This window comes from Carassius auratus, chromosome 41 (genome assembly GCF_003368295.1).
Source record: "Carassius auratus strain Wakin chromosome 41, ASM336829v1, whole genome shotgun sequence".
NCBI classification, from domain to species: Eukaryota; Metazoa; Chordata; class Actinopteri; order Cypriniformes; family Cyprinidae; genus Carassius; species Carassius auratus.
In genome coordinates this window covers 23,178,970-23,249,491 of record NC_039283.1, presented here as the reverse complement: position 1 = coordinate 23,249,491, position 70,522 = coordinate 23,178,970, and the positions used below count along the sequence as shown (strand labels likewise).

The following is a 70,522-nucleotide window of genomic DNA, read 5'->3' as shown; positions in this document are numbered from 1 at the left end:
CAATGGAAACTGCTGGCAATAAAGACATCTTGCCTACCTCAGCTCTATTAAAGTGGATAATGTTTCATTAGCATTCAGTCCCATGTGCACAATGATGACATTATCATCAAAATGAGCTGGAGCTTTGTTGACATGCTGGTACTGCTGGGGTTTCCTGGAGCTTTTGGGAACAGGATGTAGCTGGTAGCTCACTTAACCTCTGGTCAGGCTGTAAAATTGACACAGCTAAACGAAGACTTTGGTTTGGTTTTTTGGTTTTGTTGTTTCATGTGTAAGTCCTTTATTGTTCTGACAGTTATTATTTCCTGCGATGTTTCATGATTACTCATTCTAGCACAGGGAAGAAATGCAGAATGTTTAAATTCTGAACATCGTGTCACAGGGGTGAGCTGAAACGTTGAGGTTTCGATTTTCATAAACACACACACACACACACACACACACACAAAACAGGATTTGGAAACAAACAGCAGGCGGTTACTTCCTCTCATACATAGAGACAGAGAGAAACTTCCTTAAAGGGATGTTCTTGTCTGATAAAAAATGTATGAATTGTTGAGTGACACTACATTCCACATGTGCTTCTTATGTAAGTGATATAATAGCCTATAATTCAGGCGGGAAAATCAATCAGGGAAACATCCAAAAATATTTGCTGAAGTTGATTCCTGGATATGCAGCACCAAAAGTTAGACCACAGATGTTAATGGCGTCAATGATCTTAAGCTGTTCACTGTCAATGTGTTCAAGTCAGTCTCCTTCTAAGGAATACTGGACAGCCAGATCAATACACTGAGTGTCACATGATTTCCTCAGATGACCTTCTCAGAGTTTGGATGAATGGTGTGGAGAATCAGTAATGTGTAGGCTGCGGCCCATGTGATACCTCCCGACTGCAGAACAAACAAATGTTTGTCAACCTTCACAAACGCTCCACTATTTGTTTGTATGCTGTAAAGGTCTCCCTCAGACGATATGAGTGTGTCTTTGAATACTCAATAAACTACACTACACCTAACAACAGAAACCATACATGGGAAATTACTACACTAAACTACACGGCATTCTATCACAGTCAGCTATCAATTGTATTGCATTAAAGGTGCTGTAGGGAACTTTTGTAAAAAAAATATTTTTTACATATTTATTAAACCTGTCATTATGTCCTGACAGTAGAATATGAAACGGATAATCTGTGAAAAAAATTAAGCTCCTCTTGCTCCTCCCAGTGGTCCTATTGCCATTTGCAGAAACTCTATCGCTCCCAGTAAAAAATAACCAATCAGAGCTGCGGTCCGTAACTTTGTTTGTGTTCAAAATGTAGAAAAATGTATATAATAAGCGAGTACACCATGAATCCATTTTCCAAACCGTGTTTTTGGCTTGTCCTGAATCACTAGGGTGCACCTATAATAAGTGTTTATATTCGGACTATTTTAGATTGCTTCAGCGGAGTAACCCAGTACCTTTGTGATTCTTCATAGACATAAACAGGGAGAAGTAGTTCCGGCTACGATGTTCTTCCGCAAGACGCAAGCAGTTCTGTTTATTAACCACTAGAGCGTCAAAAGTTCCCTACCGCAGCTTTAAGGCTTATTGAAAAGCTCTAAAAACATTTAAGAAAAAAAATATTATAAAATATACAAAATATTATTTTGAGATATACACATAAAAGGGGCATTAATTTTGTTTTTCTACTAGGTACAATGAGAGCAGTCTAATAGCTATTTTAGAATAACGATTCACTGACAAGAAATTTACAGTTCAGTTGTCAGAGAGTCAGTTGTTGATTCAGAAGCCAGTCAGAGGTGCGTTTCTCAAAAACAACTATGGTCGCAAGTTCTATAATAGAGTTCAATGGAACTGAAAACCATAGTTAGCTGACCATGCTTTTGGGAAACATGTAACGTCATTTAACCTTCTTGTTAGTGCGTCAATCTCCCATGCCAGAGACCCGGGTTCGAGGCCCACTCAAAGCAAGGCCGAGGTGTGGCAATGAGGACCTTGGAGAGTTGGATTACATTGGTGCAGTGACCCGGATGGCAGTGAGGTTTAGGGGGTGAATGGACTTGGCAAGTTCATTCAGTAAAGAATTCTTCAAAAGGATTCGTGAAACTGATTCAAACAGGTGAGTTCTTGAGTCGTTTTCAATCAGTAATTTAAAGAGTCGTGAAACTTGTATATTATATTAATTCATTACACACAGACTGATATATTTCAAATGTTCATTTCTTTTAATTTTGATGATTATAACTGACAACTAAGGAAAATCCCAAATTCAGTATCTCAGAAAATTAGAATATTACTTAAGACCAATACAAAGAAAGGATTTTTTGTAATCTTGGCCAACTGAAAAGTATGAACATGAAAAGTATGAGCATGTACAGCACTCAATACTTAGTTGGGGCTCCTTTTGCCTGAATTACTGCAGCAATGCGGCATGGAATGTAGTCGATCAGTCTGTGGCACTGCTCAGCTGTTATGACAGCCCAGGTTGCTCTGATAGTGGCCTTCAGCTCTTCTGCATTGTTGGGTCTGGTATACTGCATCTTCCTCTTCACAGTACCCCATAGATTTTCCATGGGGGAAAGGTCAGGCGAGTTTGCTGGCCAATTAAGAACTTGGATACCATGGTCCTTAAACCAGGTACTGGTAACTTTGGCACTGTGTGCAGGTGCCAAGTCCTGTTGGAAAATGAAATCTACATCTCCATAAAGTTGGTCAGCAGCAGGAAGCATGAAGTGCTCTAAAACTTCCTGGTATACGGCTGCGTTGACCTTGGACCTCAGAAAATACAGTGGACCAACACCAGCAGATGACATGGCACCCCAAATCATCACTAACTGTGGAAACTTTACACTGGACCTCAAGCAATGAGGATTGTGTGGCTCTCATATTTTCCTCCAGACTCTGGGACCCAAAATTTACTTTCATCAGAGAACATATCTTTGGACCACTCAGCAGCAGTCAAGTCCTATTTGTCTTAAGACACTTCTGACGCTGTTTGTTGTTCAAGAGTGGCTTGACACAAGGAATGCGACAGCTGAAACCCATGTCTTGCATATATCTGTGCGTAGTGGTTTTTGAAGCACTGACTCCAGCTGCAGTCCACTCTTTGTGAGTCTCCCCCACATTTTTGAACGGGTTTTGTTTCACAATCCTCTCCAGGGTGCGGTTATCCTTGTAAATCCTTGCGGTTATGCTTGTACACTTTTTTCTACCACATCTTTTCCTTCACCTCTCTATTAATGTGCTTGGACACAGAGCTATGTGAACAGCCATCCTCTTTTGCAATGACCTTTTGTGTCTTGCCCTCCTTGTGCAAGGTGTCAGTGGTCGTCTTTTGGACAACTGTCAAGTCAGCAGTCTTCCCCATGATTGTGTAGCCTACAGAACTAGACTGAGAGACCCTTTAAAGGCCTTTGCAGGTGTTTTGAGTTAATTGGCTGATTAGAGTGTGGCACCAGGTGTCTTCAGTATTGAACTTTTTCACAATATCCAAATTTTCTGAGATACTGAATTTGGGATTTTCCTTGCTTGTCAGTTATAATTATCAAAATTAAAAGAAATAAACATTAGAAATATATCAGTCTGTGTGTAATGATGAATGAGTATAATATACAAGTTTCACTTTTTGATGATATTCTAATTATATGACCAGCACCTGTATATATAGGCCCATATTTATAGCAGGAATATCAAATGTGTTTTCTTAAGTGACCCCCCTCCCCACACACACACACACACATACACAAACATCATGTAAGTGATTAAGTTCTGAATTCAAAGAATTCATAAAACAGTGTAAGGAAAAAAGGACATGCTTAAACTACTGTGTGCATCAAATGGAAATAAGTGTACATCACATGGACATCTTACTATCCACTAAAGGCATGGGATAAAATGCAGCGAAGTAACATAAATGACAATTACAGAACGTCCAAATAAACTACACAAATTCATTAATTTAATTAATTTAATTTAATTTGAATTAATTTAACCAGGTTAATAAACTCGTTGAGATTAAACTCTCTTTTACAAGAGTGACCTGGCCAAGAGGGCAGTCTTAGATTATTTTATATATTATTCCAAGCAACAGAAACATTACTCAGAGAGTATACAATTTTGGACACAGCCACGGTCATTATAATTAACCATTGCATTTTACTATTACACTTCAGTAATACTGACATTGTGTGCAATGACTAGTGTGTGAAATTGATGTACCTTTGTTCCCTTTGCTGTATTCAGTGCTCTTGGAATGTCACGACACTACAGTACAGTAAACTATGCTGTACCTTATAACAATAAACTACAAACTGTTGTACTAAAACCTTTACTCCTCTGTTTGTAGATGCATTGCTTTGTTAAACCAACATTGTGCTCTGCTCTAATAGGATTGATGGAGAAAATTGAGGCGGATGTGTTCTCGAGTGCTTTTCAGGTGCACTGAAAATAGATTGAAAATGATTAATGTTATAATTTTAGCGAGTGTATAACCCTCTTTGACTGTAATGCTGAGCATAAACGTATTAAATGAACAGTGTTTGAGCTGCATGAATAAAATGCAAGGCAGCGTTGCCAGATGAGAAAGAGACAGTCAATGGGAACACGCTCTGTCTATATGTGGGCCGTCACTTGTGTAGATGGTGATTTCCATATCAATATTCGAGAGCTGGTGAATAATTTATGGACTCACTGATACAATGAATGCTGAACTGAAAGATACTTGCCCCCCTATCCTGTGTGCAGCCCTCAAGGGTGTATATGTGAGAAACACACACACAGACCCAGTGGTTGTAATAGTCAGCATTCATTGATGAGGGGTCAGTGCTTTCGGTCCACTTTCTTCAATTCCTATCCTTGTCGTTGTATAATCTATGGGTTGCTGCTTCTTTCAGACAATGTAGTCAAAAAAAAGACATCTGCTCTGTAAGAGAATGCCCTAATTATTCATGACCATTTACGCTTTGAGGAGTTAGTTTGTGTAGCATATGTGTCCTTCTCATAAGCACATTGTTCAGACCTCACTAAAGATAGTATTTTTCTCTTTGCCCGCCAATACTGTTCAGTATTCATGCTAAGGAGCACTGGATTCTGCCCAGAAACCTATTTTTGGATTCTCTCTTGGTTTCACAGATTCACGTTTTTCTTCCTCCTCTTGTCACTGCCCTACATCTTTCAGCATCTCTTTGAATTACTTCTACCTTCTGTGCGAGTCGATATTTGTAACACATTTCCTGCATATTGATCGGTAACTTCTGAAACTGAAATTTGCATGTCTTGAATATTGTAAAACGGATTCTTGCGGCCACCATTACACCCTCAGTATAATCCTGCAGAACCCGACAGGCAGCAATTACAACAGAAGTCACACACACACACACAACTACCATTTGCACCTGGGACATCACTTTGGCTCTTAACAAAGGAGTCTGCTTCTTTGTGTGAATGTGTGTGTGAAGCCCCTTTCACACTGCCATTCCGGCAAATACAGGGGTAAAGTGTTCCTGAAATTGTTCCCTGGTCGCTAGATTTTGCACTTTCACACTGCCAGTGATGACCCGGTATATGTGCTTGCTTTCACACACAACCCTTGAAGATCCCGTAACGACACGTGACATCAGCGCATGACGTGTAATGTACGAGTCGACAAAGCTAGGCACGTTATACTTTCACTGAAGCAAGCAAACGATCTCTGAGTCAGCGTGGAAAGCGAGGAGCTAACTGATCTGTGCTTCATTACAGTTTGCACATATGTTTTCGTCACGAACGTTGATCTTCCTTCAAAACAGTCGGTAAAAGAGTGGCGCGATAACGCGCGTCATCACTTCGACACGGAATTAGATCTGGCTTTTTTTCACACAGCGCTTGTCCCGGGTCGAACCCCGCAATCTTACTAGGTCCCCGACCAGGGTTAAATTCGGTAATCAATCCCGGGACGTGGTTGCTTTCACACAGAAGGCGACCCGGCAATGTTCCGGAAATATTGCGGGTCCGACGTGCAGTGTGAAAGGGGCTTGAGTGTCTGCTATTGTTGCGGAGTCAATGCCTGTTATTAACAGTCCTCATACACAATCAACCCATGAGAACAACAAATCATTGGTCAGTGTCAGAGGTCAGATAAAGACCCATGTTAATGTCATGCTAATGACTTGATTCACTAGCTAACATATCTACAAACACATGCAACTATGTTTGTTATGTTTTAGCTTTGGAAACCCCCTCCTCATGACATGTATGATGAACATGTGTAACATTGCCTCTCTTCGTTATTACATGTGTCATTGTGAGCGGCCTTTAAAGACCAAGTTAATATGAGATAATCTAACCAGGGGATCTGTTCTCTGTGTTCTCTTGTCATCACTTTGTGTGTCATAATCACAGAAGTTATTTAAGATTCTGAAGAATGTGTGAGAAATGTGTCACCAAACTTGCCACCATGATGTTGTTTTGAGAGGTTGCTAGGGTGGTGTTAGTTGATTGCTAGGGTACTGTGGGTGATTATATGACATTCTGGTCCCTAGGTATGGCTCAGGTTGCTCTGAGAATATAAGTCTATAGGAATGTTTTTGTCCAGAAAAGTAACAGCACACCTATCCTTGTTAACCTATCTGTGGTAACTAGGATTTACACAAGCTCCAGTCTGGATCCAGAGCACCTGAGAAAAGATGATGCCACCCCCTCAGAGGACCCCAGATGATGCTAACCCTGAAACAACATACAGAACTAATAAATATTGCTACAAGTGTGATTGCATCATATAATTATTGCTTTTAATAGTGTTCATTGTCTACATCTTGTATTAATTTTTCTGACAATTTTTGCCATATGCACATAAACTGACAGTCACCACTGATAAGCTATAGTACTAAATATTGTAGAAAACTTAATTTTCTCTAAAGTTGCTTTGCAATGATTTATATAGTAAAAAGCGCTATACAAATAAACCTGAATTGATATAATCTGTGCAATTTTAAGCATCATTCATTTGCAAAGCACAAACAGTGCTAAGTAACAAGCCAAAGTTTTACAAGTGAAGATTATAGAGTCAAAATATGTAGTAGTTTTCTATTTTCTCAATGCACACAAATTTAATCATCACCAGGGTGCTCAGTTTTTGCATGTTGTATTCACATGTGCTTGATTTTGAATGCACTAATATGTGTGTCCTTTAGGTGGCAGTAATCACAGTTGGGCCATGGTTACAAGAAGCAGCAGAAGAAGATGCAAAATCTTGATTTAAACAACAAAATACAACGGTGGAAACAACAGCAATGAATGTGCATTTGTTTGAGCACTTGTGCGAGGAGGTGGAGAACAGGTGGAGTATTACAAAGTATTGTGCATGTATACAGTCTGTGTAATTGTAGTGTGCATGTGTACATGGAGAGTGCTGGATTCACAGTATTCAGAAAGTAGAAGGCAAAAAGTACATGGATTACCTGCTATTTCTGACGAGATTCTGTAGTGCGCATCAAACGGACACTTAGCAGCTGGTAGGTCACATGACTTTGAGAACAAATGCTGTACGTCCGGATCACATTCATGCTACACACATTCATACTATGTAGAATATACTTTTTTTTAAACAGTCACTAAGTAATTGCTTATTTCATAAGAAGTGCCCAGTCCGTAGCCATAGATTGTCTAAAATTGCATACGTAAGAGTTAAAGAGGTTGTATGACGTTGCTAAAAAGAACATTATTTTTTGTATTTGGTGTAATGCAATGTTTATGTAGTTTAAGGTTAAAAAAACTAATTTTCCACAAACTGTACATTTATTACTGAAACACGTTGATTTTTTCTCATCATCCTGAAAAGTAAGTGCTCTGATTGGCCAGCTATCCATTGCATTGTGATTGGCCGAATACCTCAAGTGTGTGACGGAAATGTTACGCCCCTTTCCATACTGTGATGCCATCTCCCAGCATGATGAGACAAAACCAATAAAACCTGTTACAAACGAGGCATTTATTTCATCCAGTGGGGACATAATTACATATTATAATGACTCTCATTGTCTTTTTATGCGCTGCATTGCAAACAACTCGCGTTTGAATCATCAGTGGCAAATTCTTTAATATGAAAACATACTTGTTGTGAGTCAGAACAGAAGCATGGGAGGTTCAGGAAATAATCCGTTTTAAATTTTTTAAAAAACTTTTTATTTATTTTATTTTTTTATCAAAATAACTCTACCTGTGAAACAACAGACTTCTCTATGGTGACATATTTTCCAATCATTAAGTCCATTTTAACCCCGTCCATGCATGCACGCATTCACCTGCCTTTGTTATTGTGTGCTACAGCCACATCTCAAAATCCAATCCACAACCAACTGATATAAGTTCCTGCCCTTCATTTTTATCTTTTTTGATAATCTGTTACACTACAGAAAAAGTGTAGGTCACAATATGAAAGAAAAGATCTGACGCTTCCGTCTCACTGTGACTTTAAAGGTGCAGTCAACATTTACCACTGCACCGCCAGCCATTCCAAAATAAATCCATGTTATCTGGAGTTTTGTGTACGTGTGTGAAAGATTTCCCCACACAGATTTCACTCATAAATTTGCCTTAAAATCCAACAGAAAGCTGTTTTGTTTGAAAGTGACTTCTTTGTGACCAGTGCTTCATACATCTCTACGGTATTGACAATGGACCTGTTTTGCATGCAACATTTCATATGATTGCAAGTTAAGAGTTTGTTCAGATCACTTACTTAAATTATGAGTAGTAGTGATCTCACCACTAATATAATTTTGGGAATTCCTTGACCACAGTTGCATGATAATAGTGGAATAAGTGTTGCATGCACGCTCTCACATTCATCTGGAGTCTTACAAGGTTTACGATCAATAAACGCATGAACAAATGACTAAGTGAGATGTTAGCAGTAGCCTGTTGTTAGTCAGCGCTTTTTCCCCCAACAAAAGATGCTCCTCATCTGCTAGCAAACACCCACCCACCCATCTCAGCTCAATTTTGCACTCCCAGCACTAACCACTTACTTTTCTCTCTCTTTTTGCTCCTCTTCTCTCCTCTCTAAAGCTGTCTTGCATCAAGAAAACAGTAGCACTAACCCACTTCTAAAACCTTTAGATCCACATTAATTTGAACGCCACTAATCAAACAAATATTTATATCTCCCAGAGTTGGATGCTCATGATATAAAGATATACGCTTCATAACAGGTCAAGTGACTAATTGTAAAAAAAAGTGAAACCACATTTTTTATTGTGTTTTATTTGGACACTTAATTTGCTGTTCAGCCAGCCATGAAGACTCAGGCTTTCTCTGTTTTTCTGGTTTGCCCTTCCCCCCATAGCAAAAGTGCCACACGCTTCCTGTTTACACTTGAAACAACTGGACTGGGAGAGAAGAGACTAGCTGTGTCATCGCTCAACCTCAGGTTTCTTTTCTGTTGCCTTGAGACAGGGTTAAGAAGACATGCACTATGCTCTTTTGAATCCACCTGCTGTACTGCAAACACATTGTACAGCCAGTTTTCTTCACAGAGGGTTTTTAGGAACTTTAAGCGAGGAGTTCACTCAAAAATAAAACTGTCATCATTCAGTCTTAACAAGGATTTTGCTATTAAATGACAGTTTATAGTGGATAAAATGAAAGAGAAATACCACAATAGTATCATAAAATCTTCTGAAGTCATATGAAAGCTTTGTGCATTTAAAATGCATTCAAGAGTCAGTTGAGTTAATTGCATTGCATGGATATGTATTTTAATTTTTAAGTTAACTAAACCTTTAATGACCTGAGAACTTATGGGGTCCCATACTTGGAATTTGTGTTCTGCATTTATTCCCCCCTACACCAATCCCTGCCAGACCTGAGACTCGAACCCGCGACCTTCGTGTTACAAATCTGACTCTCTATCCATTAGGACACAAGAAATGTTTTCACCCAAATGAATAAAAAAATAAAAAATATTATTAAAATCTATATAGTCGATATATACTTCCATGATGTACTGGCAATTATGTTGGCAACTATACATAATTACTAAATATAATTGGACTAATATGAATATTATTTAAAAATGTATTGAAATAACTCACTTTTTAATCTGTGTTTATGGGCAGCATAACAGTTTGCACTACAGTTTGACTAGTTGTGCTGGATTTGTTGGATATTTTCTTTCTTACAGTCTCTTTCTCATTTTCATTCAAAGTTCTCAATCTATAGTCACATACATAAAATAAACTGTATGTGCATTTTGTGGGTGTGCAGGCTGGCATCCATTGGTTCTGAACGTCTAGTGATTTATAGCGCATGTCACGTAGTGCACAACCAAGAACATAAGATCATCATTTCGTCTTTTTCTTCTCTGGCACATTGGGTGCAAGCAAGTAGCAAATTCAATTAAAACACCAAAACAGACAGAAGAGAGGGAGTAAACACAGCAGCGGACATGCATCTCTTTGTTTTTGTAATTCACTTAGACCGGGGGTTAGTGTTCCGCCCACACGTGCTGCGCATTTGAGACATCACGAAGAAGTCAGGCAACACTTCAGGCCTCTACTGCTGCTTTCAAACACTTCAGTTCTTTCTTTTGTGGCCTTCCTGCAATGCTATCCATGTGCACCTCCAGTGAAAGGCCAGATGTATTCACAGATGCTCAAACATCATTTACATAATAGCCACTGTGTCCACTCTCTGTGTTTTATTTCTTATTTTTTTTCAGAGAACATCCAGTCGAGTTGTCTAATGCCTCAGTCTCACGTACAACTATTAATTGAAACACTAATCCGTTGAATCATGCCATCGTTGTGGTTGTTTTGTTGTTTCCTGCAGGCTGTATTATCTCAAATCCTGCTGAATGTCTGTGACTAATAGTTTCTATTTCGAAGGCTAATTATGGTTGAGGAGCAGAATGAGATGTTCGTTTCTCTCCTCGATTTTGACCACTGTAGATACCTGAATCAGAGGCTAACGTCATGAGAAACAATGACTCTCTCGTGTTACGCATGAAGTGGGATGTGTAACCCTCAATTTGTTTGCTCCACTTAAATAGTAGTACCCAAACAGGAAAACATCACAAAGGTCAACTGATATAAACCCTGCCTTTGTCTAGAGGACATGAACTGAAGGTCATGAGATGTTGACTTGAATACATAAAAAGCTGTACAGGAGGCAGATATGTCTTTACGCAACTTCATGTTGTGGCACTAGCATAGGAGTCTACTTTTAAGCATGCAGGCGAAGTGGGGATAATCTGCTTTAATGTTCACTTTGAGTAAAACAGTAAATCATTGTGGCTTCTCAAGAGGTTGTCCAGGTGTGATAAGAGCCTCCAGGGTACTGCTGTTTTGCTATTGTTTTAAGATGTTACAGTAGAGGACAACATATTAAAATCCTATTCAGGGCTCAAGCAAAAAAACCTGTTCATGAAGACAAAATGACTATCAATAGCAAAACACTTCAGAGTCATTACAATTGAGTATCCAAGGTCAACACAACATTGGTGATACAATTGTTAAAATATGTGTTCTAATTGTTAAAGTGCTGATGTTAATTCAGTGGACAACTGAGTGTTATTTTGAGTTAAGTGTTTTCTACTCCTTTTACTTACAAAAATTCTGGCTTGCATGTCAAAAAGTGGATTTCTAAATAGTCCCTTTCTGGTATATATATATTTTTACTATTTAATCATTTTTGTTTATCTTTTTTGGTAGCATTAGTAGGATAAATTCATCCAAAATTCTAACTTTTTTTTTTAAAGGGGAAAGTTTAGACATTTGTTATGAGGGTCAGGAAACATGACATTATCACCCAGATGTGGGTCGCTAACACAGAGGTCACGGGTTCAGTCCAGAGTTTCTAGATCATAATCCAGACATGTTACAAGCGTGCCCTTGACCGAAGTGCTTACTCTAGCGGGGCTGTTCCTGTAATTAGTGTGCTGTCAGTTTGAATGGAAAGCAGTAGTTAAATGACAACTAACTGCCAATGTTTATCCTATTTTAAGGTCACATTGCAACAACTTTTTGGTGTGTTGAAATAGCCTTCAGTTATATTTTTAAAAGGTCACAGATCACCGACAAATATCAGTTTAGTTGAAGAATGGCATGACAAGTCAATGACATATATCTTTGCTTGTGGAAAAATATATACACACGCACACACAGAAAGTGACAGCAAAACATGACCTTAGTGTTTTCAAATCACATCACTCAAGCCCCATGATAATGCATAATAATCTCAATGATTAAAAGTTTTTTTGGACAGTCTCTCATTTGGATTCAGGCCATTTATGCTGCAACCCAAAACCATTTTGGATCCAGCTTTCAGTTCCTGACTGACATCAGCATATGCTGCTTTACGGTCATTTAAAACACTCAACTGTAGATTAACTAAGATTGATACAGGTTTCTGTGGTGCCCCAGTGTGCGGTACGTGCTTATCATATGACTGAACAAGGAAAGGATGGGTTCACTGCACTGTGTTGTTAAACAAGACAGTGACCCAACACCCTACACTGCTCTCCAAGGCACTTCTTGTTAATCATTTCCTGTCATTGTATGTTAGCGGAAGGGGAGTGGAAGCGATCTGTTTTCATTTGAAAAAAACAGCTTGTTTGTTGAGTCATAATCTCTGACAGTCTTGCAGGGCTGGTGTTCGTCTCTTTCCTTAGTCTGCTTTCACTTGGTTGAGTGTATTGCTGCGTTAATAGTTAGTACAAGAAATCCTGAGAAGTAATTTTCCCCAGACAGGGAAACAGAGAAATGTGATGTGGAGTAACTAACTGTAGCTCGAATGGTCAAATCTTTTATCTTGTATCCTGTGAGAAATTTATGAACTTCTCTGCATCCTTCACTTGTGGTTTAGAAACAGTTTGGCAGTTTGTCTTTTTACCACTATTTTGTTTAAATGAATATGTTGGTCAGCCAGATTGACTCATTAATTTAAATGAAGATTCACACATTCTCATGCATAAACAACAGGAGGTCAACCTTTTGGTCATGTCTAAAAGGAGGTGTAGTGTTTGAAACACTATATCCTAAAAGCATGTAGTTTAGTTGATAAAACTGGCCAAATAGAAAACTCTTAAAATGGTAATTCACAAAAATGAAAGTTCTGTTATAATTCACACCCTTATGCTGCTTCAGACCTTAATGACTTTATATATTCTGTGGAAATGAAAAGAAGATATTTCAAAAATGTCTCAGTGTTTTATCCACACAATGAATGTCAATGAGCTTTGGACTCCAATGTTCTTCAGAAGATCTTATTTTATGTTCTTCCAGAAGACAGAAAAGTCATAGAGGTTTTCTTTATTTTTGGGTGGTCTTTCTTTTTTAAGGCTTGTGAACATCATACACAAAATCCTGAACTCATATTTTGGATTTTGCTGTTACAGAAGAACAATAATGAAGCGATATGAACATGGTCCTAGCAACAACAAGGTCACGGGGTTTGATTTCCAGGGAATGTTTGAACTCAATAAAATGTGTACCTTGAATACAATGTTGCTTTTGATCAAATTTTTATCATAAATGTAAAATGCTAATGTGAGATGTATGATAACATGCAAGAAAATGAGTCTGAATCCCAGAGAATGCATAAAGATAATGTACTTTGAATGAAAATCACCTTAGATAGAAACACTTGCCAAAAGCATGAATGTAAATATGCTTAGACAAACATGCCTAGACAAAAAGTACATATTGAAAACCTGGAGTGGATTTGGAGCTGTGTACATTCACTCTGGTCAGACATTTACCTTCCTACACACACTGGAACAAAAAGGGTCAGTTTTTTCTATTAGTCATTACACATCCTCTGACCAGAGAAAACAGCCAGCAGAAAGGGAGACTTTATAGGGGGCAGTTTCTTCAAAGTATCCCCTTACTCTCAAACAAAAGGCTAGTTCAGTCTGCTGAGGGTCTGAATGTGGAAGACCCTGAGACTGGGACAAGAGACAAACCAGTGAGGACTAGTCAGGAGAATCAATCATGGTGCCTGATTTTTAATAATAATAATAATAATAATAAAAATAATAATTATATATATATATATATATATATATATATATATATATATATATATATATATATATATATATATTCATTTTTGTCGTTAGCTTTAAAAATAAGTAAATTTTAAATAATTTTACTTTTTTATTTACAAATATAATTCAATATATATAATATTTTGTTATTTTATTTATATTTTATTGATATTTAACCAAGATAGTTTCAAATGATTTTTATCAATCAAAAAGAAAAACATGACTTTTGTAAAATTAGCTACTCTATGATGCAAATCTAGGTCAAAACATGGCCTGCTAGAAGGAAATAAATGAAGCAGCGACAAACACAAACCCATCATTCACAGCTCTCCTTAGTCAGTCCTGGCCTTTGTCTGTGAAACCCAGCCAACAGTTAGGCAAGTGTGTAATCATTCTTCTATCTGCATAATTCAAACGTGGCACACATGAATTATGCACACAACGGAATGATTAGCGTCTGGATTTAGCATTGAGAAAAAAATAAACACTGAACAGTTGTAGTTTTTTAGAGACTGTCAAAGGTTATGTGTTTCATTGCTCTGCATGGAGTGCCTTTATGTGAAGAGTGAAATCAGCAAAATGTATTCCTTCTGGATGCGATCTTTTAAATATAACACTGCTGTTTAAAAGATAGACATACATGGTGGTTTGTGCTCGAAGGAGATCTTCTAGAGGGCAGGGGGGATGATATTGAGATATAATGACATAGTTGAGAAGTGCCGTGTTGAGTAAACACAGGAAGGGCCTCATTGTGGATAGAAAGAGAGAGACAAGGAGGGGTGAGAGAAGAGAATAAAGCCCGGAGGAGGAGTGTGCCAGCAAGCTGGTGCTGCTGTGCCTCAATGAAATGCAAGGGGCTTCAGGCAGGACACAAGCCAGGGCTGCATGCCTATTGTATCAGTGAGACAGTCCCCAGAGAGATGCCTTACACAAAACACCCAGTCCCATCCCGGAATGAGGAATGTAGCATCCTGACTACTGCTAAACAGCACACAGCAAAAGAAAAAGCAAACGCCAGCGCACCAGTGATAATATCTAAATGAATAATTAGCCTACACAATTCATTTGTACATAACATACATGAATGTCATTTCAGCAAACCAACGAGAAAAACATTGATTACTGTACAAATTTTGGTGCTCCATGGACATCCAGATATGACAATCAAGTTTGCACACACACACACACACACACACACACGTATGTTTTTGCTTTTTTTTTCAGTTTTTTTTTTTTTGTCTATATAGTTTATTTTAATTTATTTGACTAATTTTAGTCAAACTTCAAGTTAACTAGATAAAAACATTATTTCTGGATTTATGGATGGATGGAAAGATGCACGTTGATTCCTAACTTTTTCTGGCCACTGATTTGATTTTGCCAAATATGCAATAAAAGATCCTATAGTATGTGGCATAAAGTGGGTCTAATATAATTTTGTATAATTTTCTAATAATGTGAAATGATTCACTTTCTTTTGTCTTAAAGCTCTTCCACAGTAAAGGTAATAAACATTAGCGTGGACAGCTGGGCTGTTTAAGAGGCTGCTGCTGGTCAGCCTGCTGATTCACCCACTCATGATAAGATTTCAGGGGTCCTGTGTGTGTACTCTGGTGACTGGGGGTAATTACTACAGGGATCTGTCCCTAATAAGGCATTCACTGTAAACCACAAGTAATCACTGACAGGATAACAGGGAAGAAGCATATCTAAAAGGGACTATGAAAGAAGCAAGAAGGCAGCATGGAGAGAAAGCCAAAAAAGTTGTGAGTTCTGTAAGTTCATAATTGTTTGCAAACAGCTGGAACTTTTGAATGTGATGCTTGAGTATTAGTTGTCTCCAGATTGAACGTCCACGTCTTATTCCTCCTCTGGGACATCGGAGCAGAAGTGTGGCCTCTCTGAGTGTCCACATTGTCAGTTGTACACATGCGACGATGCAGTCTCGGTGAGGCAGGTCTGAATGAGGTTTTTTGAGCTCATCTATTGTAGGAGACAGCTGGTCCCCCTGTTACTTCTCCCCTCACTGGGGGCAAAGGGCACTCGGCACCAGGGGATTGTGTTTCCCGTCTCATTCATCTCCACTGAGAGAGAGCGATCCCTCTCTCTGCTTTTCTCTCTGTCTGGGTGCCTCAGAATGACACATTGTTGTTGAACAGATGATGAGGGTTTGCGCCAAAGGCTCAGGAATGTATGGCATGACTAAAGACTTTTTCATGTTTGGAGCTGAACATCAGTGAGCCCTATTCACACCATGCCCGAGTTTCGATTTGGAAAAACCCAAAAGATTATAAAATGAAACAATGGATCTCTATACACTGAAAAATTGTACTGTGATGAATTGGTTATTTATTCTGAGTGGAAAAAGTTTTTTTGTTTTGTTTTTCTGTTGAGCAATTCATTCAGGTATGCTTCTGAGAATGATTCCATATAGTTCAGGATTTTTGTATTTTATTTAAATATAATATAATATAATATAATATAATATAATATAATATAATATAATATAATATAATATAATATAATATAATATAATATAATATAATATAATATAATATAATATAATATAATAGGCTGGGGCACTGCCTCAAAGAGGGTTTAACCCTTAAATTTCACAGTAATGAAATGTATAGATTAATTAGGTTAATAGTTTTGGGTTGAATAAACACAAATTAATTAGATGTTAAAATGAAAAATAGATGAAAAAATGTTATATAGTAAATAAAAAAAAACACATAAGGGACTTTAAGCTTTACTCAGATGGAAACATTTTCATCATCCTCATGACAGTACTCATATGCTGGTTTTGTCTAATACCTAAAGGCTACAGCACACACCAGTTTTTGTTCCATGCTGTTTACACAGTTATACAGACGAAACGTCTCATTATAATATATACAATGTAAATAATAGATTGATCGAACAGTGTAGAGAGATTCATTGGTCAGAACAGAATTTTGTGAGTGAACAAAGAGTGACAGCTTTTTAGTGATTATAAAGGGAGCGCTCTTTGTTAGCTTTCTAGGCTGTAATCCATTCAAAATACAGAAGTTTTGTTTTTCGGCCACACGCTTGACATGACATCCGAATATTTCGAGGTATAAAAAGGATTTTATAATTTAATCTTCATTTAATTTTAACACTATTTTCCAATATTTTCCTTATTTTTATACATAATAGTTGTGGTACTAAAATAGTTTTCAAGTTTCATTTATTGTTTGGTCAGACTGGTTTTTAAATCAGACAATAAATATGTTCAAATGTCTCACATGTATTTATTTAGACATTGATGAATACCTGAATAAGGATTTCATGTCTAACATCTTGTTTCTCCTATCTAGACATAAACTGATGTGATATCTTCCATTATCAGAGAAGGTGAGCTGTCTCAGTGCAAGTCGGTTTGGTCAGAAGCTGTGAGGCAGAAAAGTGGAAAGGAACCAAGTGACCAAACTGGGGTATTTGAGCTATTTTAAGTCGTCCGTGTCTGTCTCTCTTAGATCAGGCTCCAAATATAGTTCTCTACATCAAGCACTCAAAACAAGGCTTCCGCTCCTGGGCTCAAATCCACTTATATAATGTCGGCCTTATTCAAGAGCAGCTCAATCTCACCATATGCGGCTAATCTCAGATGCCACCCTCCCTGTTTATTTCGGAGGAACTTCATTCCGTTTAGGCCCCTGCATTTATTTATGTCCCGCTGCCAGTACAAGGTCAATTGTCTGTGACACATGTTTTGAGAAATGACAGTGTAGGAGGTTGTTTGCTTCCATTTGGATGCGAAGAGCAAATTTTGGAAAAACAAACTGGGTGCAACCCAGAGGCCGCCCTCTGTATCCTGTCATTTTTTAACACAATGGAACCAAGGGAAGTTGGAGAAGCTTCCCAGAGCTTTTTAGAGCTGTGTTGTGTCGCTGAGCTCAGAGGCTTCATCTAAGATTAAATTCTCTTTACAAAGGACAATGTCCTCTGGGTGAAGTCTCTGGTCACAATGCTGATGATAAGAGCTATCTGTTCTGTATGTTTTTCATCATCTTCACAAGCACTCAAACACCTGCACCATTGGCCAAGTGTACAAACAGAAGAATATATATATATACACCCACACACATTGTTTGCTGCTTTGTAAACAACACCAGAGTATATAGCCTAAAGAATCTGGTACATTAAACCCAAAGTCCAAGAAGCATCCATAAATGACAAAACATTTATATATATATATATATACAATACATAGGGAAACAAATATTTCTAAATATAATTACATATTTTGATAAAGTTCTCTCTCTCTCTCTCTCTCTCTCTCTCTCTGGCCGTTTTCATTGTCAAAAATATCTTTTATAAAATGAATTTACCAAGTCGTCCATGTCTTTTTTAAATAAGGAAAAGGTTCTGCAAGAGGACAGTCAGTTTATCAGTTAAAGTCAGTTCTTTGTTGATTCAGTGATGTCATCGTCTAGCTCAGTTCAGTTTGTATTTGTGACAGGCTCCATATTCATATTGCACACACTAACTTTTTATTTATGATTATAATATTTTTTCTTTTCTTAAATGGTTTCTTTATTTAAAACTCCTTAGACACCCTAAAAACAACCAAAACCACCTTTACAATATTGCATGGGTCAACATCTTTTTTTAAGTATAAACATCTAATTTGCATTTGTGACAGGCTCCATATTGACAGAGCTCACACTAATTGTATATTATTGTACCTCGAAGGCTTTCTTTAACCTTGATTGCCATGTCTTGGCCTGTTTATGTCACATATTTTTCTTTTTGTCACATTGTTTGTAGATGTCTATTGTAGAAATGTTTTCTTCCGTCTTGAATCGTGGTCTTGATAGGTCCATACCACATACACGAGAAAGTCCCAGCTGTGGTTGTTTGTTAATGTGGTTTCTGGCCAACATAAAGAAAATGACAACAACTTAAGCGTTTGTGTTTGTGACATGTAGTACTTTGTGTTACTGACAGACTCAAGAGCAGGTCTTTTGTTTGCTCCATGCGCAGGTGCACTGCCCAAACAGCCGCACTGGAGGAGTGGTTTGATATAGGAGTATCCTTTGTCTGCTGGAGGTTTGTTGATTCTGTGCTTATGGGCGCAGCATCAGGGCCGCATTGTGACGCTGCAGTTTTGGGGAGCAGCTGGGCTCGGGACAGGAAGATCCATTAAACAGGCACCTTTTGTGGATCAGCTGTTTCTGTCAGTGCTTTGTTGATCTCCATTGACTCTCCCTCTTCCTTTAACCCAGACCAGAGAGTGGTTTTGACATGCTAATGCCATGCCTGCAACGCACAGCCCAGCTGGAGCGCCATGCGCCTTAGATGTGGAAAGTGGAAGGGAGGGGGCGGGGCACCGGGATGATGCGTGCCACAGTCAGGGATTATGGAAATGATCTGTGTCTTTTTTTAGTCCTTCATACTAACTCTTTCTCTCTCTTTTTTAAGCTTGATGGGTTGTATGCTGTACTTGATCTGAGAGACATGGGTCAGCTTTAAAAACTGTGATGTATGTATTCAGATCAGAGTCCAATATGGGAAAAGATTTATGTTTCTCTGCTCAGAACATACGTAATATGTGCAAATCGAATGCTGCTAAATCTTTTGTTCCACCACAAGAAACTAGTATGAGATGTTTGAGGTCCTCTTTTGTGATGTTTTTGTTGCTCTCTAGACAAATTTTCCTTTGCCATTAACCAGTGTACAGGGTTTAAAATAAACCATCATAGAGGACATAAAAGTTTAAGCAATAACAGTGGAGTCCTATAGTGTAACTATAAACATATGCTATCCTTAATCTAAAAATATTTAAAAGAATTATAAAACACATTTTTTATTAAATGATTTATTAATTAAATCCCTACCACCACCACCAATAATATTTTATAATACGAATATTTGTATTATTCATTAATTATGACTAATTATTGATACTTTAACAAGTTATAATTTGTTGCTATTATTATTATTGAATATTTATATTTATCATGTAAATAATTTAAATATTGATCAAATATTAATAGTAGGTTTGATTACTTTTAGAATTGATTGCATTATTATTATTGTTGTTTCAGTGAATTATTTTGATAAAAACATTTTATTTTTATTATTGATTAACTCATTGTTAATAATTGTTATTATTATTTGTTATTATTATTATTGAATATTTCTGTGAATTATTTTAATAAGAAAATATTTAATTTGTTCATTATTCATTGTTTAATTCTTATAATTAATTGTTCATTTTTAATATTGTTATATTTATTACTGTAATGTGTTATTAATAATAAGAATATATTATTGTTCGTTATTATTATTGTCATTGTTATATACGCTTAGTGATCATAGAAACAGCAGTTGTACTTTTAAAATTGAATTTGTTACCACTTCAGTTAACTACTGCAAGGTGATTAAAATTATTTGTTATATAACCATGTAATTTAAAGGAGGGTCGTGGCTGATATGCTCAATTTTATGTGGTCATATGATATTGTTATTGGCAAAATGGCCATTCGCAAAAACATGGCAAGCAGATTTGGCACCTAACTGCACTGAATAAATGTTTCTGCCCAACGTGTGTGCAGTCTGCTTCCAAAAGACATTTATTTGTGCAAATAAATGATAACGAGTAAAGATCTGAGAATGACAAGCTCAGTCTGCCTCCATGTCTTCCATCCATCCAGTGTCTGATTGGCTGGAGACATCCTCACCCTTCCCATGGTTCTCCACAGCAATCTGTCAGTTCCATGTGATGGGGACATCTGCGTATGGTGGCTGGAGGATTAACACTTGACAAAAGGGCAGCCTGCAACCTCCATTACGATGGGCATTGTAGTTCATGCCTGTCTAACATCTCTAACAGATACATTTCAACAGTATGGGACTTAAAACTTATGTGCAACATTTTGTTAACATGCATTTGTCCAGTTCAACTAGGCTATAATCCATTCCTTCTGGTAACTACATCTGTAAAGTAAAAACTGAAAATCAGTTAGATGTATTCAGCAACACCTTTAAATATACATATTGGAAAACAATACATTTGTGAGAGTTTAAAAAGCATGATTTGTGTCAAATTTGTGGCAATTCTTTTGAAACAAATGGCTCTGCAGTGCTAGTTTTTTCATTTGTATTTAAATCATGCAAAGCGTGCAGTGTGCTTTAGAGATTTGTTGGTCGTTTTCCTTCATGGGTGAGGACAGTCTCTTGGACTGTACCTGGGCGACAGGTGGTGAATCAGCAGTGCTTCCCTCTTCATAATGTAGATCTGTGTGTGTGTGTGTGTCAGAAGTAGATTAGAACACAAATTTAGCTCTGAACTTTTGCATTTTTTATTCATTTATATGAAATGTTCTTTTTTTTTTTTTTTGCAATATTTTTATATTTCTCTTGTTGAAACTAATGGCAATCCTACTGTATTGGCAACCCCAGGAACAATGGTTTGATTCTCAGCAAATTCATATGCTGATAAAAGGTATATGTTGAGAAATGTGTAATCTTTACACATTTTTCACAAAAACAATAAGAATATCAATTCAAACAAGTATGCACTAAAATGATCAAAAGTCACTAATGTTATGAATATTTATATTTCAAAGAAATACTGTTCTTTTGAACTTCTTATGCACCAAAAGAATCATGAAAAACTGAATAGCAGTTCCCACAAAAATATTAAGCACTACTGTTTAATTTACTGTTTAATAATATTGATAAGGATTGGATTGGATTGATAATATAGGAAATGTTTTCCAAGCACCAAATAAGCATATCAGAATGATTTCAGAGACTATAATGATTATTAAAATAAAAATAATAATAATAATAATAATAATAATAATAATAATAAACACTGCTTTAAATGCAGCCTTGGTAAGCGTAGGAGACTAAATTAAAAAAAAATAAAAACAAATACACCAAACTTTTGGATGGTTATATCATCATGTATAGCCCTATATATATGTAAGTGATAATGACTGACTGACATTTTATTTAACAGCTACTCAAATAGATTTGTGTATATGAAATATTACCAGTTTTTCGAGTTAACATTATTTTGCATGCATACTATCTTCAAGCTTCCATCAAGGGAAGTCATTTTCACTACCGATGATAAATAATTAATTTGTTGGAAATGAAAGTAGCGCCGGTTTCATTTAACTGGGTAAATGGGTTAAATGAGTGACGATGCATCATCACACCACTGAAAAGTATTTCAGAAAATTATGTAAAACACTATTTAACTGAGGTGAACAAATAATGCTATCTATGCATTCAATGACCAAATAAGACTTAAAATATGAGTTTAAGGAACAAACTTGTGAGCATTATGAGGCATCTTTTGAGAGGTTGTGAAATAATGTGGGCCCTTAAGCAAGGGATTGTATTGTTTGCTCATAGCTACATAACTAAATTATTAGATAAGAGACCAAGTGACAAAGAGTCTTTTGTCTACAAGCTTAACATCTGACTTGTGAATGGTGTGTGTTCTAGGCTTGCTGGCACAGGATCACATGCTAGATGTTTCACCAAATCTGGATTTCATACATGACTTTCATGAGACAGAGGACAGTGTTTCTCTAAGTCCTCACTGATTGGTCAGTGCAGTGTACAACAAACACTATTTCATCTCAGTTATATTAAAACTGGTTGAAAGAGCAGCGGGCATCCTTAAAGACGGCTGACTTTGTTCCTCAAAGTCACATTTCATTCTCTCAACATGAACACACAGTAGCATTCAGAATATACACTTGTGGTCTTTTTTTTTTTAACACTGATCCAGAATTTGCTTCTCATAGCTGTTTATGCTAAGTACATGAGCAGGGTGTGTTTACACCAAAAAAAAAAAAAAAAAGTGCATGTGTTTCACGTAATTGCACAATCCTCTAATTTCCAGACCTCCCCTAACATGACCACTATGGTGAAGGCGGTGTGTGTCAGCAGTGAGCACTTGTGTCTGTAATTACATAGGTGAGCAGTTGTAGCTCAGTAAAGAGGGCAAAATAATACTGGAGCATTTAAATGATTTAGTGATATCTTCTGAATAGTGTTTGTTAGGTTAAAATGGAGATTGTTCTTTCAGCACAACACAGTTTCTTTAATTTCACCCGGCTTCATAATCAAATTACAGCTCATTCCCAGCTCACAATCGACTATACCCTCCAACTGCATTTGTTTTCCTCGTTAACTGCGGCTTTTATTAAGAGGATGTTGTGGGTGGATTCTGAGCTCACGGGCCTGTAAAAGCTGATATTAGATTGTCTTCATTCTCTCATGCTAGATTTGTTACAATGCACATAAATGCAAAGTAGTTGTCATGATGGTAACCAAACAGGTTTCCATCATGACAACTGTTTTGCATTTATGCACATTACACAATATTTTAAAAAAATATATGGGGTTTCCTTAGCATGAATGTATAGGTCACTGTTTGGTGCACGTGACCGTTATTTGAACGATGACAACAAAGTCAAATAACACTTTAATTTTCCACAAACTGTAATTCCAAATAGGGTAAGCGCACACGCACATGATAACATCCACAATAACCAACAAATAAGAAAACAAGAGAAAGGAACTAATATAGCACAGATAATGAGGGGCAGACAGGTGAGCACAATGAGGTGATTACCTAATAATTAGAACAGGAACAACCAAATATGGACACAGAGGAAGAAACCAAAACCAACAGTCCACAAGGGGTGTGACAGTATAACTTTACTCATTAAAAAAAAATTAATGCACAAGTAAATGGTAATATTTTTAATCAGTACTAAGCACATCGCATTTTAACCTTAAATGTTAAAAGATAAAATAAATTACATTTTATAACCATTTAGATCCAAAACAACTTTGCAGTAAATGTTATTAAAGCACCACTACTACTACAATTCTTCTTCTTCTTCTCCTTCTTTTTCTACTTAATCATAAATAAATCAAAATAAAATAAAAATGCAATATTATTTAAATGTATTTATTTTCTATATACACTATTTTATTTTTATTCAATTATTATTATTAATAAAATATAATGCTTTTTTAATTTACATTGTAAAATAAAAATAGAAATACATGACAGAAAACACTGGATGCATTATTTTATTTGATGATTATATGTATATATGTATATGTATACACTCTCTCTCTCTCTCTCACACACACACACACACACACACACACAAATTAACATATATTATGTATTATTATGTACTACTGTTGTTGTTGTTTTCCATTATTGTATAAAATAAATCAATAAAAAAGAAATACATAACAGAAAACATGAGATGCATTATTTTATTTGACAATAATAATAAAAATACATTATCAAATATTATGTTGATGTACTATATATATATATATAACAGAAAACAAAATGCATTACAATTTATTTTTATTAGTATTGTTACTTTCACTACTACTACTACTACTAATAATAATTCATAAAATCTTGTGTTTCATATTGTTTTAGTATAAAGATTATTTACAATCTGTCAAAATTGGACACAAGCAATAATCTCTGCATATCTGCAGCAGAGACAGATATAAAAATTGTCTATTTAAAACTGCATAATGGCTTTGGTAAATGAAAACTTTGCTTTTGCGTGATACTACATCCAAGACTCATTTCTATAAGTGTGGCATAAACAAAAGATTGAGTGCATTTAAAATACTTTTAAAGTATTTTCAAAAAACATCACATTTAATCCGCATTTTTAAAATGTTTGCCTGAAAGATGCACTTGATGTGATCTTACATAATGCTAACAGCTCTACATGTGAGTCTCATTCAGATCGATGGAGCTCAGCCAACACAAATGCAGTTTGCTCTGGTAGCTATAATTACCTGGAATGCTTATGTTAGTACTATGTGACACACCTCACTCAAGCACAGCCTAGACCAGGCACAGTGTGCTATAATAAGATAAATAATAAGCAAACCTAAACCCAGCTGTCGCCAGGAGAGAAACATCTCAGCTGTTGACTGAAATGTTAAATAAAGGATTGAATGAATTATAGTCTCTGAATAATTAATTTGGTCTATACACTTTTGGAAGAAAGTACTGGTGATATATTCAGTCACAGTGATGGGTGACTCATATTCAGATGCTAATCATTTTCTGATTATTAATTTCTGGGTTGGAGGGAAGAGGAGTATGTGAACGGCTGTCATGTTTCACAACCACATATCATTTAGAAAGAGGTACCTGGCAAAACTAATCAGCTTTGATGTCTTTGGTCCTTGCAATGTTTCCAATTTCACTCCATGATGTTTCCATCTAAGTCTTGCTGTTCACAATTTGGATAGAAAAAAAAAACTGCAACCAAAACTGAAAAAAGTTTTTGTTGTTGTTTGTTTGTTTTTTAATGACTCAGCACAGGTTTCATGTAACCTTTCAACTTAAACTGTCAATAAACATTATGTGTGTGAATTTTACTGTCTCTTTAATGTTTCTCATGACGATGCATGGCGCCATCTGGTGGCTATAAATATATGAGTGGTAGATTTATTATGACGGCAAGCCATAAACTTGTTCAAGCTAACATACCGGGGTTTTATAATTTGTATAATAAGTTTGTCAAGTTACATTAATTTTAATATTGAATTATTGCCTACTTTTATCTTTAATAAATCCTGTATTTAACCGAATAAATCAGAATTAGACAAAATCACTGACAGGCGTAAATGTTTCGTTTTTCAAAAATCCCGCTTCCCGCGCGACTCCTCCTGCTCGTGTTTAAAGTTTGACGTCAGCGTGACGTCAGACGTCGCTTATGATAAACAGATATTTTATTCTAGTGTTGCCACTCTAGTAGATTCTTTCCTGTTGGAAACAATTTATCTGACTCATAAGAAAATGATTAATAGAGGCTTTTTTTGTGTGACATTTTTAGCTAAATGTCAATCCCATGGCTAAATGTTTTTTATGCCAATAAAGAAAACTGATTTGCGGTTTCAATGGTGCTTTGATAATGTTGAAATAGAAATCAGAATTTTGAATAAAACAAGGAACTGGTTGGGGTTTTGTATAAAAATGATTTTTTATATTTTAATACATATCGACCCTAATATGCTATTTTATGGATAACATGGAAGTGTAATTCTCATTTGAGTGATTCAAATTGATTACAAGCATGGCGCAACACACTGCAGTTGCATTGATAATACTTAATCTATACATGTATAAATTATGTCAATACATTTTACATAAACCGTTTTGCAAACGGGCAGTAGATGCGAGCCCCTCCATTTAGCCTTCACGTTTTTTCTGGGAAGGTAACAGTAACTGTATGTAAACATATTTAAAAATAGACTACATCGATGTAATGCAGTTAATACAGAAATTATACCATAAAATATAACAATACATTGTTAACATAATGTGTTCATTCTATGTTATAACAAAGACTATATAATAAAAGTACTTTGGCTATAATAACGCTCATTCTAAGGACTTTGGGGTGGTTCAGCTAGAGTTAGAGCTCAGCACTGGATCCACACCACGTGTTGTTTTGGCGCTTTACCGGATTTCGCTGACACCCAAACAAACGTTTCGTCAGGATGGCTCGTTTACACTGAGTCGGTGTTTTTAATCTACGGTTTTTAGATAATTTAACTGCACGGGTTCAGGTAGGGTTAAACGTTAATTTTATGTTCAGTTTCTGCATTGTACCTCGCTAGTCATTTGTACCAAAATGGAAGTTCACTGCAATGTTATGTAATCTACTAGAGTCTCTAATGGGTTTCAGTTATGAGCCTATTATTAAAAGAAACTACGAAACGCTCTGGTCATAGCATGTACACTTTATATGCTAAAGACGCTTTGGTGAATGACACTTTGGTTTATTTTGCATTTGTTTACAAGGTCATCATGGTGTGCAGTTTGTCCTTTCTTAACATTACCTGCTTGGGAGTTGCAGAATTTGTCACGATCGTTATACATATATGTTTAGTTTAATTGCTTATTCATGTCATATTTGTATTACATAATCGTTGAAATAAACATCATCATCTTTCTTGTACTGATAGACGCTGTTGAATAATGAAGTACATACTGGTGACAGGTGGTGTGATATCTGGCATTGGTAAAGGCATCATAGCCAGCAGTGTGGGCACTATACTCAAATCATGCGGCCTGCATGTCACTGCTATCAAAATCGACCCCTACATCAACATCGATGCAGGCACTTTCTCTCCCTATGAACATGGTAAGTGCATGGCTGCTTTAAAGAGATTGACCTCGTTTGAATTTTTATGTTGACGATACAGAAATATGAACTGTTGCTACATGCGATATTTGTTTTGCAAAATTGTTTTGATTATTTTTTGTCCTAGAGCATCCCATGCTGATGACTCTGCCAGCTGTCTTTTGTTCTATCTGCGTCTGCGTGCCACTGTCAATCTCTCTGACGCTCTGTTTAACAGGTGAAGTGTTTGTGCTGGATGATGGGGGAGAGGTTGATTTGGATTTAGGGAACTATGAACGTTTTCTGGACATCCGGTTAACCAGGGACAACAATTTGACAACGGGGAAGATCTATCAGTCTGTTATAAACAAGGAGAGGAGGGGGGATTACTTGGGCAAAACTGTACAAGGTGAGCTACACAATGTCACGAGGACTTGAACATAAATATGAAATGTGGCAGGAGGAAACATATGGTGTAAGATCACTTTCAAAAAGATGTATGCACAACTTTAAGCATTCATATTCGTATTTTTAAACATTTGTGCGTAAATTAACTTAGTCACGCAAAATTACGTTTTCATACACGTGAGTCAATAAAATTACATTTGTGTTTTTATGTGAGTGTGACTCTAGAAGCTATGACTGTAAACATTCACGAGTACAACTCTGATTTCTACGACTACGAATTCTTCACTATGAACACAAATTCAAGTTTGTGGGTACGAGTAAAGAACAGTTGAAATGACGTCACTGCCGTCCCAGGGCAGGTAATCGAACCTCGATTCCATCTAACGCGCATGCGTCAAAGGTGAAAGATGGCTAACAACAGACCTGAGGCTGCCAACCTAGGCTCAGCATCACAGGTAAAATAAATAACGTGTTTATTCAACATTTTTTATACGATTTTACTATTTTGATAGCACTTTATAATGATATACATTTCTGCAACTCATAGACGTTATTGCTTTTGCTTGCAAACTATTTACTCGCTGTTAACTAGTGCTAGACGACGTTAGCGTTGATGAAGTGCTCTGTGTTAAAGTAACGTTATAGTTAGTGATGTTAGAACTAAACTGCTCTGTTATCATATGTTTAGCAATGTCGACCAAATCAGTAATGAACAGACGAAGTAATTGCTTTAGCTTGCAAAATAATTATAACGTTAACTTAGTTACGCCTAATAGTTTGCAAACATACTTCAGTTGTAATGTTTTGAATGTCTATTTAGCCTAACGTTACATAATGTTGAATTGGTACGGCTAAGGTAACGGTACCATGCATTGCATCTAATATGTATTTTGGCATTTACAGGGACCACTGGCTACTCAGTTACTGCAGCGTCTGGAATCAAGGATCACTGACACGTTAAGTCAACCATACTTTAATTTGGACTACTTCCAGTACGTTGTAAATCAGGAAGCCTTTATTCTGACATCTGCATCTAGCATTTTAAACATCCCAGCTGAAATTGTGGAGTGTCTTTTATCCCTTCAAAGAATGATCCACGCAGCTCTTTCCCAAGAGAGTCCTTGTGTTTTTATTAGAGAAGGAGGACGCGGCCGACCAAAATTTTGTTTTTCTGAGGAGCTGCTGTCCCGGCTCATTGACATGCCCTTACCAGTGTCTTGTATTGCCAACCTGCTGGGTGTCAGCCAAAGTACAATTTTCCGGCGTATGCATGAACTCAGGTTGTCCACAAGACTTACATACAGCAGTTTATCTGACAGTGAACTGGATGATGCTGTCATCTCCATAAAAACCAGGATCCCAAACGCAGGATACAGAATGGTTAAAGGTTGTCTCCAATCAAATGGACATAGAGTTCAGTGGAATCGCATCAAGGAGTCCATGCACAGAGTTGACGCTCCAGGAATTTTGGAAAGAATGACACAGCTGGGTTGCATCGTCAGGAGGACATACTTCGTACAGCGGCCTTTGTCATTAGTGCACGTGGACACTAACCATAAGCTCATAAGGTAAGATATTCATTTATTTATGTACTTTATTATGGGTGTTGAGTTAATGCAGCTCTTTTCATTGACTGCTCATTGTCATCTCATCCTTTTAATTTCAAGGTACAACATCGTCATATTTGGAGCAATAGATGGTTACTCAAGAAAGGTGCATCACTTTTTTTTTTTTTTACTGCTTTTATTATAGTGCTTTATTCTTCCTGTATATGTTTGTGTTCATGTATTCACTGTTGATAGACTGCATATGGGTCCGTCCGTATTATTATTATTTTTTTTTTTTTTCATTTTTGAATTCAAAACGTATAATGACAAAACCAAATTCAAATAACTGTCTGATTTTGGTTTTTGCAAATTCATTTTTTCGTTTCTCCATTGAATTAAGACATTAAGAAAAACAAGACAGTTGGGTCAGATGAAAAGTAAAAATATCAAAATAAAGGACAACAGTAGTTGATTACATGCAGTTTAATATTGTGCATTTATCCATGTGCACAGCAAAAGTCACGTTTAATGAGCAAATTTTTGGTGCATTACATTTGGTAATATACTTTAACCTAAGTCATTATTGTGTGTGCAGTAGGCAATGTGAGTATATTTAAACGTTTGCAGATTCACTATATGAAACTCTGTTGTCTGTATAGATACTGTATCTGGAACCAGCAACAAATAACTGCTCAAACACTGCCCTTTCATTTTTCCTCAAGGCAGTGGAAAACTTTGGCTGGCCTTCCAGGTAAATAGTGATATCTTGTGCTACTGTTTCTATGCTCTTGTTGATCATTTCAGTAATGTTCAATGGAATATTCTGTTGTGATAAATGATAATTATAACTGAGCATTTCCCCTATTCATTTTACAGGGTCAGGGGAGATGAAGGCGTTGAAAATGTCGCAATTGCTGAAACCATGTTCAGTGTTAAAGGCACCGGAAGAGGGAGCTTCATCGCTGGGCGAAGCGTACACAACCAAAGGTTAAAATGATAATTTACATAATCTACAGTATATTCATAGTGAGAATGTTAAATCATTGTTGTAAAGTATTTTAAGTAAGACTATGTGAATGATTACTTTTGAGTTGAATAAGGCCTGTTATTTCTTATTTAGGATTGAACGCCTATGGCGAGATGTCTGGACCTCTGTCACTCATCTGTACTATGAAGTTCTTCACAGTCTAGAAGAAGATGGCCTATTGGATTTGTCAGATGCTGTCCATCTGTTTTGTGCCCATTATGTGTTCCTTCCGCGTCTGGCAGAGACCCTTCACACATTCACAGAAGGCTGGGACAACCATCCCTTACGATCTGAAGGTGGACTCACCCCTAACCAACTCTGGGTTATGGGTCACATGCAGAACCCTTGTGACGCAGATGAAGATTTGCAGGTTTGTTGAAGCTATCTCTCAAAGTGCAGTAACAAAATGCAGTTCAAATGTTTTCAACCTGAAAGTGTCGATTTAGACTTATATAAAAAGCTGAAATGTAGAGTTTTTGAATGGTGTCAATAACTCTTGAAGAAAGTTATTGAATAATAATATAGAAGTATGTAAGAGTAGTGTGTTGCTTCACTTAAGCACACAATTAGACAGTCAACTGAGCTTAATTTTGATTTTCATTTCCTTTAGTCACTGCACTAGGCCTTTGTACGTCAATGTGTGCTTGGCAGTGTTTTCAAATATTTCTAAATGTTGTTTCATACAAAATAACATTATTTTCAGAACACGGAGCTGTTTGGAACTGACTGGGAGATGTTTGATGGTGTGCCTGAAGAACCTTATGGAGTTTAAGTCCCAGTAATTGAGTGCCCGCTGACTCCAGCTAGTATGGAAACTGTACAGTCCATGATCGATCCCTCTGCATCGTCAGAATCATTTGGCAGAGACATTTATATATCAATGGTTCAGTGCATTGAAAGTCTATGTGTGACACAAAGAAACACCTAAGATATAAGCAGTCCTTACAAAAGATTTAATGGAATGAAGTTGAACATTTGCAAACAGACTGCCAGTTACAAAAGGCTTGCTGTGATATTACTTCATTTTATCAAGGGAGTAACAGTGAGGTAAAAAACTAACTCCTCATTCATTTTGGTTTTAAAGTGAACCATTAATAACAGCAAAACAATGGTTTTGTAACAATGAATAAAGTTATTCACAGAAACAAGAAAATGGCAAAGAAAATGGCAATAAAACCAAACAATTCAATGCCTATTTTGACTTATGCAGTTACTTGTTACACCCTGTCAAAAGTTTGCCCATGGCATATTGCTAATGTCATAATGTTTTTGAATTCACTGAATGTTTTCAGGTGTGCTGAGGGAAATGTGACTGTACGACTGCAGGCGCTGACAATAGGAAAACAAACAGTGTGCTGTGTGTCACAGTCATGGTGGAATTTCACATTTATGACAAAGTCCTTCTTTTCACTAGGCAGAAGGGGCTTGTGTCCCTGTCCGGTGAGCCACTGCATGATTCGTCCAACAGTCAAACTTTCTGGAGCAATACTGTTGTTGCTTGGGCCATCTTGTTCTTAAAAAAAAAAGAGATTAAATGTAAGTCTGGATAACTAAAGGAAGGCAGCATCTTTTTAATAGTTTTTCAACTTAATACAATTAGTTAATACAATCCCTCAATTAAATCAGATTAACATGTTAAGCATAGCCCCTTTTTGGGTTGGGAGCAGGGGGTGTTAAAAGCCCTGGCTGTCTGTAAAATTTCATGAAGCAGTGTTATTCTAGAGGTCATAATATTAAATTTCACATCAAGATTCTGCAAAAGATATATTAAGGCTTGTGAATTTATTGGAGTATGTAAATTCGTAGCTAGCCATTTCCACTGTGCTGTATAAAAATTACTGCAGGACAGCAGAAGAAAAGCTTACTACTTCTATATTATTCAATATTGGCTAAAACACACCAGAATCCTCAATTTCCTGAAGGTAGTCCTGGAAAAAGTTCATGATATTTGTTTCCATGCGGTGTTTGGCAGAACCAATCTCACTGAAGACAGGGCGGCTGTTCTCCAAAATGAAGACTGCATCTACCTTTAAGAAGAAAATACATTTCAGTCTGCATTCAACATAGTAATTCTTGCAGAAAAATAAATGCTTAATTAAAAGCAACCAGAAACCCATGTCGAGCTACTAGGACGTGTTGTTACAATCCCTATGAAGAATCTGCACTTTTTTTGGAACAAATCCCCACATCCTTGAGGAGCCTGGTTGTTAAAATGACTACAAACTCTCCACATCCAACCTCAGCAGGAAGCACCCGAGTATGCCAGCCGTACAGTTCTGCCTCGGCTGCTAGTTCTGTGTACTTCTGGCTTTTCCATTCATATGCTTCCCCAACGGCAACCTCCCATGGTACTGTAAGCCCCAATATGTACAGGGACTTCTCTAAGTTGACCACAAAATCAGGTCTGGCCTAAGAGTGTCTGAGACAAGAATGTACCTTATCATCTTCCCCTGTAACAAACAGTGGTTGGCAAAGGTCTTGATGGGTATTCATGATCTTTGGTAGTTCATAGAGCTGCAGGCCTTTTCTGAGCTGGTCGAGCATCGGGATGAGTCTCATGGTGGAGTGAAGTATAACAGCTCTAATAGACAATATAAAAGTGTTTCATCAGGAGATTCTACTTTTGTGGAAAAAACTGTTTACTGTAGGAAAAAAGATATAATTGTTAAATTATAATTTGGTGACATTTAAAAGTGGTTTCACAACATAGCTTTGCAAGAAAAAAATCCAAATCAAGTCACAAATTGTTGTACAATACTCCCTTGCCATAATGAAAACCAAAAATGTTAATATACCTTATTATGCTGTCCCTTTTATCCACAGACACGATTCCAGTGTATCCGCAGGTCACAATGTCACCAATCAGGTCGCTGATGTTGTCATCATTGGCGGTGTTTATCTGAAAGTCGATTGGTGTTAAGTGAAAGTTGTTCTCATTGCATAATTGTGCTCTACGGTCAAACAAACAACTCATTAGATTTGTGCAATCCATGTCATAATGAAGTTAATACTATTATTGACCCTGATAAAATTGGACTTACCTTTACAATTAGCTGTGACAGTTCCAAATCTGTGACATCACTGGCAGACACTTGAATGCTGTCAGAGTCACCAGAGCAGAGATAACTGAAGCACCATTCACGCAGGAAGTTAGGGCAAGGTCCGCCTTGTGCCAGACTAGCTGCCATGACTTCTCCTGCAGTCCTAATAAATGGAATAATTAAACAATTGCATATAAACTAAAGTAGTACTGCAATTAATACGCTTAAAGACAACATGCAAAAAGAACTTAATTACACACCTGAAGTAATTACAGTCCAAACTGTTAAGGCAGTAAACGGGATTCTTCCCTTTCTTATCTGGACCTTCAACAAAGAGTCTTTTTTCTATTTCTACCAGCATTTCAGGAAAACAACAAATACATGAAATACAAAAGGTCTCTTCAAATGTTCATTTTTTCATCCAATCAGCATTTGAGCCCATTGCACCACCAAAGGCCCCCTGTTGACATATATGTGTCTGATTTAACAAATATGGACATACACAGGTACCTGTGAGGAATTCTTTGGTAAGGGCACCATTATCAATGCCTGCCTCGGCAAAGAATGTGACCTTAAGTCTACATTTGGGTGAGGTCTTCTTCTGCCGTTGCCACTGTTGCATGCCTCTGTTGTAGAGATCAGTTCGCGACACACAGATGGAAAATGTGTTTGTCTCATCAACTTGAGAACCGATCCAGTTCAAGATATCCTCAGAACTGAAAAAAATAAATAAAAACAGACATTGAACATTTGAATCACAACTAAATCTATGAGTGGTTTTATGATTTCATAGGTGGTTGCTACTGTCTCTCAGGGTGGCCGTTAGGCCTGGTACAATACTCGCACATCCTCCTATACTGGTGAAGTTCTCAGGAGTGAGGTGAGGCTTCAATGCAAGTCCAAACGGGTAAAATATCACAAACATACCATGTTTCTGGATTACTAGATTTCTCTATGACCACACATAACATCACTTTTCAACAGGAAAAAGCTAATTGATACTGCAGTATCTCTTTAAAGGTTTATTGTTCAGATAACATCATTCACCACTATAATTCCCTAATATACAATTTTACCTTTGAAAGGTACTGATTGGATCACTTGACTCATGGCCATCATCATCTGAAGTTCTGCACACAAAGTAAACAGATTGTCCTGAATTAACAATAAACAATTACATTTAAAATGTAAAAATTTGGCAGGAACTCTCCTTACATCTAATTTATTGTCAAATCAACATTCAACATAAAAAAGTAGCACTGAAACCAACATTACCGTAATCCGCAACTGGCTGCATGGAACTCAATGATTTCAGGATGAAATGCATTTCCGCACACAGGACACTCAGCTGTCTAACAAATGAATTTACAATGCATGTGAATAAAGCATCACACTACTCCTGAAATATAAGAAAACATATCGAAGCTAAAGAAACTTAAACAACACTTGTAGAGCCTAAATTTATAGCACCAGCAAAGTGACATGTATAACACCATGACCTGCAATTGGTGCAAAGAAAATACCTTGGAAAAGACCAATTACAAGTTACAATGCTGTTTTTACATATATTTGTGAGTGCTGATAAATGGCATTTGTAAATTAAACTTAAAAATAACAGCAAAAAGTATCTTACCTTGCTTTTCTCATAGCAAAGGGCAGCTGAGCATTCATCTTCATCTTCTTCCTTGCAGCTTTCCTGGGGATGAAACACAATAACAACACTTTTCAGCGCAGTACACAATAAAAACATGTAATTTTTCAATCCAATAAATCCTGAAATAATGCCTAAAAGACCAAGCTTTAACATACTTCTTCAGCAGAATCGCACAAATCTACAAGTTGTTTTTTGCATTCCTTTATGTGTCCTGGAAGAATCTGAAGCGGAACCATTTTCTTGCAGGTTGTACACTGAGCTTTGGGCATCTTCTCAAATTCCTTTGCTTCTGGTGGTAAAGGAATTGTATCCAGTTCTTCTTGTAAAGGAGCAATGTACATTGTGTATTTTCCATTCCCGCTCACTGCTTTTAGCTGCTGGCCGGTATATCCATTTAAATCTGGAGGAATAACAGCCAATCTCCGCTGCCCACCCCCACCTAAAATTGAACAGTTGTAGATACTAAATATAGCCAATCTGGATATACAGCAATTACTCATCTAGGGAGTACATTGAAACACAATTTGAAACCATGGACATTAATACAGTGTATATGCCTACATACCTGTGGACTTGTGCAGCAACCAGCCTCCACAGATATTTGCCAGTCTTGGATATGTGCTCAAAAGCAAATCTGAAAACTAAAATGACAGAAGCAGGATTAAAACTGTATTAAAATGATTTTTATTTGGTCATACTAATATTTATTACATCAAGCATTAATATGAATTGTAAGATGGGTGTTTTTAATCTTTAGATATTACTTTAGGCAAGGAAGTTAATTAAAGATTACATACCTCTGAATGTGTGATGTTTTCATTAAGGGTTAATGAACGTTTTCCAAGGCCAGCCAGTACAAGCTGCAGTTCCTCTTCTCCATTTGGTGTTTTTTCACGTTGATTTTCAAGAAGAAAAAAGTTCACCAAAAAGCTCTTCCCAGGTTGTGTTGGTGTATATGGTGCAAAACGCTTTTTGCCTCTTGCCTCCTTTCGGAAAAATCCAGGAAAAGACCTAAACATATAAGATGGCAAACTATTATTCTCATATGTTATCATCCATCAACACAGAACAACCTAACTTAAAATATATCTACATTCTCAATGACTGATTATGTTATGTATATTTTGCTTACATTAGAATCGGGGCCTAGTTTGTCTAAAAGTACCTACACTGGGTGTGCAATTACAAAATGAATGCAGACAAACGACCCATGTATCCTACCGAGCCATTTCTTGTTTCACAGACTGTCCAGAGTCATTGCGCTGAGGCCTCACTGTCGGCACTGACTGTGCTCCCTGTCCAACAGCAGCTTCTCCTGTACTGCCCTGACTGACTGGCATGACATTTGCCAGTGCACTGTTTCTCAACAGCAACACCAGGTTTTGAGCTGTGCTTAAGATGTCTGTTAATTGGCCCTGAGTAATAAGAAAGACAATAACTAAATGCCAAATGTTATAGCCATAGGTATTTTTTAGTATTACACAGAACACCTGCAAAACACATTAATCATAGTAGGGCTTGTCAACGCCCGGGTCTTGGTCCACATTTAGACCAAAAAGCAAGCTCGTCCGAACCCGTCCATACCTCCTGCGGCTGGTCTCAAGCAACTGACTGTCTGGCTAATAGAATGCATGAATGTACTGATGACCTTGAATGACTGGTTTTGAACAAATGTTGCATTGCTTATCAATAAGTTAATTAAACGTTATTGTATTACCCTCAATCGTTCAGGTACTCCGGTCGTGAATAAAAAGCAGATACTGAATCACTGAGTCAAAAGTTTGTATTAGCACATTATGCTCATTGACATTCCAATGACTTGCTGGTTGACGTTAACTCATATATCTGGCTCAGTTGTCATTACTGATTTGGTCGACATTGCTAAACATATGATAACAGAGCAGTTTAGTTCTAACATCACTAACTATAACGTTACTTTAACACAGAGCACTTCATCAACGCTAACGTCGTCTAGCACTAGTTAACAGCGAGTAAATAGTTTGCAAGCAAAAGCAATAACGTCTATGAGTTGCAGAAATGTATATCATTATAAAGTGCTATCAAAATAGTAAAATCGTATAAAAAATGTTGAATAAACACGTTATTTATTTTACCTGTGATGCTGAGCCTAGGTTGGCAGCCTCAGGTCTGTTGTTAGCCATCTTTCACCTTTGACGCATGCGCGTTAGATGGAATCGAGGTTCGATTACCTGCCCTGGGACGGCAGTGACGTCATTTCAACTGTTCTTTACTCGTACCCACAAACTTGAATTTGTGTTCATAGTGAAGAATTCGTAGTCGTAGAAATCAGAGTTGTACTCGTGAATGTTTACAGTCATAGCTTCTAGAGTCACACTCACATAAAAACACAAATGTAATTTTATTGACTCACGTGTATGAAAACGTAATTTTGCGTGACTAAGTTAATTTACGCACAAATGTTTAAAAATACGAATATGAATGCTTAAAGTTGTGCATACATCTTTTTGAAAGTGATCTTACACCATAGAAACAGGATTATCTCAGTCTTGTCTGAGTTTGAGCCAAAAATACACGTGGGCTATATTTTCGTGTGTTCTGTTATATTCAGTTTGCATTGTATCTGTGCATGTACAGCCATACCATACACTACCATTCAAATATTTGGGGTCATTATTTTTAATTTTTTTTCTTGTCCTTACCAAAGCTGCATTTATTTGATCAAAATAATAGAATAATTGTTTCTATTCATTTCTTTATTAAAATGTACAGACCCCAGACTTTTGAACAGTAGTGTATATATCAGTATATTGTAATAGTTTTTCTAACAATAGTGCATTGAAGAAATTGCAATGCATTAAATTATATGGTGACAGATGTACGGTGATGTTTGTTTACTGTATCTTTAAGTATTTGACAGCACCAAGCCTTAGTTACTTTGCATATCCTCTTCTGATTGTATTAGAAAGGTTGAAGCATCTGTTGCTCACCCTACATGCTTCTGAGGAGGTTACATAATGGGAAATATGGTGTCAGTAAGCTGAATATGAATCATTTCTCACAGTGGTACCACACATTACCGATGCAATTCAGGAAAGGGTCATGCGGCAGGCTAAGGTCTCGGTGGACGATGATGGGATTGAACCAGAAGTCTGTGTCATTGAGGTATATCTTCTTGTGCTTTACATCTTTGAGGAAACATTTCTACCAAGGACAGAGCGACAGTTATTAAATGTAAAATAAATTTGGTATTCGTGAAAAATGCGTTCAATGACGACATGCATTTTTACCCTATTGTCAGAGTTAAAATAAAAAAAAAACTAAATGTATAATTACATATGAATATAAACTTTTTACATAAATAAATGATGATATAATAAAATATGATTTATTAATAATTTTCCCCTTACAGCTTGGAGGTACAGTCGGAGATATTGAGAGTATGCCATTCATTGAAGCATTTCGTCAGTTTCAGTTTAAAGTGAAACGAGAGAATTTTTGTAACATCCATGTCAGTCTGGTACCTCAGGTAGGAAACAATTATTATATATATATAATATGATAGTTATAATAGTTATATTTTAACATTTGTAGTTTAAAAAGAAATACTTACATGCACTTTGGATGTGTTTTCAGCCCAATTCAACAGGAGAACAGAAGACCAAACCTACACAGAACAGTGTTCGGGAGCTTCGTGGACTTGGCCTGTCACCTGATCTAGTCAGTCTCTGATCTCTGTTATAAGCTATAAAGAGCCAATCCAAATAAACCCACTCCAGTTCTTAGTTTTTTGCTTCTGTGAATTTGTTGTTTTTGTTTGCAGATTGTCTGTCGATGCTCAACTCCACTGGACACAGCTGTGAAAGAGAAGATCTCCATGTTTTGTCATGTAGAACCCGAACAGGTGATCTGCATACATGATGTTTCTTCCATCTACAGAGTACCTCTACTCCTGGAGGATCAGGGAATAGTTGACTATTTGTGCCACAGGCTGAACTTGCTCATTGAGATGAGACCTCGCAAAATGCTCACAAAATGGAAGGAGATGTCAGACCGGTTTGTACTGTTTGGATCCGCCTAACAGTCTCAAAAATAGCATTCTTATAAAAAAAACACCATGTATGGTATAGCTGTTTTTAGCAGTCTGTCCTTGTTTCATAGGTCTGACCGACTGCTGGAGCAAACCTCCATTGCTTTAGTAGGCAAGTACACCAAGCTGTCAGATTCGTATGCCTCTGTTATTAAAGCACTGGAGCACTCTGCCCTCTCCATCAACTATAAGCTAGAGGTCAAGGTAAGTAATTCCAGAGGAACTAGTAGCATTTTTCTGTGCTTTTATGAAGGTAATAGAGAGTGTCTTTTGAATTAAATTAGAATGTTTGCATATTTCACAATATTACTGTAGTTTTGGTCAAATAAATACTTAGTGAGCTTAAGAGACTTTCAAAAACAAAACAAAAAAATTTACCTTTGTTTCAGTACATTGATTCGGCAGACCTGGAGCCAGCAGCGTTGCAGGAGGAGCCGGTGAAGTACCATGAGGCCTGGCAGAAGCTCTGCAGTGCTGAGTGAGTGTAGTGTACCCTCAAAAACAGAGTAACTATAAACTCTGTTTAGTCCGTCAATAGAGAACATTTAAAGTCATTTAATTTAAGTCGCACCTGAGTATAAGTCGCATCAGTCCAAAAATACGTCATGATGAGGAAAAAAAGCATATATAAGTCGCACTGGACTATAAGTTGCATTTATTTAGAACCAGGAACGGAAAACATTACCGTCTACAGCCGCCAGAGGGCGCGCTATGTCTTCAGTGTAGACTAAAGGAGCACTGAGCAGCATAGAGCGCCCTCTCGCGGCTGTAGACGGTAATGTTTTCTCTTGGTTCATGACTCTTAGGTCATTTCTCTTGGTTCATGTCAAATTAATTTTGATAAATAAGTCGCACCTGACTATAAGTCGCAGGACCAGCCAAACTATGAAAAAAAGTGTGACTTATAGTCCGGGAAATACGGTATACGTTTTATTCAGATGGTGCTATTTCTGCTCTGTGGGCTCTTGGAAAATGTTCAGCAATATCCAAATAGCTAATTAGGCTTTGTATTAGCAAACCTTGGCTTCATTCTGGCATATAACGCTCCACTTTTTCAGTGTAATCAATACTCGAGGGATAAAAACAGGTCCTGCTTTCATTATTTGTCCTAATTTCTATTTCTCAGAGAATCTTGAAAAAATGTATCAGGGTTTTCACAAAGATTAAGCACCACAGCATATGTCATGTTATAGAGGTAAAATAGTTTACAAACTGCCATTCGCTTTGAATATTTATTGTTTGAAAGTTCATTTGAATGTGGATTTGACTATTTCAATGTGCTATTAGTGGGGTTCTTGTTCCTGGAGGCTTTGGCGTGCGAGGCACAGAGGGAAAAATCCAAGCCATTAACTGGGCAAGGAGACAGAAAAAGCCATTTTTAGGTAAGAAAAGTTCTGTTCAGAAATCTGGCAGTGTTATCAAGTGTTATTTTGACAGCATGCCTGTGGTTACATTTGAAATCTGGTTTGGCAGGTGTCTGTTTGGGCATGCAGCTGGCAGTGTGTGAATTTGCTCGTAATGTGCTTGGCTGGGAAGGTAAGAACACCCGTACCAGATTTGATTTTATGTCTTTCAAATCAAACTCTGCATGTGCTTTTAAAGTGTTTTTATTTGAACTTCATTCCTCTTAACAGATGCCAATTCTACAGAATTTGACCCTGAAACAAAACATCCAGTGGTAGGTAATGTTCTGGTTAAAGAAATGAGCATATCTGCATTATGATTCTTTTTCTTGTTGGGTGATGTGATCTGTTTGTTATCAGGTGATTGAAATGCCCGAGCACAATCCTGGGCAGATGGGAGGAACCATGCGGTTGGGAAAAAGGCGCACTTTGTTCAAAAGCACCTCCAGCGTTCTTCGTGAGTTGTGATCTTTTGTGCCACAGTAATCTGTGAAAGTCACTTTTATACAAAATTATAAACTGATACTGTATTAAAAGGTTTTAGATCTGAATGATATTTGAATTGTTTTTTTGTAGGAAGGCTGTATGGAGATGCTGAATATGTGGATGAAAGGCATCGGCATCGCTTTGAGGTTCACTCAATGTTAACAAAATTATTATTATTATTTTTAATGTACATCAACATAATGAGTTTCTTTTGCATTTTTCTAGGTGAATCCAGAATTGAAGCATCACTTTGAGGGTACAGGTTTTCAATTTGTGGGTCAGGACCTGGAGGGGGAGCGAATGGAGATAATTGAACTTCAAGGTTTAGTGAATATCTAATATCTGCACTTGTCTGGAGAAATAGTCAGTATTTGTTTCAGCTTGTTTCTTCTGTAACAACAGATCACCCTTATTTTGTCGGAGTGCAGTATCACCCAGAATTCACTTCCCGCCCCATCAAACCCTCACCTCCTTATTTTGGTCTTCTACTGGCAGCATCTGGGAAACTACAGAACTATCTTCAGAAAGGATGCCGGCTCTCACCTCGGTAATTTGCCTAATTAACTCTCTTAAGATGAGTTTAACTATTTAAAAATGGTAACTATCTTATGCTTCTTCTGTGTCTCTCAGGGACACATACAGTGACCAAAGTGGAAGTAGTTCACCAGACTCTGAGACATCTGAAATCAAATTCCCATCACTTTCTTAAAGTGGAAATACAAACAATCATGAAAACATAACATTTATGCCATAAATTAAAAATTTTAATAAATGGATTAAAAAAAACTCATGTGTCATTTTTAGGCAGAATATAAGCACACTGTACATGTTTTTTAAACAATTATTCTGTGACATACAATGAAACCATATTGAGTAAGACCAGAATAAGCATTACACAGTTTTGTAAAAAAAAACATTGCTTACTATTCTTGTCTGTGAAAACGTTTTTAAGATCCAGGTATGACCAGTATATCCAGTGCCTTTTACTTTCACATGAAATAAAATCTTACCCTTTTGACTTCTATTGTAAACACTACTACATAATACTGTAAATACAAATTGTTTTTTTTTTACAAACTAGAGGAAGAATTAAAAATGTATTGACTCATCGAGCATAACATGTATTACAATCACATTCCTTTATTACAAAAAAGCGCGGTAAGTTTAAATAGATGTTAAAATAGAATAGCTTCTTTTTTCAGCTGGGCTTTTATTTTGTAAAACGTATTCCCTGACATCTCGCGATAATTCACCAGAGCTCCGTTCGCCAGTCAGAAGAGGCGCCTCTAGAAGGAATAACATCATCGACTTTAATGGGCTTTTGAATATTTCCAGTTTATAAATGTTGAAGATGGGAAGATAATACAGAATTATTCGGATCAGGTACTACACTAATTCATCGTCTGACAGAAATATATAAAACAAAAGGAAAGCATCGCGAGATGTGGATTGGTACAAATGTTTACATGCTAGCTGCTAATATGCTAAGATGAAATTGATATGAATTGATACGAAAACGTTTAGACGAAACGTGATTTATTTTTTAATTTACATTACTGCATTTACTAGTATTATTATGACATCCGCATTTGCCCAGGTACTTTAAGCTGTCAGAAAACATCTGCGAAGCTAAGAAGCTAAAGTTGTTAGCCTGTAGAGCAGATGACAGTCCTGTGATGTGTTTTTCCTAGTGAGTTTGTGTAGAGTGATTCTGAAAGTGACTAAATATTTATTAATACTTAATAATTTTTATATGTATATTTTGCAGCTGAACATACCTCACTCTGACTTTGAAGTGGCTCATGACAGATATCTCTTGACTGGTATAGTATGACCCAGTACCCAGCACAGACTAGTCGCTCAAACTTCTTCACTGCTGTGAAAGCAGAAGCCTCTTCAACACCACCCATCTCCACCAACATGGCCAACAGCACCGTCGTCCCCGGGAAAGTCCCGGGCACCCCTGGACCTGCAGGGAGACTGAGCCCTGAAGGCTCTCAGGTGAGACCCCAGCAATACAAATGTTTTAGACTTGCCTCTATTTGTATTTGTTACATTTATGATCTAATATCCTCAAAACAGGTGCTTAGTAAGAAGAAACTGCAGGATCTTGTGAGAGAAATTGACCCTAATGAGCAACTCGATGAAGATGTGGAAGAGGTATGTATTACTCTTATTACTAGTGATGTACACAAGTATATATTTTTGTAACTGACAAGTCTGGGTTGCCTGAATAACAACTATATATATATAAATATAAAATAATCAGTTAACCATTCATATTGTTTTCTAGTTAATTATCCATTTTTGTCAGCTCAGCGCTTAGAAGATTATTTTATATTATATTATTGTAATTATTTATTATACTTTTATTCAGCAAACGTAACTGTAAAGACGTTTGACAAGTCTGGGTTGTCTGAATGACTTCTCATTCTTGAATGATTTATAATAAAATAACAGCATCTCGAATTAAGAAACATCCCTTTACATTCACTATTAAAATAAAGTTGAAAACCCAAAAAATCTAGTAAAAAATAATAAACTAGTCAGTAGATTATTGATATGGTTCCTTAGTTATCAGTTTTGAATATTAGGAATTAGAACATTGCTTTATATTTTTTAGTATTTATCATTATAATACTTTTATTCAACAAGGATGCAAAATATCTCCCTTCACATTGAACTTTGAGCATCGTTACTTTGCATATGTTGTTCGTTCTCAAACAGTAACATTACACACTAACTAAATTTAAAAAAGCAGTCGAGAACCCCTTTAGAAGCAGAAAAGTATTTTACAATATAACTATTTTTACCATATCAAATAAATGCAGTCTCTGTGAGTAAGAGAGGGACCCCAAGTAGTGTCACTATATGCTTTTGTCTGTTGATACGAGTCATTTCCCTTCCCATCAGATGCTCTTGCAGATTGCAGATGACTTCATTGAGAGTGTGGTGACTGCGGCATGCCAACTTGCCCGACACAGGAAGTCAAACACTCTTGAAGTGAAAGATGTCCAGCTACACCTGGGTGAGGGTCTTGCATATACATAATATACTGATAATTTACTCACCCCCATGTCATTCAAGATGTTTGTTTCTTTCTTTCTTCAGTCGCAAAGAAATTTAAGTTTTTTTTTTTTTAGGAAAATGATCCAGGATTTTTCTTCATATAATATACTTCAATGGTGGCTAATGTGTTGAAGGTCCAAATTGCAGTTTCAATGCAGCTACAAAGGGCCTACACGATCTCAGCCGAGGAAAATGATCGGTCATTTTCTTAACAAATAAAAATGAATATACTTTTTAACCCCAAATGCTCGTCTTGCACTAGCTCAACTTCAGGCATTACATAATAATGTTGGAAAGGTTATGTGTGATGTAGGCAGAAGTGCCAACCCTGTGTTTACAGAGCGAACGTGCAAAACAGAAGTTAAAACAATGAGGTCGGATGATTTTGAAGTTGGATGAGTTTTTGAACAGGAGTACACAAACGCAGAGCTAACCACTTATGACCTTTCCAACGTGATTATGTAATGCGTGAATTTGCAGACACACATCGTGGAGCTAGTGCAAGATGAGCATTTGTGGTTAAAAACTATACATTTAAATGGCCATTATTCCTTATATAGACCATTAAATGGAGTAAAATCCTGAAATGTTTGCCTTATAAAACCTTAATTTCTTTGCGACTGATGACATAAAGATTTGAACATCTTAGATGACACAGGTGTGAGAAAATTCTCAGGAAATTTTTATTCTGGAAGTGAACTAATCCTTTAATGTGTCCACTCATGATGAACTTGATGTTTTTACATTTTATTTCATTACCGTTAATATGATAGAAAATAAAAATAACAGTTTACATTTATGTATCCTATAAATGTTTAATCAAGGCCAATAGCAGACTGTTTGAATGACTATCTGAAGAACAGTGTTAATATAGTCCATAATCCAACATTGCATTACAGAACGACAGTGGAACATGTGGATTCCTGGTTATGGCTCAGATGAGATCCGACCTTATAAGAAGGCTTGCACCACAGAAGCTCACAAACAGGTCAGCTGTCATTCTCATGCACTTCAACTGATATTATGAAAAACAAATGACGTGCATATCTAAATATAGTTTTCTTTTCTTTCAGAGAATGGCATTGATCCGCAAAACAACCAAAAAGTAGCAAGCACCAACACATTTTTTTTTCCTGCAAGTTTTGGAAGTGGAGAGGGATTGAACTTATATATGTTACGTTAATCAGAGAGACAGAATGCGTTGTACTATTTACAGTACGGTTCTGTTGACATTTCACATTCAAACGGTGTGTAGGAAGTGACGTAAATTTTCTGTACAGTTCACTTTGTGTTAAAACCACCATGAGAACATTTTATTTGGGCACTTTAGTCTCTGGCTTGGTGCTATACTGGGGTTTATTATATTATAGAATCTCACAGACTCCTGTGAAAAACATCAATTGTTTATTGTTTCTCCCACAAACCACGTTTTCATTCATATTTTGTGTATAGCTGACCCATCATGGAGACACACAACTTTTGCTCAGCTGGCATTAATAGCTATGCACAATTACAATCACCATGTGTCTGATTTGTTCATAGTGTTCGGTGTTATAGAACTCATCACTTAAGTAATATTTAGTACTATAGAGGAGATCTTTAGTGCGTGACTTTCTAAAGGTAAGCAGTCATTTTTACCAGAGAAATAAATACCACTTCCCTATTTAATTAATTGCATTGGGACTAGTGCCATAATGCAGATTGGTTAACTGGTTAGATGGAGTTATATATGTGTGGTATATAGGAAATGGTTCATAAACCCCTTCTGCTGTGGGTTTGTGGACATATTTGAACATTTCTGTGGAGTTAAACAGAGTTAAAACTTTTTTTTTTTGCCATGTATCACAGTGTTTTACAGTCTCTTGTTTTTTTCCTGAATAAAAAAAAAAGTCTTATTGTGATTTATTCTCACTGAAATGACTCCAGTTGTGTTGGACATAATTTCAGAAATAACAACTAACATAAATAGTTTCTGCATTGTGTCTAGACTGTGGCAAATTAATATCTAAACTCCCATTAAGTGTAAAAGTAATATTTTATTGAATTATTTTAAGTCTTAAATACCTCCAGAATCTCATGTAATTATGAATTACAGGAATAGCTATACATTTCAAGCAGCCCTTTCTGTATCAGCAAATAGATGTTTATGGAAATATGTGGCCATATGCATGCCAATAAACGTGATAGGATGAATAGGAGTTAAAATATTAAACTAATGCAGTAATGCTACTAAAGACACTACTAAAGACACCTTTGTACAAAGCGGAGTAGAAATCTGAACAAACAACTGGAAATCAAATGTACACATTTATGTATATGAAATTAAACAAGCGTTTCAGTATAGTTTGCAAAATGCTAAAATCTTGCAGATAAGCAAAAATTATCCATGCCGTTATGAAATGTATTGCTGATGATCAAATTTCATACCTACAATATGAAAGACCTTGACATTTGCTTTTGTATATATTCGCCAAAGTCAGACCAATCCATCCTATTAGATGATTTGCTTTCAAAAGTTGCGAGAACCACATATAAGTAAGTTAAGTTAACAAGCACAGCTCTTGTTTTTCTCAGCGGCTTCACTTTTTTGTTTCCTCTGGAGTGCTTGGGCTGTAGGTGCTGAGCTCTTGACTCCATCCCACCCATCACGCAACTGGATCTCTCCACTTTTTAAGCCCTGATAAATCCGCCGGGTCAAGAGTTCAAAGGCCTCTTTCACATTGTGACCTGTTTTGGCTGAGGCCTCGATGTACGGTGCTCCCAGTTGGGTTGCGAGCTTCTCTGCCTCAGTTCGGTTCACGGCTCGCTCTCCGGCTTTGACCCGGTCACTTTTGTGTCCCACTAGCACATAGAGCACAGTGTAGGGCTGTACACGTTCGAATACCTCTTCATACCACTGCTGCACGTTTTCGAAAGATTTGCGGTTGCCCAGATCGAAAACCAGAAGACCTCCGACTGAGTTACGGTAGTAGGAGCGAGTCACAGACCTGAAACAGACCACAGTTTTAGAGTTATTTATATTTTTTAGGGTTATTTTTTCCAGACCTCTTTACCATGATAATCAATAATCTGTTTATACATTGCATTACATTCTGGCTCCATTTTAGTACATAACTTTAAAAAAAAAAAAAACATTCATTTCTGATTGATAAAATCCAATTACCCTTATTTTCTTTCTCACTGGATAATCTGTATAATTCCAAGGTCCTTTTCACTATGCAGTTTTATTTGCAATGCCCTCTTAACTATTTCAGGCATGCAAGACCAACTCCTATTTACTTGAATGGAGAAATGCTGAAATTGCAAAAACTGCTTGTCAAACTCAAATTGAAATCATGTAAAATCAGCAGTAAATTCTTAGATGAACTGCGGCATAAATGGTATTTCTTATTCTCAAATAGCATTAAATAACCACTTTAAACATACATGGAACCTTTACATTGCACAAAAGTTTCTATAGGGCAAAAAAAAGTTTCTATAGATTATTCAAATGTTCTTCACACTAGACGGAATTGTTCACTGAAAGGTTCTTTGGGGAACCCAAAATGATTCTTATATTATATGGATTTGCTGCCAAAAACATTATTTTGGAACTTTGTTATTAAAAGTGTGCATTACAATGAGTGAACTGGTGTTTTAGCAGTTACAACTGATATTATATCTTAAATCAAATAATGTTTTTTATTAGCCTCCCTCATCTGGTCACAAGTCTTGCCACCCATGAGACTTTGGAATGACATGAGGGTGAGTAAATGATGACATACGTTTCCATTTTGGTGATCTGTCTGTTTAAAGTCATCCATGCATACCAGAAAACAGGCCCAAATCAAGCTCTAAGAAGTCAGATGGACCATAGTTCTCTCCGGGTGGGCTGAACAGTTGGCACTATTGCCAGGGTGGGCCAATTAAGTGGGTCAAGACCAACCGCCTGTCCCTCCACCCACCCGTGGAGCCAGGCCTGACAGTGAACCCATTTTTAGTGTAGACTGACAAATTACTTCCTGGACGTATCATGCAAATACTTGCTGCTGTGATGAGTAATGTTTCACAATCCAGTTTTTCAGAAGCAAGGCATCTTTAAACTGTTTAAGACACTGAGCTTTTGAGTAAACATGCAGAAGTTACTTTAAGGGGAAAATAGTCCTTCTTCTTGTGGATCGTTCGGCTTAAACATGTCTGTTCAGTCCTGCTTCTGGAGGGCCACTTTAGTTTAGCTTTAACCCCAAATAAACACACATGGACTGGCTAATCAAGGTCTTTAGGATTAAGGTCTTTTCAGGACGTTGGTCCTCCGGTAGGAGGATTGGACACCTGTGACCTTAGGTATTTGATTTTGGACATCACAGTTTCTTCAATCCATGATAGAACAATGTCGGACTTACCTAAACCTCTCTTGACCAGCTGTATCCCAGAACTGAAGTTTGACCCTCACCCCAGGTTCCACCTCTAGGAAGTGTACAAAGAAGTCCACTCCGACCGTTTGGTTGATGCTCTCCAGAAACAGATCTTCTGTGTAGCGCTTCAACATGGATGATTTGCCCACTGTGGAGTCTCCTAACATGATGATTCGAAACTGGTACTGCCACAAAGTGAGATCCATGATTTCAACCAGACGAATGGGGCGAATAAAAAGACTAGGGTTGACTAGAAACAGCCACTTCACCAGGATCCTCCTCGGAGATTTGACCAGAGAACCCCTTAACTTAGAGGTCTTGAAGTTCTGGTTGTAAACATAGGTGTAAATAAACCCATCGTTCCTCAGGTTCTCTTGTGTTGTTCTGCAAAAGGCAGCGTCTGTTTAAACGTCGTAGGGGTGAGAGCTTCTGTCTAGCTCATCTGTTTTTTAATCTTTGCCTGTTCATACTTGTTATTGGGCGGGGTTTTTGTGAAAGGCGGGGTTTATAAATACCAGCAGAAAGTTAGGGATTTCTCATAGACCAGAGGGAATGAGCATGCTGTATCATATCAGAACAAGCCCAGTATTTCCTGTTGAGGCCAGCTCATGGCATGCATCACATAAAAGCACATGTTATGTGCTAAGTCTTTCTCAATAGGCTAATCATGAGATTGCTTCCACCCAGGTCATAACCTCTGAAGATTGCTGGAAGACTTCCAATGTCATGATGAAATCAAACCCACTTACTCCTCACCAGTGTGCATTACAGGTTAGTTTGCTACAAAACGTTTCCACAGTTAAATGGCTTTCCAAACAGGAGGTGAACAACAATGGAACAGACTCCCCGAGGACACAGAGAGACAGACAGTTTAGGCCAGCTTTGTTTTCAGATAAATTAGTTTAGTGGACTACTTAGTGGACCACTTTGTTAATCCAGTGGACTTTTAATTGTAATGCTTGTCACTGCTATTAGTCTTTGTACATATAGACGCGTAAAAAAAGCCACTGATAGGCCTATGTTCGCTGAGCCTGTTCAGACACTTTTTATAGTTATAATGAAAGCAATTAATACCTGAACAGCAAGGGTGGGGATCCAATGAAATAGAATAAATGTCCATTATTTACTAACAGAGGAAGAAAACAGACATAAGACGTACTATTATAGTAGTCTAATAGACCATTAAAACGTGGACATTTTTCTCACGACTCCTTGAAGCTTGCTTTGAATGTCTAATAACATGAAAGCTAGGTATTTCTGTAGCATTTCCTTCACTAAGCCAGATTGTAATGACATGCGTTTTTCTCGATGGCCACTAGGGGACGTACAATCTTTTCCTTTGACAATGATGATAAAGCAACCAGTATCTGTAAAACGAGGTTCGGGCTTTACTGCAGCCCGTGACTAGGATCTACTGGCTTTTTGTATTCTCTGCTCTTATGCTGAGTACCACCACATTATAGTGGTTCATGCCCTGCATTCAAAAAATTGATAAAAATACATGGCTGATTTTAAATGGCTAAAGATGGGAAGAAAAATGTTTTTGTACATATGTTTTCAGCTGGCTAATCTTTATTGGTTTTGTTTGCTTTAAAGATGTTGTCCCATCTTTCACGCGAGCTCACCTCTCCATAGCCCTGATAAATGTGTCCGCTCAAAAGCTTCTGTCACATCGAGACCCGTTCTGGCTGAGGCCTCAATGTACGGTGCTCCCAGTGCACTTGTCTCCCACAGGTACAAGTAATAATTTGGCAGGGAGTTGAAATTCGGAACAACACTGTGGCTTGTATCCCAAATCTGTAGTTATACTCTCACCCCATGCAGCTCATCCACCTCTAAATACAGGTCCTCGGTATAGTGTTGCAGCATGCATGACTTGCCAACACATTTTTCGCCTATCATGACCTTTTTAAAATGGTTCTGACAATCAGTGATATTCAGTACTGCTGATTAACTTACATTCACTTTAACAATAGAAGAACAGTTAATTTGACAGGCAGAGTTTATTTGAGAACCGGAAGTCTTTTTCACAACTTCTGATGAAAAGCTAGACATTTTTATATTTAAATGTTATAAAAATTGGAATCCTTAATTTATCATAGTAGCTGAAAGCATTACCAGATTAGCAAAACTATATATATATATAAAAAAAAACTAATAATGAACCAAACAAATAATAGACTACTGGTATATTTAAAGCATAAAGCATGATTTTCAGTGGTTGTCTTGTGCACATATATGATGCCCATCAAGAGAAATTTGTTATATCACTGCCTTATTATTTCTCTTTTTTGATACACTTGTATCCCACAAGTAAGTAGAACACAGTGTATGGATTCACAGTCTTGCACAAATCTATGGCAGTACTTAATGTAGCTGAAAGACCATGTCAAACACCAGCAGGCATTAAGCAAGGGAAGATCTGGTCCATAATATTCCTGAGAAGGAAAGTTCATGAATTTGAACAACCATCGCATTGTGCATGATATTAAGTGCTTTTAAGTGTTTAAAGATCTAAAATTGATACAAGTTAACCATGGCAAAAAAACAAACAAAAAAATCTGTTCCTCACACAAAACTTTATGATTTCAAAAGACTTGGAAACGTTGCAAATAGATTTCAGGAAGTTAACTAAGAAACCTAAAAACAGACTTGATTGCCCAGTTTTACTGTATCCAGTGTCAAAAAATGTAATTTAACTGTAATGTTTTCCAAAATTAAGTTAAGGAAAATGCACAGATTTTTCAGATCAAGATAAAGACATTTTGAAGAGCATGCAGACGTTGTACTATATTCTCTCTGCTTACCCTATCCATTCCTGACTGGGTGTATCCACAATCTGGATTTGTACTCTCTCACCCCAGGATCCATCTCTAGGATGTGATCCACATCAATGGTAACACCATTTCCAACAACACTGGAACTGCAATTCATGACTGCTGGGTATTACTACTCCAGTATTCGATGAGATCTGAACAGAGAACCAAATAAATCATGTATGGTATTCAGAGAACCACATTTACATTTTAAGGATATTACATCATGAAGAAGTACATAAATCTTCAGGTTTGAAACTGATCAGCTGTACCTCTTCATTTCTGAATAGAAAGCTTTTCCTTTTTGAATGTTGTTATTGTGTCGGCCTTGCTTTTTTTCTTTTCCTGTTTATAGGATTCACATTGCAGGGCAAACTGGAGGTATTTATGAGAAAGGGTTTATACAAGAAAGGGACGTATTTCTCAATAACCTCTGAACTGAGAACGATGGTAGAAGTTCAGTGTCATGATAGCAGTATATCTCTGTGTGAGAAGCATTTACTGGATTATTTACTGTATGTGTGTATGTGTGTGCGTGTGTGTGTGTGTGCTTGGCCTGTTAATAAGTTCACAGCCATATCCATTAAAAGCAGTAATTGTTCAAATTTATAACTATCTATAACAAGCTTTACAGACATTTGACAACAAAAATCCTTCATATCTTTTTATAGAATGTTTCACTTTGTTTGCAAATGATTCCAGGATGGGGTTAACTGTTATACTAGCCACACTGTTTTCTTGCTTTTATCAGATTTTATAGATCCAGAAGCATAAAAAGTAAATGATAAGCCTTTGTACACTGTTTACTTGAATGTAATTTGGATCAGGTCACCAAGGGTGGAGATACAGTGAACTGGAAAAAGTCCATTATTTGTTTACAGAGAAAAGAGACAATTTCTTTAGTATTATTGTGTTAGTCAAAGGCATTTTAGCGTTTCCTTCACTAAACTCGACATGCATTTTTCTGAATGGCAATAAGGGGAAGTACAGACTTTGTCTTGAGACTCCAAAGTTTCCAAATGCAGCATCTGTTTTTTTTAACATGATATAAGCTGATCACACTGCATTCATCATATAGGCCTAGCTAAAAGCAAAATCAAATATATAAATAATAATAATAATAATAATTACAACATAATCACAAAATGCTTTAACAAAAACAAAATGTTTTAACAACATGTTAAATTAAGTATGGAATTGTTGTAAGTTTATTTTCAAGCAAAAAAAGAAGAAAAAAAATATATATATTTTTTTAAATCACAACAGATGTTAGTTACAAAACTCAAGTCCATTTAAAATAAAGATTTCACTGGCACAAGATCTACTTTAATATAATGAAATATTTGTGATTTATAGTGGTTTGTTTTTATTTTGTCACAATGTATGGCTCCTTTAAATGGCCACCAATGGAAAAAATGCAGTCTCATGTTAACTTTATGAGACACAGCATTTGCTGTTTTCAGCTGACTCATCTTTGTTTAGTTTTTTATCATTGATCTTGCCCCAGCTTTCATGTAAACGCACCTCTCCACTCAGATAACCCTGATAAATGCGCCGAGTCAAGAGCTCAAACACTTCTGCCACATTGTGACCCGTGACAGCCGAGGCCTCGATGTATGGTGCTCCCAATTCACCTGCGAACTGTTCCACCTCCTCTTGATTCACTTCCCGCTCATTTCTATCACACTTGTGTCCCACAAGTACAAAGAGCATAGTGTGTGTATACGCTCCATTACACATCTCTGTGTACCGATGCTTAAGGACTTCAAAAGACTCACGACTGCCCAGGTCAAACACCAGCAGGCATCCAGCTGACTGACAAATGTAAATCTGGATCAGCTGACGATTCCTGGATACATAACAGTTCATCAGGTTATACAAGCAGTGTGCATTAAAGTCTTTTATTTTTTTATTAATGAAAAAAATTGAAGTGTACATAGTTTTTTTAAACTAGATTTTGTAATACCCCCCCCCACCTCGTCATTTTGGAGAATGACAGCTTTCATTATTGAACTAATAAAGTAAAGTAGAGTTCTCACTGCTTACCAAAATGATTTATGCCCATTCCTATCCCAAATCTGTAGCTGTACTCTCACGCCAGGCTCCACCTCTAGGATGTGATCGCAGCAGCTCGCTCCAATGTTTACATTTATTTGCTCTGGAAACAAGCCATTTAAGTATCTATACAGCATGCATGACTTGCCCACATAACCTTCACCTATCATGACGATTTTAAACCGGTACAGGCACTCAGTACCATTCACGACAGCTGACATTGCTCCAGGATCCTTAAAGATTTGACCAGAGAAAAGATCAAATTATAATTAATATTCAGATTTAAATCCACAATTCTTTAAGTTTTACATGTCGGACCTGTACCTGTTGGTTTCTGAAGAAAAAGTTCCTGTTTGAATCTGGTAGGGGTCTGTGTTTTTCTGGTTAATAGAAAGTTGTCTTACAGATTTATATGATACGGAAATGGGCGTTATGTGGCAGGCAAAGTTTATAAAAAAAAAAAAAAAGGAAGTATTTCTGAAAAACCTCTGAAGATTTCATTTTTTCTCTGTGTGTGTGTATGTAGAAAGAAAGAGAGAGATTATTTTATTAATGTGCTTTTAAATTAGTTTTGATCGTACGCAAAACAATAGAAGGGTATTGTATCAACACTTCAGATTTGGTATAAAAATGTCAATTTTATTGTATACTTACAAACATTTTGTAAAGGTTCTTGAATACTTTAGTGGTTGCAAATCTCACAGACACACATCCTCATGGAGTTTATTCAGATTAGTTACAGATATAAAACACACCCACATTTGCATTAAATACAAATACACCGGTTCACTGGTCACCTGAACAATACAGCTTTCCTTATAAAACCACTTCTCCCATATCCTACATTTTTGTAACCACCCAAAAAACTATTTCCTGTCACCTGCTGATTGCTGATGCTATCTAACACAAGTTACGTTGTAAACAGCAGTTTAACAGCACAAACTAGCTTCAGTAGGGGAGCCATGTTGCTCAAAGTGGCTCGTGGTAGGTATGCAATAGTGGTTCAACTGTCTGGGGCTCAAAGTAGATCATGCTTGCCTTATGTTGGCCAGTGCTAGGTGAGACTGGAGTACAGTACCCGTTTGAGATCACTCTGTGTGCAGGGCAGTCATATTGTTGTTGGATCAGCTCTGCTCTTGTGCCCTGTGCGGATCGACACACAGGTTGATTCTGTCGGCTGACCGGTGTTAAGTCTGTAGGCATTTCACTGAAGGGAGTTGCATATTCTGGTTCGGCAGGTAAGGGATCGGCGTATTCGGGAAGTTGTCCAGGGGTGTCATAATGGTTGAGGGTGTAGGGGACGGTGTAGCCCTCTTCCAGTGGGGGTCGGAATGTGAGTCCCATCATCTGCCCACCTGCAACTACATCAGGCTCCGCATAGTCTGGAAACAATGGAGAAATCTTCAACCCTGCACCTGTTATAGAACAGAGATCTTCAACCTTACACTGTCATGCAAAGTTTATTTTCAACCTGGCTTCAGCACAACTGCATGTTTATTTTCAAGTAGTCTTGAGGAGACCGATTAGCTGTTACAGGTGTGTTTAATTAGGTTTGTAGCTAAATTTTGCAGGACAGTGGGTTGAAAACCCACAAAAAAATTTAAACACTAACAAACCTGAGAAATGGTGAAGTAAGCTACTGTATTCATTATTTTGGAACATTTGACGACAAGAACAAACATCATGTTTAAATGGCTAAAAACAGGCATTCCCAACCTTTCCATGTACAACTTAAATTATTTAATTGAATTAAATGATTTATTAGAAGTAAACTTAGATTTTAAATTGTAATGATTAAAACATTTCATGGCTAATTTTGTACACCACCCTGCAATGTGAGTAAATTGTTATATTTTGATTATATTGAATTAAAATCCAATTATATTGATATTTATATTTATATGTATTTTATTATTTTAATTGTATTTATTTTAAATGTTAAAATAATAAAACATTATAATTTATTCAAATAAAAATTATATTAAAAACACAGTCCATTTTAACTGTTTAAAACTGTTCCATTTAAACATTTGATAAATTTTACAAATTAGATTTTAATTTATTTTAATTCTAATATAAAAAATAATAATATAATAAACAAAATAACACTTGTTTTTCATGTTTTTCATTAGAAAATGTAATGAAATAGAATCCGAAATTTCTATCGTGTATATTTAATGTTTTACATATGTGTAAAAATCTAAGATTAAATATTACATTGAAATTATTTTTGTTATTACTTATGAAATTAAAAATAATACTTTAAACCCCTCAATTATCGACCAATCATAAACAAGTTAGAGTGTATAAACCCTCCCTTAGATTATCCTTCATCCTGTGTCTCAGAAGTGCTAGACTGTCCTTTCAAAGTTGCCTCACTTAATAGAAATAGACTCTGGCATTGTAGGCTACTCTAACAGGAAACAGTCCTCCTCATCCACTAAATGCGCTGCACAAATTGTTGTAATCGTTGTGGAAAATTGCTATAAACACACAGCGTCTCCACAACATGGTGGCAGTTGCAGCAACAGTGAGAATAAAAGTTACGCCTTCTTTCTTTGCATGAACATCTGGGCGGTGTTATGCAAATCTTCCCACATCGTGACATAGACATGTGGGGGCGTGTTAGAATGACCCATTTTAAGTAAGTGTGGTTGACTCTTAACTTTTATAAAGAATATCTCTTTGGAATTGAAACTTTAGAAACTTTGCACCTTTACAAGAGCTTGTAACACTCCAAAGAAAAAGGAAAAATTGAAATCGCATCATATGCCCCCTTTAATGAGTTCCCGCATGATCCCACTGCTCAACCACTGAACTGTGGCCAACAGCAGTTTGGGCTATGAAAGGGGCCCCAAGTTTCCTCTCCCTCTCTCAGTCCTTCACTCACTCAGCTGGAATGCTAAGAGGGCAAAGCTCTTTTAATTGAAGCGACGTTAGAAAGGACTCTGATTGTCCTGACCACTGACCCTCTGTCCACCTCGTCCCAGAACCCCTTACTGAAGGGTCTGTTGGCCAGTGGGTGGTGAGGAGGGTGTTCTTCTGGCTTGAATGCCCCTAATTTAGGCTCCAATTAAAGTACTCTTTTAGGGAAGCACCGCCAACGAAAGAAAGACATGTTTATGCTGCCACTGAGCAACTGTTGGGCAGGGGCACATAGAGGAATGAGCTCAGAATGAAAGCCATTCGCTTGTCATGTCTCTTCTGAGTTGCACTGGCAACTCAGCTGAGCAGAAGCACACAGAGTGGGGCGAGCAAACAAAGGGGTCAGAATGACTACTTGGCTTTCTCTCTGTTTCTGTCCTGCTGTTTGAGCCACATTAACCCTCTTATTCACTGCTATATATTACTGCGATGTCTGAGGGCTGTTGATCTGATTCTGAGAACTGTTGTACCCAGCGGCGTCCTCTCGACAAACACTGCCTTGTCTCGTTTGTCGTTTGAAACATTCCTTCGTGAATTTCGGCATTCATTGCTATACTGGGTTGAAAAGCCCTGTGGATGTCTTACCATTGAGAGGAGGGTTGGGAAGGGCATCGTGGATGTTCCGAACCAGAGGGTAAGATACAAGCTCGGGGTTTGTGCACGGAAGCTTCTTCCCGTGGAAACCCTGACAGCCTTAAGAAGAGACAAAGAAAGTCAGTCTGGAAACACCAACAACACATAGAGAAATGGAAAAAAAACAGGGCTAGAGATACCTTGGTCAACACAGCATTTCTTAATTTGTGCAGTTTTTTTTCTGAAAAAAAAAAAAGAAAAACAGGTAAATATCACAAACCCTGTCAAGAGTATGTATAGGCCATATTTCACCCCAAAATAAAAAGAAAGGAAATAATACAATTCTATTTTCTATACATTTTATTTCCTATAAAAAAAGTTACATTTAACCAAATATAGCATGGGGAAATAACATTAATATAACAACTAACAATAGTTTTTTCTTTAAATAAAAAAATAAATAAAATGATTTTAAATGAAGAAAAATGATTCAAAAGTGTATATCCAATTATTGAGTATAGATTTATATGATAATTAATACAACAGAGCATAACAAATGATACAATATTTAATTAAAATGTAGTGCTATTGATAAAAAAACAAAACACATTTTTTTTTTTTACAAACCACAGATTAAGATAAAATAACATTTAATATAACAACTTACATAACATTTACTTATGTAGAACAGTTATGGAACTGAATCATACATTTCCAATGCTTTTTATTCATAAAGGTTGCTGTGACAATCTGTCACAGTACTTGTTGTGTTTACATCATGCTCTTATTGTTTTCCTTTTTTAATAAAAAAAAAAAATTATAGGGAACAATTAGTGTGTTACCTTCTCCACCAAATAAGGCCAGCTAAAAGGCAACCCACACACAGAGCGGCTCCCAAAACCATGCCTGCCACTAATATCATTGCTTGACTGGGGCCTGAAGGGAATAATAATAAAAGCTTTAGTCTTTACAAAAACAAATCTACTTTGAGTTTACATATTATGTTAGTATTAGCAGATTACCTTACAAATTCACCTCACCTGAGCTTCTTGTGACGACAGGACCTTCAGTGGAGAGTGTGTCTAGAGGCACAGTCTCTGTGACAACTGGCTTTCCAGTATTCAATCCTGCTTTTAAAATTGAGAGAATTCATCACAGGTTTAAAAGACAAGGTTTACTACAGTGGGCCTGGAATGTGACTAATACAATGGTCTTGTATTATAAAAATTGTACTTGTCTTGTACTATAAAAATATTTAAACTGAAGTTTACGTGGCATAAAGGAACTTAAAAGAGATTCTGGGGCAGACCCTTACCATCTCCGGAACGGGGGGCAGAAGGGCACCCCAGCACTTGAACCAGTGCAGAAGCCCTTATATGCCACCTCTGGGGTTTCAGGAGGAGGTAGCGTGCTACTACTGGAGGAATCAGACTGTTGAGTACCGTCACATGACCGTCAGAATGGGCCTCAAACACCTTCAAATATACAGAATTTTCTTACATATGAAAATAGAAGATAACGCAGCCATGCATACTGAAATGCTGCTGATTTGCCAAAAATATTATCTAACAGCATGCACATTTTTTTTTCCACCACAAAATAAGAATGTGAATATATTAGGTTTAACATAATATTTTCAGAATCATTCATACATGTTAAAAAAAATCAGCTAAGAATTGAACAAATTGTTGTAACCTGGCTCAGAGGAAGATAGGAATCGTGTCTTTGTGGACGTTTTTCTGGTGATTAAGGTATAACACAAGCTGACTTCACCTTAAAAATGTTTTTTGAAAGCAAAAATGCTACAAAAAGCATATATTTCGTGAAGAGGTATGACACGGTACGAAACACAACATTTCAAAATTAGTTATGACACTTGATAAGATTTGTGCCCATGGACCACAAAACCAGTCATAAGGGTACATTTTTACGAATTTGAGATTTATACATCATATGAAGGCTGAATAAATATGCTCTCCATTGATGTATTGTTTGTTAGGACAGGACAATATCTGGCCGAGATACGACTATATGAATATCTAGAATCTGAGGGTCCAAAAAAATCTAAATACTAAGAAAATCACTTTTAAATTTGTTCAAATGAAGTTCTTAACGATGCATATTACAAATAAAAAAATAAGTTTTAATTTATTTACAGTGGGAAATGTACTACATATCTTCATGGAACATGATCTTTACTTAATATCCTAATGATTTCTGGCATAAAAGAAAAATCCATAATTTTGACCCATACAATGTATTTTTGGCAATTGCTACAAATATACCCCAGCGAATTAAGACTCGTTTTGTAGTCCAGGGTCACATTTCAGTCAACCAACATGATGCAGGGTGGAGTTATCACTGTCATAAAATAAATACCTGGCAATGTACATAAAAACAGAACTATTAGGATCTGTTCACAAAGAATGTGTTCCTGTGTCCAACTGTGCTGTTTATTAATTCCCTTTCCTGTTTAAATGTGTAGCATTACGTACCTTCTTATCTTTGCTCGATGCCACTTTGTAGACTTTCCAGTTTTTGCGGTCTTTGCTGAACATGAGGGTGTAAGACTCAATGTAGTAATGTGGCGTACCCTTTGTCACGATGCCTGAGAGCAGATGTAAACATTCGATTTTTTTCTTATTTTGCTTCTGTAACACTTACTATTGCTGTAATAGCTCAGCAGAGGTTTGCACAGTGATTATTAGAGGCTGAACTCTGACCTATGACACTACTCTTGTTCCACAGCTCTATCTCCATCCATGGCTGCTGATCCCCAGAGCTCGCAGCCCACTGAGATCCCCCGTGTCCTGGAGACCATAAGACCCTCTGACCAAATCTGTTCACCTCCTCCCACACTGAAGAAGTGTTATAGGCCACCACCGTTAGCTCCCTGTCACAGTCTGCGCATGGAAGAGAACAGATCTTGCTCAGACAAATGAAAATCATACTTTCTCACACCTCAGATAGAATTGTTAGTTTTCAGCGGTTAGTGTTTATCTTCTAGCCATGTATAATTACAAATAGGCACTAACAGCATGTTTAAGGTGTGAGGATCATGTAGCAGGTGTAACTGTGGGTTAGATAAACTCTAATTTATGACTCAACGCTGACATGCAGGCTCAATCCTGGTATTAGGCATTTTGCAGTTTAAGAAATAGTATTACAAATAAATTCATCCAGTGCAAAGCCAAAATTAATGTTACTAGATTCAATTTGCAATGAACCCAAATAATATCTATAGGAATAACTACAGGGAAAAATAAGTTATTACCTCTGTGGAAGATAAGCCGTTTATCTGACAAGGAACCGCTGTTTACAAAAAAAAAAAAAAAACGTTTTTTAATTATATATATATATATATATATATATATATATATATATATATATATTATGGAGGCCTTAATGCTATTATTTTGTGGCCCTCCTGTTAGTGGCTATTTTAACTCATTGAATAAATTAACCATGGCTGACTGTGAATAACATATTTCTCCAATGAGGTCTGAAAACCTTGTTTTTTTTATGATGCAACATCCACACCACTAGGTGTCTATGTTTATATATCTATATATATCTTATACAAAATGCCTCACACTCACGTTTTGGACAGTACTCCATTAGAGAAGTTTGACTCATACAAGGTAATGCCCCTCTGCAGAGACACATTGATCATGCCCCCCAAACTGTCTGAAATAACACCGGCATGGATTGCAGCTTTGCATAAAACAGAGGTCTAGAAAAACATAAACATATTAGAACACTATCCACGATTTTTATCAGAAGTGTGTGTTGTAAGCTTTTACAAACATCCCTATATGGTTATAAATTCAAATGCCATGACTAATAATCTCACTACTCCACATAGATAATATCCCAGCTTACATCCCGGTATCCTTGTCCATGCCAGCCCCAAATTTCTCCTGTGACACCTTTGCAGCCTGCAGGACAGAATGCACTGGAACACAAGTGAGTCCAGGATTCAGATATTAAACATTAATATGTAACCTACAAGATAGAGTGGGACTATTCAGAGTCATGAAAAAAAATCTTTATTTAAAAAAAATCTTTATTAAAAATATTTTTTTTTTATGTCAGGTAAGTATTGAAGATTTGTTCTTACCTAATCTGCTGAGAGGAAAAATGTGTGCCTCGATCCAAACACGAAATGAGCTCTAAGCAATAAAAACAGCATTGATATGAACAGCACAGTTACAATCCAGAACATGTGCTCATATTCACTGGCTTAGTGTCGACTACATTTACCAACTGACTTGACGTAATAGTCTTAATAGAATGATGCATCAGTGCACAATCACAGGAAGAAGGTCAGCATTTGGTAAATAGCACATGTCTAGGGCTTTACATAAACAACTTTATACATAGGAAAAGAAGGAAGATATGAATCACTACTGTTTGCTCTGGAGCAAAGTGAGAACTTTTGACAGAACATTGACCTCCAGGGAAAGACAGAGCTTTTAATTTTGAGTTAATTCTATTTATTTAATTTTTTAATTAATACACTATTAAATAAATAGTGACAGGAAAGACTTTTCAGAAATTTTCAGAAAAATCCTGTTTTCAACATTGATAATAACAAAAAAATATAAGATTTTCTTTAAACAATAAAAAAATCTTACTTGCTCATTCTTGTTTATATATACATTGTTAGAAATATTATATATTAGATAAATTGCATAAAGATAATGAAATGAATTTAAATAATAATAATATCTTGCTATAATAATTAGCTTAAAGTATTTGTTTTATTATAGTTCTGATGACATATACTATTTTGGTATACACAAATTGTAAAATAATTACATAAATATGTTACATTTGGCAAAAAAAAAAAAAAAAAAAATCAGGTGTATCCCAAATTTTTACTGGTACTGTATATATTTAAAAAAAAATTGTCTACAAAGCCAAGAGAAGATTTGCCTGCAAAACTCAACAATTCGACTCTTAAATTATGCATGTCAGCCAGTCAGAAACTGGCATGAGTGGCTTCGACTGTGTGGTCAGGTGATGGTTAAGCTGCATGCTGTCCGTCCTTGTCAATGCAGGAGGAGTGAGCATACAGCATTCCATCTACTTCAGTGTGTGGCCAAGCACAGGGGCCTCTACTTATTCAGGCCAGGAGCGGCAGTCTGCTGCCCTGCTTACAAAGCAAACACTCTGAATCTCAGCCAAGGAGGAGAGCTGCATTCCAGTCGGTCACCCTAACACACATTTTAAAATCCTTACATCCAGGGCCGACCCATTAAGGTTCTCTGTATTATAATCTACACACTGGGCCTTAGTGCACCAAAAAAAATAAAAAAAATCATTATACCTAGTGTTAATTTAGAATTATTTATATACAATTATAATTTGGAATTCCATTTCATTATAGTTTTTATAAATATTGTTTATTTTGTCTTTCTCTTCAACTATTGCTCTTTAGATTTTAGTTTCAGTGAGTAATTTTATAACGTTTCACCTAATATTTAAATGTTATTTTATTTAAGCTTTACAATTAATGTTTTTAAATTCAAAAATGTTTTTCGATTCCCCGGGAACACATGATATGTAAAAATTGATAGCCTGAATGCACTGTAAGTTGCTTTGGATAAAAGTGTCTGCTAAATGCATAATTTTTTTTTATTTTTTATTTAAATAGTTTTAATAAATGATGTAAACACCACTAATTATTTCTAATATACAGTAATAAATTAAGACTGACCACGTAGTCTACCGTGACACATGTAAGGGTGTTTATTTAGCGATCTGTGCATGACCTCCAGTAAGGCGGTTCCCATGTGATGTTCGAAACAAGAATAAACAGTAATTGAGATTAGGATGGGAACTGCTCCCACTTGTGGAGTCAGCTGAAGTGCTGTTTACTGAGTAAGCTGTAAATTTAGAGAACAAACAGTTACTGGTGTGTTTACTCTGATCATATACAACTCACTTGAACCATGGGGTCACATTCTTTTTTGTCTACTGTGTACAGGTGCACAGAATGGAGTGGGACATGTAAAGGATATGAGCTATTACCTGATTGCTGATTGGTTGAATAGGACATGACAAAGCCCCTTCCTGAACGGTGAGTGCCGGAGATGAAACGCACTGTGACTTCATTAGTACTCACAGATATATTCCTGCCTGTGGAGGATAACTGCCCACACAGAGGACCTGTGAATCACAAACCACATGATATAAACAAGCTCAGTAGATTTAATGCATTTTTAGATTCAACACACAATCCAGCACACCTTCTCTGTCATGAAAGGCTGTTCATGCACATTTATGTGACCACGTAACCGTCATGCTACAGCAGAGTGGAATGCAGCATGCAAGCTGCAGTCATGCTATGATCATGTGACTGGGGAGCTAAAGAGCAGCATGAGGTTGGATCTCTGGAATTTCTCAGTAACAACATACTGTGAATGAGGTGGCTATAAATTTAGAGTTGAAGGTGACTGTAAAATCCTATTGGGTTTTTAATATCAGTTATTTAATGTATATTTAATTATGTTGTTATATAAAATATATACACAACAGTGGGCAAGACTGCCATTCCATAATGTCTGTTTGAAGAGGGTCCTACCCACTACAGTGGCCCCACTGGTGTCTGTAATGGTAAGAGAGCCAGATATGCAGTCTTGGCTCCTCTCCAAGTCAAAGTCCCCAAGGTTCAAGAGCAGCGTCTGGCCCTTCGGTACCCTTAGGCTCCACTCACACTGGGTATGGTTAGGGTAGGTTCCCGGGAAGTTCAGCGAGGTCAGTGTGCCACTGCTGGGATTGAGGACTGTGTGCCCACACCCATTGCCTAAAGGGAAAAGAGAGTGGGAAGATCACATTGATATTAATGTGATAGGAGTTAAAAAGGCATTTTTTTCTTCTGTTAATGTTCTAATTTTGTGGTGTGTTTCCACATTTAGATTTTATCTCTCATTTAACTTCCATTAATCATCAAATGTGCTAACTAGTTTCTCTCTTGACATGTTTCTAGCCCATGGGAAAACGAGGCAGAGCACATTTAGTATTAGCATTGTGGGTATTGGCAGGTCGTTTGCTGGGTATTGAAGAGTGGATTGCAAAAGCTTGTGTGGTAAGGGGACTTGCCAATTCTCTCAGTATTAGTCACACTTGAGGGGCTTTCCATAACTGGCGTTAATTAAAGCCATAATTGCAGTAGCGTTTAGTTGATGGCAATGTTGTGTTGTATGGTAGACACACTCTACCAAGTTCATAAACATGACATAATCGCCACAACATAACCCCAAAACGATTGCCAACTAGTTTGGAGTTCCACTAAATCCCATAGTCAATATGAATAGCCAAATTTATCCAATGCTTTTGAGTCTCTTGCTCCATTTATGGTCTAGGCCCTGTGTGATGAACTAGAGCGGTCTGAGTACATCGTCCATCTCTCATTCCTAATTTCTCAGTCAGTTCTGAATCATTGGGATTTAAAGCTTCTGTGGCCCCCTTCTTTCCACTTTAGGCAAAGTCTATCTCTAAATCTACCAAACATCTTGTTGCTATGAACTATCTTAATCATTGCATAGGAAAACAAACATGATTTTGAGGTCAGGCTGTTAACTGGCAATGTTCAAACCATTCACTGTATGACTCAGTGTGGTCAAAGAGTTGAATGTTTGATTTGAGTGAGGGTGATTTTATCTACAACAGTCTTTTATATACTGTATTTCAGTCAGTATTTCACCCCAGCTAAGGTGGGTGAATCTGGTGGAATTTATTGCAAATAATATATATTTTTAACACAATCACATGAGAAATTGTAACTATTTTATGAAGTGGTGATTTCATATGAACAATTTTTAGAACAAACAAAAACAAATCCCATTTCAAAACAGTGAGGCATAAACAGATTGTACAAATCACATTGTATGAAAAATTATCCTACTGTTTACCAAAATGTCAAATAGTTATTGGCAAGACAGCGTGTTGGTTATCTTGTGTGTAAACTGTTTGGTTTTATGAAGGTAATCAAGTTTAATGATCAAATGATAACACCTTATATGACATTGAGTCTTATTACACGGCTCTGTGGAATACTTTAATCTGATTGGTCAGTCGCGAAATTCCAAGGTATGTTATCCCAAGATATTAGACCGCCTTTGTGGAATACTTGATTTTGATTGGTCAGTCGTGAAATCCCGAGGTATGTTATCCCTGGTATAACCTGTAAAAGCTAATAACACAGGCTCATCCGGGTAACAGCAGTCGTCGCTGTACTCTTGCTTGAACTATTTTTTCCTGGTGGAAGCTTTGTGTTTGTTTAGCTAATAAAATATTAAAACTCGATTCAAAATGGTGGACAATTGTTTAATTATGTCATCCTGGTATCGCAGACTCGCTCTCGTTTCATACAAATGCAGCTGCTGCCATTTTGCTACAATTGTTTTGTATGCAGTAATGGATTATAAGAGAACAGACTGGTAAGGTTTTAAAACATTTTCGTCTCAATTCTTTTATCGGTTTAATTATTTTGTGGGGAAATGTAGTGTAAGTGGTTGTTCTCGTGTAACTTACATTAACCCTTACTTATTAAAAGGCTCTGTGGAATACTTCATTCTGATTGGTCAATCGCGCCATCCAGCAGTATGGTATGTCCTGATAACAACCGCCAAATTGAATAACACCGCTCACCTGGGTACAAGTTATCTTAATCGGTACTACTTAAATGCTTAACGAGTCACTCTGTTGTCGTTGACTGTCTGGCGCTATCTTGTGACTGAAAACAGTTAACCACCGCGTGTTACAATGGAAGACTTTAGCATTAATTTCAACATATTTGGTAAAAACAAATCTTTTTAGCCATGTAATAACCGGGATAACGTACATCCAACTGGTTGTTATCACAGAATAAACCCCTTCAGGTTGATACAAGACGCCTCCGCTTCATATCGGTGTCCTGATCACCCTGTTTGGGTTTGTTCTGAGAGAACAAACAACCGGATGTAGCCTACATTATCTCTTACATAATGATTATATTATTAAATCCTTTCGAAGTATCCCACTTTTTTCAGCACTAACAGACGAACAAGATGGTAATTCAAAATGAAAAAATACAATAGTAAGACACATATTCCATGTAAAAAATAATTGTAAATGTAAAATGTAAGCAATGCATAACATGTTTTAATATTTATAAGTGTATAATTTTTGCAGAACAACTATATGCCTTTTTATTTTATTTTTAACTTGCCCTGAAATGTGGTAATACTGTGGCTTTGCTGTTTGTTTGATCCTGACCAGCCCAGTCTAGCAACACTGGTTAAACAATTATGTGACGTTGGGGTGTGGCTTTTTTTTTGACCAATGGCAGACAGGGCGAGTGTTTAGAAAAACTTGTGTGGAAACAATAATTCCAGTTGGTGTTGCTGGTGTGTAGAAACCAGACACAATGGTTGGCTCCAAGGCCAGTTTCTTTGTAACCACAGCATAAAATTCACAATGAACTCCTCATGAAGCACAGCCTGAGGCAATCTTTAGACATTATTTAACAGCAGGCAGGCACTGTGATGACATCTGTGCGATGTCTGCGAGTTGAGTTCACAGTAAGGTGTTTTAAACATGCCGCACATGAGGATGCTGGGTATAATTAAGACGCTTGCTGACACAGAATATAACATTCCTTACAGCTGAGATACTATGAATGCACTGGGATCATGGATACCAATCCATCATCATCGCTACACTATGAGGCAGCGTGTAATTTTTTATTTTCTCGTCAGGGTATTTGAAGGCACGTCCCTGCAGGCCCTGAGTCTGACAGGATGTTGGCCTTTTTAGACTATTCTGTGTCAGTCATATTACAACTGCAAACTCAAAAATATTTGGGGACAAGCTGTTTTCTCCTGTTCTGGCAAAACCTGGATACTCTCTAGATCTTCTAAAGCTTGGAAACAATATAATATTAGCACAAACTCAAAAATATGTCAGCTTCCATTCTAATACAATAACATCCCATAACACAGTCAGCTAACCATCTGGCTCATCTGGTATTGTATACTTTGAGTTCTGGGGATGGAAGTTTGACTGGAAAACATTTGCGGTAGTCCTCACAGTCTGTGAATCAGGCTGGAGTGATTCATGCTGACCCCACACACATATTGAGAAATACCGTAAACAAATTCATTCTTCCTAACTCGCTCTCTAAACACAGGCAGAACAGGAGGACATCATCCAGTCCAGGATGTTGATGGATCCTCAAAAATAGGCAAATAGGGCTATAAACACACATTTTTTGTTGATATTTCTAAAAAATTAATTTGAGAGAATGTATTCAAGGGCATGCTATGATACATCAAAGTTTATGTGTACAATAGTCAAGATTTGAAGTGGATCAAAAAAGTTAATCAAAGATGTCCTAAGACAAGAACGGATATTGTTTTGGTTTTAAGACAACTTTGAAGAAAGATTTTGATCCACTTCAAATGTATAAATACTGTAAAATGTAAAAAATAAAATAAAATAAAATAAATACTGTATGTGTGTGTGTGGGTATATATATATATATATATATATATATATATATATATATATATATATATATATATATATATATATATATATATATATGTATCTATCTATCTATCTATCTATCTATCTATCTATCTATCTATATATATATATATATATATATATATATATATATAAGCTGACTAGAGAGTGAAGGATAAACAGCCAAATAGTGCCCACTTTTAGAATCGCAGTTAAAGTTAGTATTTGATGTAACAATGTCCAGAACCGTAATGTAAACAGAGGGCAATTACGATATATGTACATGTAGCCTATATGCAATTTTTATATAATTTATAAATGTACATATCATTTCATAAAGTACAATTATTATTATTTTTTTTTTAATTTTAAACATAACATTTAAAGTATTTATTACCTTCCAACGTGTATTAAGGCACATTAGTTTTACTTTAACAGTACTTCAGGAGTGTGAGCAGTAGGCGCAATCTTACCCTTCTGACCACATACCAACACCAGGGTTTCGATGCTGAGAATAAGCCAAACCCGAGAGAATTCCATAGCATCCCAAAGAGCTCCATATCTAGCGTGCATGATTTCCTTCGGGATATCCCTTCTCCGACTCTAGCATTCAGAGTTTAAGCCATGAGTTGTAGTTAATGTCGTAATCAGCCTCTACAGACTCGCGCTTCTCATCCAAGTTAAGACGCAGCAGAAGTAGCCCATCCCCGACTGGGCATGGGTTAATGTACTCTCGTTTTATTGGCTTCAGGACATGCTAGTTGACTTGTTTACAACAATACCCGTTTCACTATTTGAACGTGTGTAAAATTAGATGTTCTCATTGGTCCTTACTGTAACGTTACGTTAATACAAATGCTAGACAGTGGTCAACATTTCAGTGGTTCAAAACCTTCCATCAAAGTTAAACCTAGAACCAAAATGTGTTATAGCCTAGTCTCAGGACAACTTTGATAAACTTTTTTGATCCACTATAAATGCTGATTACAATACTCCTGAGAGTAGGCTGTAACACATTTTGGTTCTATATGACTATACGTAATATATACACACACACACACACACACACACACACACACACACACACACACACACACACACACACACACACACACACACACAGATATATATATTAGACCTGAAGAGGCGGCCACCATAAGACAGTCATAAAAAAACTATATATATATATATATATATATATATATATATATATATATATATATATATATATATATATATATATATATATATATATATATATATATATATATATATATATATATATATATACATATATATATATATATATATATACATATATATATATAGTTTTTTTTATATATATAGCTATACATTTTTTTATTATTGTCTCTTCAGGGTCAGGGCAAGATGTTAGAGACACAAATACATTTGAGAATGCTATACGTAATTGGTCCAGATGAAAATCTCATCCGTGTCAATACAACTTTTTAAAAGCGTACTCAATCATTAATTCATTACTTTGGCCGCGATTTTAAACTTACACTGACATCTTGTGACGTGAATGCAAAATCACAACATCTCAGTATTGGTCACCGAGGCGATCTCCTACAGTAGCCTATAAACTATTAATTTTATTTTTTATTTTTATGTTTTTGTAAGTACAGTAATTTGCTACATCTGTTGTGTGTGGAGGGAGAGTGTTGTATATATGTGGCCTTGTGTTCTGTGCCATTATAACAGATGTAGCACTTCCGGACAAGTTGACTGAGATGTTTAGACCGTTAATGAGATGGTTTTGGACCATCAGAACAACAAAACTGACTGATCTGCAAAAATATATAAATAAATAAAAATTATGCAAAATTTGAGAACAATATTCAGCATTAATATAAAAATATAGTTCTCTAAAATTTAAATTCTGTAATTTCTTACTCATCCTCACGTCATTTCAAACGTGTTTGACGACTTTTGCGGAACAAATTTTTTTTTTAAGAATGTCTTGGAACATTTGAATAATATAGTCTAAAAAGTACTAAGCCTGACATTTATAGCACAGAAAATGGAATGTTAGCTGTTTAAAAACTGTAAAGATGTTTCTTTAAATGCAACTAGCCATGATCTGTTGACCTTTTCACATTTTGAATATACACCACCAGATGGCAATACAACATTAAGAAACAGTTGAATGAGATGGCGTGACAATCCTGTTAAATACAGTCTGACGTGCTAAAAATGCTTCCCAGACAGATTACAGTTCATATAGATGTGTATATAGAGATCATTCTGTTCTCAGTATGAGGTCACAACTTTGTCTGTTTTCTTTTACAACAGTCAAGTCTTTTTTGTTGTTGTTGCTTCAAGTGTTTAATCATATAAACAGTTTCCAGTCTTACACTGTATTTGTTTTTGGAACAGTTTTCCCTGTACACAACATATACGTGCACACAATCACATTTTATGTGAGAGGAGCTCTTCATAATCCTCCCACACTTCGCCTGAATCGAATAAAACTCGGCACAGTCCATCACTCTTTTGTCATTTACCTCAAAAAAAAAGGTTTGTGGGTGTGCTGGTGATTCCCTTTATGGGACTCAAATGTGGTTTTATGGAGGAAAGCGCACCTGTCTCAACCTTCATAATGCTGTACAGGCCCCATTGTCACGTTCACATGGGACGCTTAAACAAATGATAAACCGCTGCACGGTGCCCTCCAAGGCAATGACTGAACAAGGTCATATGAGATATTGTGCATTTGCTCCAGGCAGAACCCAGGGATCATGTATTTGGATACTGCTACATTGGCATAGAAAGGGACTATTTTATATGCATTTAAGCAAAGTTTGTGTAAATGAAAGAGTAGGAGGGGAAGCATTATTATGGATAATGGACTTATATTTATCCTAAAATGAAGACAAAAAGATAAAACACATTAATTATACATTTGTTTCTTATAAACATGCAAATTTTTCACTTTACATGGTTAATTGATGGACTGGAGTCATGTGGATTACCTCTGATGTTTTTATCAGCTGTTTAAATTCTCATTCTGATGGCACCCATTCACTTCGGAGGGGTCCATTGGTGATCAAGTGATGTAATGCTACAATTCTTCATCTGTTCTGATGAAGAAACAAACTCATCTACATCTTATGGCCTGAGGAAATTGTACATTTGTTTTGATTTATTCCTTTACAGGTGTTTTTCACTTAAAATTTTTTTTTGTTTTATGCCATTTTTTGATCACGTTGACTTTCTTCTACAGAACACAAAATAAGATACTTTTGGGGGTCCAAAACACCACATTCTGATTAAAACAGATGCATGTTTGGTGTAACTTACTCTCTG

At 36.7% G+C, this 70,522-nt stretch overlaps 7 protein-coding genes across 13 annotated transcripts; 3 read left to right on the top strand and 4 right to left on the bottom strand.

Annotated features, from left to right (window-relative positions):
- Window positions 1-26,502: 26,502 nt before the first annotated feature.
- On the top strand, window positions 26,503-41,634 carry LOC113059316 (CTP synthase 1-like). The gene is made up of 17 exons (XM_026227725.1): window positions 26,503-26,656; window positions 27,056-27,234; window positions 27,452-27,622; window positions 37,934-38,034; window positions 38,282-38,398; window positions 38,506-38,589; window positions 38,693-38,925; window positions 39,031-39,163; window positions 39,349-39,437; window positions 40,247-40,341; window positions 40,433-40,495; window positions 40,594-40,637; window positions 40,723-40,819; window positions 40,939-40,994; window positions 41,074-41,170; window positions 41,251-41,395; window positions 41,479-41,634. Exons 2-17 carry the CDS (start codon window positions 27,069-27,071, stop codon window positions 41,555-41,557), a joined length of 1,770 nt encoding a protein of 589 aa, XP_026083510.1. The 5' UTR covers window positions 26,503-26,656; window positions 27,056-27,068; the 3' UTR covers window positions 41,558-41,634.
- Window positions 27,637-31,388, top strand: LOC113059317 (uncharacterized). 2 transcript variants are annotated; one of them, XM_026227728.1, is made up of 7 exons: window positions 27,637-28,076; window positions 28,525-29,189; window positions 29,289-29,334; window positions 29,891-29,919; window positions 30,045-30,155; window positions 30,289-30,565; window positions 30,899-31,388. In XM_026227728.1, exons 1-7 carry the CDS (start codon window positions 28,029-28,031, stop codon window positions 30,965-30,967), a joined length of 1,245 nt encoding a protein of 414 aa, XP_026083513.1. In that variant the 5' UTR covers window positions 27,637-28,028; the 3' UTR covers window positions 30,968-31,388. The 2 variants fall into 2 exon arrangements, with proteins under 2 accessions (XP_026083513.1, XP_026083511.1); XM_026227726.1 differs by having other exon boundaries at window positions 27,639-28,076; window positions 29,828-29,919.
- LOC113059315 (uncharacterized) lies at window positions 31,134-37,358 on the bottom strand. Of its 3 annotated transcripts, none has more exons than XM_026227724.1 (15): window positions 37,005-37,358; window positions 36,112-36,305; window positions 35,688-35,901; window positions 35,456-35,531; window positions 35,046-35,329; window positions 34,870-34,932; window positions 34,512-34,588; window positions 34,313-34,366; window positions 33,747-33,952; window positions 33,497-33,560; window positions 33,237-33,399; window positions 32,991-33,094; window positions 32,632-32,776; window positions 32,096-32,222; window positions 31,134-31,708 (listed from the first exon to the last, which is right to left on the bottom strand). In XM_026227724.1, exons 1-15 carry the CDS (start codon window positions 37,050-37,052, stop codon window positions 31,413-31,415), a joined length of 2,115 nt encoding a protein of 704 aa, XP_026083509.1. In that variant the 5' UTR covers window positions 37,053-37,358; the 3' UTR covers window positions 31,134-31,412. The 3 variants fall into 3 exon arrangements, with proteins under 3 accessions (XP_026083509.1, XP_026083508.1, XP_026083507.1); XM_026227723.1 differs by having other exon boundaries at window positions 33,497-33,587; window positions 37,005-37,357; XM_026227722.1 differs by having other exon boundaries at window positions 33,497-33,599; window positions 37,005-37,354.
- A 437-nt stretch (window positions 41,635-42,071) lies between the features above and the next one.
- LOC113059314 (transcription initiation factor TFIID subunit 12-like) lies at window positions 42,072-45,748 on the top strand. Its single transcript, XM_026227721.1, has 6 exons — window positions 42,072-42,231; window positions 42,617-42,849; window positions 42,931-43,008; window positions 43,762-43,876; window positions 44,817-44,905; window positions 44,991-45,748. The coding sequence occupies exons 2-6, from the start codon at window positions 42,679-42,681 to the stop codon at window positions 45,024-45,026; spliced, it is 489 nt and encodes a 162-aa protein (XP_026083506.1). The 5' UTR covers window positions 42,072-42,231; window positions 42,617-42,678; the 3' UTR covers window positions 45,027-45,748.
- Window positions 45,749-45,893: 145 nt separating this feature from the next.
- Window positions 45,894-49,096, bottom strand: LOC113059313 (ras-related protein Rab-39B-like). The gene is made up of 2 exons (XM_026227720.1): window positions 48,300-49,096; window positions 45,894-46,904 (listed from the first exon to the last, which is right to left on the bottom strand). The coding sequence occupies exons 1-2, from the start codon at window positions 48,515-48,517 to the stop codon at window positions 46,463-46,465; spliced, it is 660 nt and encodes a 219-aa protein (XP_026083505.1). The 5' UTR covers window positions 48,518-49,096; the 3' UTR covers window positions 45,894-46,462.
- Window positions 49,097-52,419: 3,323 nt separating this feature from the next.
- LOC113059683 (ras-related protein Rab-39B-like) lies at window positions 52,420-53,591 on the bottom strand. The gene is made up of 3 exons (XM_026228226.1): window positions 53,507-53,591; window positions 53,174-53,415; window positions 52,420-52,976 (listed from the first exon to the last, which is right to left on the bottom strand). Exons 2-3 carry the CDS (start codon window positions 53,401-53,403, stop codon window positions 52,562-52,564), a joined length of 645 nt encoding a protein of 214 aa, XP_026084011.1. The 5' UTR covers window positions 53,404-53,415; window positions 53,507-53,591; the 3' UTR covers window positions 52,420-52,561.
- Window positions 53,592-53,800: 209 nt separating this feature from the next.
- On the bottom strand, window positions 53,801-67,904 carry LOC113059312 (discoidin, CUB and LCCL domain-containing protein 1-like). Of its 4 annotated transcripts, none has more exons than XM_026227715.1 (15): window positions 67,669-67,904; window positions 63,270-63,491; window positions 62,717-62,854; window positions 60,801-60,852; window positions 60,563-60,635; window positions 60,280-60,413; window positions 59,955-59,992; window positions 59,404-59,583; window positions 59,176-59,288; window positions 57,996-58,155; window positions 57,721-57,810; window positions 57,523-57,616; window positions 56,881-56,921; window positions 56,693-56,800; window positions 53,801-54,597 (listed from the first exon to the last, which is right to left on the bottom strand). In XM_026227715.1, exons 1-15 carry the CDS (start codon window positions 67,766-67,768, stop codon window positions 54,152-54,154), a joined length of 1,989 nt encoding a protein of 662 aa, XP_026083500.1. In that variant the 5' UTR covers window positions 67,769-67,904; the 3' UTR covers window positions 53,801-54,151. The 4 variants fall into 4 exon arrangements, with proteins under 4 accessions (XP_026083500.1, XP_026083501.1, XP_026083502.1 ...); XM_026227716.1 differs by having other exon boundaries at window positions 57,721-57,807; XM_026227717.1 differs by having other exon boundaries at window positions 53,801-54,564; window positions 67,669-67,903.
- Window positions 67,905-70,522: the final 2,618 nt, after the last annotated feature.

Coding starts and splice junctions, on each gene's coding strand:
- LOC113059316 (XM_026227725.1), top strand. CDS start 27,069: ATGAAGTACATACTGGTGACAGGTGGTGTGATATCTGGCATTGGTAAA. Junction 39,164..39,348: donor ACTATAAGCTAGAGGTCAAG/GTAAGTAATTCC, acceptor CCTTTGTTTCAG/TACATTGATTCGGCAGACCT. Junction 41,171..41,250: donor GGAGATAATTGAACTTCAAG/GTTTAGTGAATA, acceptor CTGTAACAACAG/ATCACCCTTATTTTGTCGGA.
- LOC113059317 (XM_026227726.1), top strand. CDS start 28,029: ATGGCTAACAACAGACCTGAGGCTGCCAACCTAGGCTCAGCATCACAG. Junction 28,077..28,524: donor ACCTAGGCTCAGCATCACAG/GTAAAATAAATA, acceptor TGGCATTTACAG/GGACCACTGGCTACTCAGTT. Junction 29,190..29,288: donor ACTAACCATAAGCTCATAAG/GTAAGATATTCA, acceptor TTTAATTTCAAG/GTACAACATCGTCATATTTG.
- LOC113059315 (XM_026227722.1), bottom strand. CDS start 37,052: ATGGCTAACAACAGACCTGAGGCTGCCAACCTAGGCTCAGCATCACAG. Junction 34,933..35,045: donor TGTGCGATTCTGCTGAAGAA/GTATGTTAAAGC, acceptor TTTCATCCCCAG/GAAAGCTGCAAGGAAGAAGA. Junction 34,367..34,511: donor GCAGCCAGTTGCGGATTACG/GTAATGTTGGTT, acceptor CTTTGTGTGCAG/AACTTCAGATGATGATGGCC.
- LOC113059314 (XM_026227721.1), top strand. CDS start 42,679: ATGACCCAGTACCCAGCACAGACTAGTCGCTCAAACTTCTTCACTGCT. Junction 42,850..42,930: donor TGAGCCCTGAAGGCTCTCAG/GTGAGACCCCAG, acceptor TCCTCAAAACAG/GTGCTTAGTAAGAAGAAACT. Junction 43,877..44,816: donor AGATGTCCAGCTACACCTGG/GTGAGGGTCTTG, acceptor ATTGCATTACAG/AACGACAGTGGAACATGTGG.
- LOC113059313 (XM_026227720.1), bottom strand. CDS start 48,517: ATGGATCTCACTTTGTGGCAGTACCAGTTTCGAATCATCATGTTAGGA. Junction 46,905..48,299: donor GCTGGTCAAGAGAGGTTTAG/GTAAGTCCGACA, acceptor GGTCTGTTTCAG/GTCTGTGACTCGCTCCTACT.
- LOC113059683 (XM_026228226.1), bottom strand. CDS start 53,403: ATGTCAGCTGTCGTGAATGGTACTGAGTGCCTGTACCGGTTTAAAATC. Junction 52,977..53,173: donor AATGGGCATAAATCATTTTG/GTAAGCAGTGAG, acceptor TTATGTATCCAG/GAATCGTCAGCTGATCCAGA.
- LOC113059312 (XM_026227715.1), bottom strand. CDS start 67,768: ATGCACGCTAGATATGGAGCTCTTTGGGATGCTATGGAATTCTCTCGG. Junction 59,584..59,954: donor ACGGCTTATCTTCCACAGAG/GTAATAACTTAT, acceptor TTCCATGCGCAG/ACTGTGACAGGGAGCTAACG. Junction 54,598..56,692: donor TCCCAACCCTCCTCTCAATG/GTAAGACATCCA, acceptor GTTCTATAACAG/GTGCAGGGTTGAAGATTTCT.